A 72,089-nucleotide genomic window follows, 5' to 3' on the forward strand; every position below is an offset into this window, starting at 1 on the left:
ACACCGATAGTGGTGGCGTCGAGGGATTACGGTGTCAGATTCAGGCCTTGTTGTTATATAATACACGCTTCTTGTGTAATACACGCTTTTTGTGTTTAACCAGAATTGAAAGCAACATCCATACGTCTCATAGACGCGAGTACAACAGAAAAGCTCCATTGGCATAGCTCTGGCCATCACTGCATGTAAGAAGACACGAACTATCATGATAAGGGGTTTTACCGAATCGTGCAGAATGCACATAAACGGTAGGACCGGATAGCCAGCCCTTAATGCCTAAGAAGGCACTAAGGTGGACAAAAGAAACATTTTCTGGACTGCGGGACACGGGTCTATCGCGGGGAAGCAGGTGACGACCGCCGAAGCACAAGATCATGCATGTCGAGCCATCGCTGACACACTGAGAACACGTATCGGTGGCTGCCACTACGAGGATGAACGCATACCGAAGAAGTTCTCAGACATTTGGGCGCAATACCGGAAGCAGAGAAAGTTGTACCCCCCGGCGCACGAGATTCTATATAGGAAGCAAGCAGTGACCTGGAGAAGACTCCAAGCTTGAATTTACCTGCGCGGAACATTGATGCATGCAATTTATCCAAGCACCTATGCGGGCGCCAAGGGTGTAGCCAAAAGTAGGCCACCCGTGCCCCCCCCCCCCTTCAAATCCTTTTCGTCGTGGCATAGAGATCAAGAAATGAACTTTTCAAGGGGTTGCCCTGCCTGAAATCAATGTCATGCCCTTCTCCTTGAAAAAAAAAATTTCTGGCTACCTTGCGCCACATGGTGCTGGAACATTACGTAGTTGCTTAATTATCACGCCTGAGTGAAAATGAAGAGATTGAAGCGGATTCATCGAAAGTTACGAAGATCCTAAGAATACGTTTTCAGACTATATTCCAATTTTCATCTACACAGAGCTGGTCTGGCAGCTTCCCCCAATTGTTTCTTTTTACAGAGTCCATGATAAAGCACAGATGCATCTCATTTTCTACAACAGGTACTCTAACTTGTGCATGATTACCTTAGATGCCATATTCAGTTTCGTTAGTTTAGATTTAAATGTGGTAAGTGTACGGTCTTTCGGTGCTTTGGCTTTTCCTGCTATGACGGAAAGTTATTGATGCCTTTCAGTGGTTTCTTAAATGTTCAAAAAGGTATAGGTTAGCAAATATACTTGTTTAAATCGGTTTTTCCCCAAGAGATTCTCAGTTTCGTTGCTTCAATTTTATTCTATTTGGTACTCTATTCCTAATTTTAATTCATATATACTTCCCTCTTGATTAGTCAGAGTTTAAAGTTATTTTCATAATTTCCTTCAAGAACTAACCGGTTCTTTGCTAATCCCCCTCCCATGCGCAGGCTAGCAAACCATCTGCCTATACACTGGTTAACCTCCCTGCCGTTCTTTTACTCCTATTTTCCTTCCTTACCCAGTGTGAGTATGAGCCAGTTTCGAGATTATACTGTGCTCTACTCTACAATGGGACCTCTGCTGGTGACTTTAGACCTTGAAAACCAGCTGCGATTGGTGAACAAGGTACGCAAAGTAACAGTGAGACACGATTACTGGGACTCAGGAGGCTACCCACATTAGGGCAGAAGTACAAGGAGCCTGCTCAAAAATAAAGTTAATGTCTCTCTACCTGCAGATGGTCGCAGTGGGCTATCAAAAAGCTGTTCAATTATGTAATGCAGAATAGCTTAGCATTCATGAAAAATCTAATTAAGTTGTATCATTGCTGTACCATTGGCTTTACCAAGAAATCTTGTGTTAAATAATCGTAATGTTCCCGATAGCTTTTGAAAAAAATTATTCAAGCATGTGGCAGCCATGACTAAAGAAATGCATCCTTGTCACGTACAACAGGCAGGCACGTTGAAATACTATAGCCTGTTAGTGCCAAATTTTCGATCGGTCAGAATGAGTGTAAACGTTTGTTCCACAATTCATCCGTCAGGAGGGAACGACAAGTACTTGAAGAAATACCGGCCGATCAGCTTGCTCTACATCATATACAAGCTATTTAAAAGGTAATAGAAAACAGAATTAAGGCATTACAAATCAATCGACCAAAGAGCCAAGCAGAATTTCGTACAGGCTGCTCCACAATAGATCATATTGTTATTATTGTTCAGGTGATACAGAAATGTTCTGCATCCCCCAACCACTATAAATATCCTTCATAGATAACGAGAAGGCATTTGATTCTGTGGAGATATCAACAGCCATGTAGATACTGTGGAATGAGGGTGCCGACAAAGCATTTATCAACATTCTAAAAGGAATCTGCAGCAAATGAACTGCCACCATAGTTCTCCATAAAGAATGCGACAGAATACCAATAAAGACGGGTGTAAGACAAGGGGATACAATCACCGCAATCCCATTACCCGTGTGCTCACAGAGCGTTTTCAGAGGCCTAGAATGGGAAGAGCAACGTATTCAAGTTATTGGAGAGTACCTATGCCTCACCGATGACATCGAATTACTGAGTAACTAAAGGGATCAATTGCAATTCATTACTTTTGAATTTGACAAGGAGATCTGAAAAGGTCTTAAAATTAAAGTGCAAAAAACAAAAAGTAATGTACAACAACCTCGAAAGACAACAGCGCTTCGAGGTAGGTAGAAGTGCACTTGAAATTGTAAAAAAATACGCCTATTTAGGGCAGGTAATACCCGCGGAGCCGAACCATGAGATGGAAGTAACTAGAAGAATAAAAAGGGGGTGGAGCACATTAGGCAAGCATTCTGAAATCCTGAATGGTGGATTGACAGTATTCCCCAAGAAAAAGGTATATGTCTGCCTTTAACTGGCACTTACCTATGGAGCAGAAACCTGAAGAATTACAAAATGAGTCGTCGCCCAATGCGTCATCAGCTACGACGCAGCGAGCGATGGAAAGAAAAATGGAAGGTGTAACCCTTAGGGTCGATAACCGAGAAGAGGCGGTAAAGAAACAAACGGTTATTTATTTGTTTACTTGTTTATTAAATACGATAGTTTTTCTTGGGAACCTTCGACGCAAAAATGTTGGTCTGTCTGCCTGTACATTTGTCTGTTTGTCTACTCGTAATGGTATTGAGTACGCTAAATTGCACCAGACGATACCCCAGATGACTGACCCTATCTGCAGCGCCCACCAATGCTGCTCAAGATTTAGCGTTCATACTTGTGCGATTGTCAATTAAAAAGCAATTACTGCGCATACCTGAGGCACCGTAACAACACGTATATACTCTGTATGTGCGCCTTTTACTAGAAAAGGCCTACATAATTCTAAGGACCGCAGCGTTCATCACGTCACGCTGACCACGCAACGCTTGCACGCAAAGGCAAGGCTCTGAGACGGATGCGCAAGTCCGTCTCAGAGCTACACGCTTCGTTTTCTAAGATAACTTCCAGAAAGCACTCATGTCTCATGTGTGATAGTGTTACTGTATTTACTACCTTTCGATAGCAGAGTTGTGCCAAGGTGCGCTATCTTGGGTTGAAATGTCTTGCGGGAAAGCCACTCACCACCCGCATAGGAGCAGCGCTCGCGCTTATAGCGTTCATTTATTAATTTTTGCTTTATTTTCTTTCTATTTTTATGAAAGTACGAGGCAAACTCAGTTGCTCTGGTTATGCCTGGAAGCCTTGATGTAACGTTAACGTTTTTGGTAAGTAATAATGAAAAAAAAACACGAGTCAGCTCATTGAACCAGTGGTAGTAAGCCTCACATTAGCTTCGGCTTCTTTTACACTGTTTTTCCCATTTACATATATAAAATTATTTTTAACTCATGATCGCTATCGAGCCAGGGATGGAATATTTTCATCGTGTCGGGCTCATTCGTTAACAGTGGGATTTAACCAGCTAAAGGTTTCTAGTCTTCAACTGAATCAAGCTGTGCCCCGCCATGGTGGTCTAGTGGTTAAGGTACTCGGCTGCTGACCCGCAGGTCGCGGGATCAAATCCCGGCTGGTGCGGCTGCATTTTCGATGGAGGCGGAAATGTTGTAGGCCCGTGTACTCAGATTTGGGCGCACGTTAAAGAACCCGAGGTGATCAAAATTTCCGGAGCCCCCTACTACGGCGTCTCTCATAATCATATCGTGGTTTTGGGACGTTAAACCCCACAAATCAATGAATCAAGCTGGATAGCGATCGAGAATGGCCGTGCGACGTCCTCGTTGTGCGCGCACCTCGTGTTACGCTCGTATTACAATCGCGGCTCACGACAATTGATGAGAATTGTCGTTAAACTACCCTGTCGTGCCCAACATTCTTTTCGCTTAAGGTTTCAAAGCTGCATTCCATTCACGCACTAGCAGCAACACCTTGCCGATTCAAATAGTTCTAGTTTAGGTTCTCCCTTCATTTTTAGCATTTTACTGCCAGACTAATTTGGACATATGCAGCTGACACACGCTGCCCAACTCTGAATATATAACGTATTGACTACTGCACCTGTGGTTAATACAAATAGAGCAAGTTTTTCTGTGCCGTGGACAGATTAAAAAAAGAGCCAAGCAAAAGGGCGTCAGCAGAGAAGTGGAAAAGGGGCCCTTGCCCCCCTCAAGCCACAACAGCAGTTGCCCTCACACAAGCTAGACCAGTGCTCTCGCTCTCCTTAAGCCGCAATGCAACAATAATTTGCACCCCTTATAGAAAATTCTGCCGACGACAATGGCCAAGCGTTTATTCCTTCCGACTGAACAGTAATCTTTCGATAGCAACACCCGCTGCACCCGCGGCTAATCGTATGGGCTCTACGTAGTACAATTCAACACAGAATGCATTTGCTGCCACATTTCTCGTGACCAACAGGGAGCATGGCTACATTACTGAAGAAGCATGGCGAGAATGACAACAGCCGTTGTCAACCCTGCTTGATCTGCCCGGAATCTGCATATCGTTGGCTTCTCGGCAGTGCAAATGAACCACCTACGACCATGTGATGGCGCTCGGTGAATAGGGGCACTGAACTCCTGAGCGAGCGGCACCCGCAAAACAGTGGCGCAACTCTGCTACCTGAAGGTAGCATATACAGTAACTCTAATGTGTGACGTCACTTGATGCGCTCGTTCACCTCCGCTGCACGCTCGAGGCACTCGAAAGCAGCGCCTCCAGAATACCATTCACCAATTTTCTTGAGCAGAACACCAACTAAACGTTTTGTTCACTCTCTCCAGACGCAAGACTATCGTTTTTCGAAGACATTTGCAGATTAACATGCAGAAAAAGGGCCTATGATTTATTTATATACAGATATTTTCGCGCTAATTGCGCTATGGCATGAGTGGGTATATAAGGATGCAAAGGAATATCTCTAAAAATAATGAGAATAAAGCAAACAGCTAACATAATAACGTTGTGTGAACAGTAAGGCAAAAGTATAAGCTGGCGAAAGAAAAAACTCATGGATCTGCCACAAACGCGAAGCAATGAACGTGATAGCAACAAATGAGAAGGTCACGCGAAGAATGGTAAGCAGGTTTAAACGTGCTCCGCCTTTCTCATGACGCTAATAGGCATCTCAGTTGTTACTTTGTAGTGTCTGAAAAGCACGAAGTTTTTGCGAACCCAGACTGTACAACGAGTGCAGTGACCTTTGTATGTCTGGTAACTACAACAAAATTGTTCCAGTGAAAGCCCAAGGAGTACGATGTCCCCGCTGCAAGATAAGTAAGGGCACGAGTGAGCGTCCCTTCTCCGCGAAGCAAAGTACGCGTTCCGCTGTCGCAATCACCATGCTTCTCAGCAAAATGAAGGATTATTGCCTCGCGAACCCGGCTACCGCGAGAGGTCGCATGGAATGAGGGTTCCGGCAGCGGCTCAGAGCATGGCTTACAGCTGAGGGCATGGGATTCCAACGTGCGCAAGGTTTTCAAATGCGAAGCATTTCTTAGCAGAAGACCGCCAGGAGGCGCCAAGGTGTGAAGACATGCTCACACTGTGCTCCACTTTCTCGAAGCTTTTCTAAGAGCAATTTCGCGCAAACTCATCTAACAATCTTATAGCCTGCTTCGTGAAGTTCTGCCGATTCCACGAGTACCCGAAGCTTGAGCCAGGGTCAACTTTACGAGAAGAAAATATCGCAGGCAGATTAGATGACATTGTGGAGACGCTCACCTTAACAACCATGGCCAGCGCCGCGCGTCCCGGAAGGCACTCCGACGTGCGGAATACGATGGTGTTTTGTGTTTGTGGGAGCACATACTAGCAGACAGTGAACTTTGGACACTTGCTTTGCTGCCACGGGACAAGGATCGAAGGTGAGCGATGTTTACCTCACTTTCTTGACCTGTTTTGTGACACGACAAAATGCCGGCGGGAAATCTGTGCCAGCCTAAGCGCTCCGACTAACTTGGCAGGAGCGGCGGTCACTTTTCCTTTATTCTGCCAAGCATGCCTGGCCGGGGCTGATCACCTTTTCTCGTCATATAGAAGTTGACGAAGCTTATCCCGGCCCTCCTAGGGCACCGGAATCACTCACTGCTGACACGGACATGAGTAGCGTCTCGTCTTGGCGGGCAAAGGATGACGAACCAGCGTCTGTTGACGTGACTCTCGAAAACGAGACTGGCGACGCGACTTGTTCGGAACGCCGTGGATGGACTGAGGATGCCTGGCATACCATTTTATTGCGCAGGCAAAAAAAACCAGTTAAACAAACAGCAATCCAAGATGGAGAAGGCTGTGAACGCCAACGAGAAACGGGAAAGCAATCCGCCCGCCGAAAAACGGACATGTGAAGCCACAAGGGGTTTCCAACGAAGAAAGCGACGCGGCCCACCTGCTCTACCAAAAGAGGACATCAAGATTATTCTGAGGCCGCATAAGGGTCTCTGGGTTGAAAACATATTGGGACTGGAACTTTCCAAGCTTAAAAAAACCAACTAAAGCACCACGGACCTCCGGCCGAGATGGGTTCCTGCCAGGAATCACTAGACGCTCTAGCCACCGGCCGGACAAACATAAATAAGGTGAGCTTTGCGGGAGCAGTGTCTTCCAATGCTCCTATAACAGAAAATCCACAATTTAAGGAAATACTGGAAGAAATTAAGAGATTGACTCAAGAGGTCAAACAGCTAAAAAAAAACAAATGGCTAAAGAGCGAAATGACTTACAGGCAGAAATATCTTCATTAGAGAGACGGCTAGAGGCTAAACTACAACCACAAAACCCGATAGGAATAGCTGTAAGATGTAGTCAGAAAATAACATTTCAACAGTCATTAAAACCAACTCTTTCTGGGAGCAGCGTGGCGTCGGCTGAAGCTGAGGAAGGGATGGTTTACGCAGGTACAACCACCCCTACCCCAAACATGACAGTAAATAACCACGACCAAATAACGCAGCAAATACAGGCGCAGTTAGAGAAAAACAAGGAAGGTATAGCTAACGTTAATAAACTGCTAGTCGATCTCATGACTGAGATAAAATTTTTCGTCGGCGAGGAATGAAAAACTCAAAGGCAGTACGTGAATGACGCTGTGAGAAGCTTGAAAAGGGCAAAAAACAAGCGCTCTCGCTCGACCTCCGCTAGAAATAGCAAAAAATCTAAGGGGAATCGCGACGACGCGGAAGCACCCATACATAATGACCAAAAATAACCAGAGAAGTGTGGAACAATTAGATATCTGGCAGTGAAAATGCCGCAATTTTCACGAATGCGCCGCAGCACTCCGGAGTTATATCAATGTCGCACCAATTAAACCCGACGTTATATGCTGGCATGAAATCGGAGCCAGAATAGTGAAGCTTCAAGGTTATTATGTTTTCAAGAACCAAAATTATCCCTGCGTGGCGACGCTGGTCAGCAAGATGACTGCGGCAACAGATGAGTAGATAGGAATGCTACAGATCAAGCACCAAATTATCAGTTTATTCCCCCGAAAGAGAGGCAAAGCGAAGAATAAGGTCGTCCTTCGTTCAATGCACGATGACATAACATCTGGTCATCTCGGTTTCACACGTACGCTACATCGATTATGTGAGAGGTTCTACTGGCCAAAAATGTGGAATACCACAAAACAGTACGTCTCCAGCTGCGCTATATGTCAGCGCCACAAGCGATCCACCACTGCCCCGGCAGGTTATTTGCAGCCCATCCCTCCCCCGACATACCATTTTGAAAAAGTCGGCATCGACTTGGTTTTACCCCTTCCTAAGAGCCCATCCGGCCACCGATATGTTATAGTGTGCGTGGATTATTTAACTCGTTATATGGAAACGGACGCACTGACTTCAGCCATAGTAGCCGCTGTTTCCTCTTTTCTGTTACAATGGGTCAGACTGCGTCACGGTGCTCCACAGGTTCTCATCAGTGACCATGAACAGGAATTTATCTCCGATTTGGTGGAAAAATTTTGCGCATCTGTGGCTCCTCTTATCGCCCCTCCAGCCCTTACAATCCGCAAACTAACGACATCACTGAGAAAACGAATCGAACTCTTACGAATATGCTATCGATGTACGTTGATGCTGACCACAGGGACTAAGACGCCGTCTTACCATTTGTTACTTACGCATTTAACACCGCCAAGCATGAAGTTACTGGACATTTGCCCTTTTTTTCTGCTTAACGCACGAAACCGACAGAGTTTTTTGGTCACTCTCTTACCTTTCTCGCATCAACAAGATGTCCATCGCTCACACGTTGTGTCGTGCTGAAAAAGCACGTCAACTAGCGCGCCTTCGAACATCGTCTTCTCATGAACACAGCAAGAGTCGCTACGATGTCAAGCATATCCCCGTAGAGTTTTCTCCTGGCGACTATGTTTGGCTGTGGACTCCTTCTCATAGAAAAAATTTGTACTGGAAGTTCCTAGCAAACAATTCCGGCCCATTCGTAATAGTCACTTGTCTCAGTGAAGTGAATTACGTTGTCGCCCGAGTCACAGCCGATAACCGGCGTTCGCGCACTACGCAAATTGTTCGCGTAGCCCACCTCAAATAGTAGCATCATAGCCTTATTTAACTCACTCGGCGAGCTTCGTCTGCAGCCGGGGGAACTGCAACGAAGACGCGCGAGCGTACGGGGCGCGGAAGCAGAAGAGTGGTGGAGCAGCGCTTGGACTGTGTGGTTGGGCGAACCGGACTAGGCCTGTCTCAGAACTAGGCTGCTATTTCCCAACGCCATTTCACCTCATCTGTAGATAAACACAGTCAGTCGTAGCAATATCAAATGTGCATGGACACGACTGCAACCTCTGCTCAATAGCCACGAACCTCCACGCCCCTGTTCATAAACAACCTTTATTGTCCTAAGCAAACACACACGAAAAAATCCTGCGATGCAGTGGACTTGTGCTGTACCGGGGTCAAACCAAGCTGTCCTCTAGAGGCACGGGCTCTGTGGGCAGTATGGGCCCCGGTGGCCAAGCGAACGTCGACGGAAGGCCAAACAGCTCCTGCAGCCTGTATTGTCCTGTAGGCGGCGTCAACCAGTCCGTCAAACACCGGCGGCGGGTGCTGGCATCTGCCATGAAACAAGTGCCTCCGAGGTCGAGAGCTAACCGAGTGCGGCACAAGCCTGGGTCTTTGGGAGCGGTCGCCCATGTCGGTCCTGCCACGTAGCTTCGGAATGACGCCCAGTTCTTGAGCATGCACTACGTGCGCTAGTGCGAGCACGAGCTGGCGTGCACGTGAGGAGATTCTTCTACTTCTTTTTCTCCTCTTCTCGTGGTTCTTACCTATTGCAGGGAATCAGCTAAGTGTCAGGTAATTTTTCTTGTTGTTTTTAAGTGCTTCTACGCAATATTTTTCGTATGAGCAAGGAAAAGACAATACAACAAACTTAATTGCAGATATAAAATTTGAAATGTTGAAAAGGATGAAGAAAAAAGGTCAATATTCTTTTAGTCTGACTGGTAAATTCCTCTGTGGCTTGTAAAGATCCCTTCGACTATAGCCCGGAGTATAGAGGCGCCAAATGAAAGAACTCATTCGGATATTTCCAGATCCAAGTTTTAAAGATGTGGTTCTGTGAATTTTCTCCTCAATGACGTGCACAGTCAACAAGATAGAAAATAATTGCTAATTATTACTTCCTTCTTACAGAGGAGACACAGAGGAGACAGCGCTTGTCTTGCTCTATGTCGGTCAAAGTGTAGGGGCTTGCTCACTTGTTCCTATATATGCTTTGGTTTGTACCCACTCTGGGGAATCGACCATTAAACCGGCGGTTATTGTAATGGGAAAAAATGATGGTATCTCAGCGAATCGCTCAGGTAGATCAAATCTCCCCGGAATGGTCGTCTGCACACAAGCAGACGCTTCTTCAGACGCTCTAAGTGAGTTCAATCTTTTAGATTTCAACACAAAATTAGCCAGAAAATACATGAATTACGTTTGTTTTTTTACCTCTATCTTCTCGACACGAGGTGGCGCCTCGTCGCGTAAAAGACGCCCAGACCTGTTCCATTCCTCGTACAGCATGGGCTCCGCTGTCTTCCAAGCTGTCTTCCAAGCTGTCTGCGTAGACTGTCTACGTGCTGTCTAAGAATTGGAACACAGCCTTTGTATGGGCTTGTTTGCTTGCTTGGTTCTATATGATTTGGCTCGTACCACTAAGGATAAATTTCGGTGTTCTTTCAAGCACGTTTTGTTCGTTGGCTGAGTGCAGAACTGTGGTAGTGCACTGTTTGCTCTTGTGATGTTGGAAGATGTACATTGGCCAAACTGCCTGGTGCGTAAAGGACGTTGACGGAGCACAAGAGAGCATTAGCTAATAATGCTCACTCACACATAGGCATTACTTAGAGAGAGAAATAACATTTATTCCTACATCCGGCGTGTAGGAAGTTCCCGGCCTTGTAGGGCGCGGATGTTCCCTATTTTAAGATTATGGCTATTAGAGTCCAATAAGCTCCGTTTAGAGTGTTGCTGCTCCCGGCTGTTCTCTGAGACTGAAATACTTTTTTGTCACAGAGATCAGGTGACCAGGGAAGTGATCGAGGGCCTTCGACATCACAAAAAGAAAATTTACCTCATTGCATTAGCCAAGCATCGATTAAGAAGAATGGTAATTTGGGCTAGTTGGTTTGAATTCATGGTAATAAGGGCTGCAGCGCGAGCACGAATGTGCTAGAAGAAACAGACGAAAGTCGAGGCACGGAAAGCGAAGAGGACAACACAGCTCGTGTTGTCCTTTTTGCTTTCCGTGCCCCGACTTTCGTCTGTTTCTTCTAGCACATTCGTGCTCGCGCTGCAGCCCTTATTACCATGAAGCATCGATTACTTTGAGCGATTGCGAAGCGGGCTTTTTAGAAAATATTCTGTAGCCTGAAGGTCATTGTAGCATGTGGTATACCGCCTTTTTGTATAATAACCATGTTCTTCTGTGAAATAGGCTAGTTGAGAGTGCAGTGGTGTCTTTATCGTTTTTATTGGGCCCGTCATCGTGAGCTGCTTCATATGTTTGTCCCCTCTATGGGTGATTAGCTATCACACCGGCGGTTTTTGTAATGGACAAAAATGAATTCGAAATTTTGATGAAGAAAAAATAATTAGTCAGTCATTTGAGGAACATAACTGTCAATAGTCATAAGGTGACTTAGGAGTAAAATAGATGAATAACTAATAATTGAAATGAATAAATGGATGGTAGTTGCAAAGAACCGGTGATTCAATATTAAAAAAAGAAGAAAAGTTAACAAGCAAAACTTCTTGTGCATCTGATAAATTCACAAAGTGCCACGCGTACGCTCCTGTTGCTGTGACCCAAAAAAAGAAGCACCTAAAAAGGATATTTTCAGAATTAATGGTAATGCTTAGTTTTTGATATATAGTTTCTAAATGTTTTTTCCTGTGACTTGTGATACGTGGGGAATAAGTAAAAAAGTAGTGATGTTTTCTGGCTCTTGACAGCAAAAGCAAAGTGGACATAGCACCTGACCAGACCTGTATATCATAGGAATTCAGAGGTACTATACGGCACCGAAATTTTGTAATGCCCACTTACAATCAGCAAGAGCGCCACTATTTACTATTGCAAGAAAACAAGACGACCGTATCCTTGAACTGGTGATACAATTTTCATAGAATGCTGAAGTAGAGAACATTTACGTAATCTGGATTCAGTGACAAAACTGGTATCAGGTACAATGGACATTACAGGGCCATCTAGGGACCACCGCGTGAGAATATCAGCCATTTCATTTAAAATATGTCTCGGCAACCTGGTACCCGTACCAACCACACTGTACCTAATTGTTTTGGAATTAATGAAGCGGAAGCATTCCGAGAAGAATCCTCGAATTAAGAAGCTAAGGATACGGATCCACATACGAAAAGCGAATCAGTAACAGTAACAGCTGCCGATTCATTGATTGAAAGTTTTTTAAGGCCCAAATATTTGCTAAAAGCTCTGCTTCAAATATAGGAGTGTGATTCTGGAGGGGTACTGAAAATGACCAAACAATTTCTCTGGGATGACGCCTAGCCCCCCTTTCTCTTCACACATGGATGCATCCGTAGCAATAACAATAATAATTCACAATTTGAGTAGGTAGTCTTCTAATACGCCTTTTATATATCTGGTACGTATGCAAGTTAGGCGTTAGAACGAAATATATTAGCAAATTCAATTTCCCTTTTGGCAATGAGTCGTTAGAAACAATGCTGTATGTGTCGACTTTTAAAGGTACTAGTTGTTCTTTAACAAACAAAATTTGAGGTTGAGCTTTGGCCACAATGTGGACGTGCATAGAAGAAAAAGACGACTACTTGTATACTACTAAATTATCATACTTAGAATTGGTCTTTTTCTCTTCGACTTCCAGATTTCGTGCCCATCTTTGCAGCAGAACCTTTAGCGATAATTCTAGCGCACCGCAAATTACCATCATCAACAAGTTCTGAAGTAATTTTGACGGAGTATTTATTGGTGCGTTCTCCCCTCTCAGAAAATGAGGAATAACATGTTCTGAGCGCCTGAAAATAATTGATTCCTCCCCATACATATTTGATTCGGATTGCTTTGCTTCCAGGACGAAAGGGACTACTTCTGAACGAAATGGTGCATGCCCAGCAAAAACAATTTTTAGTGACCTGGTTATTCATGTATTTCCGTTGTACAAATTCATAATAGCCACTAGAATAGGGAGAAAAATATTGTGACGACGGAATGGGTTTATTTACCGAAAGAAATGATTGCGAGAGGTACAGCTCAGAGCCAGAAACAAAAGAGCGAGATGCACGAGAGCAAGACCCACCTCAACCTTGTCCTCTTCCTGCGCCGCTCGAGGTGTCTCATCATTGTTAGAATTTTCCGCTGATTTATTAACGGCCACATTAGAATTTCAGCACCTCGGACACCTGTGGAACAGTAAATTATGTCAAACAAGAGAACTTGAAGTTGAAATCACTATACGTTGTTAGACTCCATATCATGGCTTTATTTACAAATAGCTGGTGTGAAAGCTTCTCCTAAATGTTCTTTTTACAGTATAATACTTAAGGTACCGTTTGCCGACTCCTTATACTAGATCTAAATGTACCAATGAAAACACGTTTGGCAGTAGTAATAACATATGATCCCGGCTATACTGTCAGACCTGTTTTCCTTGCAGGTGGCTTAACGTATGTCAGTGTATGCATCCGCGACGGCACTCATGTTTACAATGTCATGATACTCGAGTCGTTGCATGCTGTAGTATGTTGCTTTGCATTACGCAACGCTCGGAAAGCTCGAATTTACGTGAAGATGTTTATGCAGCCCGTTGCGTGATACTCTAGATCGCGTTTTAATTCACCCGCAACGTAGGTACACTGATGCGGGCCACACACTTGGATTTTGAGGAGTTTGTAAAACGTGAACTGCATTCGAACAAATTCATATCCGTTGACGGCCGAATGGGTGTACCTTAAATGTGCAATTCCGAGAAAATTAGTTGAAAGTTGGTAACGACAAGAATAGAGTTAGCAAAACAAACTGCTACTAACTTGCATGGGCACTTATTTTTTGTTGTGGCATTTTTCAAGACGTAAATTCGCACATACTTAAATGTGCAACCTTTTCTTGTGGACGGTTACCATCTTTTTGCCGTGCACCTGTTTAACGAGCCGGTAGTGCATTATTATTCTTTCTAACATGTTTGATTGCAACTCTACGCTATGTTACCTCTGGCACCTAATATAACTGTACACTGTCTAAACAAACAGGTAAGTTTAAACTTATCCTAAAGTACAGGGCCCACCTGCAATAGTTGATCTCCACAAACGTAGGACAGCTGTACCTAGAAGCATTTGCGAGCTGAACGTGTCACGTGGACTTATTGTTGTGTACTTCCTGAAACATTTATTTCTTGTGGGTACGGCTTTATGTTCTCTCATAGCAGATCACCAAATGCTCTAAATTGTTAAACATCTGTCTTTTATAAAGTGCCAATAGTCGTCGGGGTCTAGCAATTCAAGCTTACGCTTTGTGGTGAGTTACGTAAGCACTTCATTGCTTTCGTACGAAGTTTTTGCTGTTTACTCAAATATAAATAATTCAATCCTTTCCTTTACGTCCACAATTTCACGTTTCTAGAATGACCGTATATGTAATTACTAATACTGTGATGTAACGGTGAAGGCAACCTTTATTAGGCACAGAAGACACGATGAAGCGACCACGCCCAAGGCACAAAACTCAGACAAGCCAAGTCCCCACAGCAGATGAAGATGATGACCACTCATGATGAAAAATATGTGTAAAGATAGTAGATGTGCTTAATGAATGCCTACACTAACTCCCCCCCCCCACGTGAAAGCGGTCATCCTGACCGCAGTTCTTGGCCGCAGTTTATAGCGAAGATGAACGCCGTATGAAAGGCTTCATGCAGGATACGTGGACTATTTCCGCTGCCCTGTAGCGGCAGTCCGTCGGAAGAAGAACGGGTGCCACGCGATAATTCACAGGAGACGTCTGCTCCAAGACAGTGTAGGGGCCAATAAAACGTAATTGAAACTTGTCGCACAGTCCGGGAGTGCGAATGGGTGTAAGAAGGATGACTTCGTCGCCAGGGCTGAAAGACACGGCACGATGAGAATCATCATATTCAAGCTTGCGATCCTGTTGCTTGGCTTCAATGTTGACGCGAGCCACCTGGCGGTAATGAAGTAGACGAGACACGTATTTTTCACTTGAAGATGAACATGGTTTGACAGGTGCAGAGAAGAACGAAACATCGAGGAAAGAAGAGGGGAAGCGACCGTGGACGAGGTAGAACGGCGAGTAACCGGCTGTGCGCTGTACAAAGGTATTATACGCAAAAGTGACAAATGGCAAAATGGTGTCCCAGTTTCTGTGGTCGGGTTCGCTATCATATCTGACAATGTACGATGAAAGCGCTCAGTCAGGCCGTTCGTCTGAGGATAGTAACTGGAGCTTGTTTTGTGTGTAGTGCCGGATGCCTTGAGCACTTCTTCGACGAGTTCTGAAAGAAATACTTTTCCACGGTCGCTCAGGATTACACGAGGAGCTCCGTGTCGAAGGATTATTGCTCGAAGGATGAAGTCGGCCACTTCGGAAGCTGATGCAGAAGACACGGGAGCTGTTTCGGCGTAGCGGGTCAGGTGGTCGACAGCTGTAACTATCCATCAATTGCCCGTGACAGTCATAGAAAGAGGATCATACAGGTCAATGCCAAATACCTCGAATGGTTGCAGGGGACACGGGAGCGGTTGTAATTGTCCTCTTCGAGTTGATGTACGTAGCTTGCGACGCTGACACAGGGCGCATGGGGCAACGTACTTCGCGACACAGGTGGACAAGCCCGGCCAGTAGTAGTGACATCTTATGCGGTCATACGTTTTCTGGACGCCCATGTGTCCAGCAGACATATCGTCGTGATATGTCTTGAGGACCTGAGCCCGAAGAGAGCGAGGTAGAACGGGCACCCAGCGTTGTTCATCAGGGTGGTAGGTATGATGGTACAGGATGTGGTTGTTGAGCTTGAATTGCGTCAGCTGTCGGCGAAGACGGGCGTTAGAGGGCTGGCAAGTCCTGTCAAGACGGTCTATGATGCTGCGACAGTAAGAGTCAGCACGTTGGTGAGATAAGAACAAACCACACTCGCTTGGAGAAGTTGGGTCCACAGTAGCTAATGACGAAACATGTAGGGGAGAGACGGCCGAAAGCTTCTCGAGTGCGGCAGTGGCGGGTTTGTTAAGCTGCTCCGAAGAGAGCGGGCAACGCGAAAGTGCGTCGGCGTCTTGATGCTTGTTTCCCAACTTGTATGTGATCGTGAAGTCGTATTCTTGTAAGCGAAGAATCCAGCGACCAAGGCGGCCGGACAAGTTCTTGATCGTCGAGAGCCAGCACAAGGCGTGATGGTCCGTAACCACAGTAAAATGGCGGCCGTAGAGATAAGGTCTTAACTTTTGTATCGGCCATACGACCGCTAGGCACTCCTGTTCGGTGATGGTATAATTCTTTTCGGCAGGGGTCAGTGCACGGCTCACGTATTCGACGACTTTCTCGCGTGAAGATTTGTCTCGCGGTAGGAGAATTCCACCAATGCCTCGACCACTCGCGTCTGTATGCAGGAGCGTAGGCGCGGTTTCGTCGAAATGGCAGAGAACTGGTTCGAATGTGAGTGCACACTTCAGTTGGGCAAACGCCGCTTCACATTCAGGAGACCACACAAAGGCGACGCCTGATCCGAGAAACTTGTGCAATGGTGAAGCTATTGAGGCGAAGTCTCGAATGAATCGGCGAAAATAAGAAGCGAGGCCGAGGAAACTGCGCAAATCTTTGGCTTTTTCAGGACGCGGGAAGTGTTGGACAGCGGAAATCTTGTCAAGATCGGGACGAATACCGTCCTTGCTTACGATGTGCCCTAACACTTTAATCGTCTTGCTCGCAAAACGGCACTTCTTGTTGTTCAGCTGAAGGCCTGCGTTTGCAAGGCACGTAAGAACTTCGTCCAGTCGTTGCAAGTGTTGAGGGAAAGTTGACGAGAAAATAACGATATCGTCTAATTAGCACAAGCAAGTCTTCCACTTCAAGCCTCGTAAAACTGTGTTGATCATCCGCTCGAATGTTGCTGGAGCATTGCAAAGGCTGAATGGCATGACGTTGAATTTGTACAGCCCATCTGGTGTAGAAAACGCTGTCTTTTTCTTTGTCATCCTCGTGCATGGGTATTTGCCAGTAACCTGAACGCAGGTCTAGGCTTGAGAAGTACCCAGCACCTCCACCACTTGTGATGTAACGGTGAAGGCAACCTTTATTAGGCCCAGAAGACACGATGAAGCGACCACGCCCAAGGCACAGAACTCAGACAAGCCAAGTCCCCACAGCAGATGAAGATGATGACTACTCATGATGATGAATATGTGTAAAGATAGTAGATGTGCTTAATGAATGCCTACAATACGTACATCTCACTGCCTACGGAGGGTCACTTTTTAGTTGTGTATCTATATACCGCAGTTTTTATTACTACCCCAAAATTCTGACAAAATAGGATGTGGCCTTAAAGGAGGCACATGTCTGTTTTTCAGCAGTTAGAAACTTTTCAAGTTTAGTTTTCATGCACACCAACCACCCGCGACGTATACGCCTAGGGTAACAATCACAAGACAGTAGCGGACTAGTCGCAAAACAGGTAGGCGCAAATCGTGAGTGGAAAGGAAACAGTAAAATAGGCGTGCGACTACCTGATATCAGCAAAACTCTGACACGGCAGGCACTCTGAAGTTAACATTGTGAAAATTGAGCGAGAGACAAGAGGAAGCTAGGAGAAAATAAACGTGTGAGAAGGAGGGATCCAGGGCACTAAGCTGGCGTAGGCTCGCAAGGTGAGAAGTTCGAAACTGTTAAGACAAAACGGACTTCAGAACAGGTAAGGAAAGAAGGCCAGGTGAGCTGCGATGCAGGTGAAGTTTAAAGTTGATAGGCGGTCACGTGGGATTGTACAGTGCTAAGAAAGTGCCACGGAACCCCGTTATTACACAGCGCAGCAGCCTAGCATGCCATGACAGAATTCTGTTCGAACATAAATGCAGGACCAGTCACATTCGTGTATTTATATAAAACGCATCATGAAGGAACAACAAGCGCAAAATCTGGCACCATAGCTGCCCTCCCCCGCCCCGCATCCGCCGCCACCATCACACAAAATAAGGAAAACTGAACAAACTACGGAGGACGGATTGGGAATCGATCTCGGGCCCTCTACATGGCAGCCCTCTATGCTACCATTGAGCTAAGCTGGTGCTTGAAAGTCCGTAGCAAATTGACCCTATGCAGGCTTCGTGTCGGGTAAGGAATCACGGATGGAATGTCTTGTGGCTCATACCCACTGTGGGGTATTGTCCGCGACTCGAGGATACCGGTGGCCGAACGCCTCACGCGACTACCGCCCGTAGGGCACATAATCTACGCCGGTGACATCACCCTGTGGACGACCGGAGGCACGACCGGACGTAAGGAGGAATAGCTCCAAGGGACGATCGAGCAGATTGAAGACTGTCTGTGCGCAACGGGGCTCAAATGCTCCCCGCAGAAATCGTAACTACTAATACCTCCCCCACCCGGACACTGGCGAAAGTCGGTAGAAGCAGATGCAGCCAAAATTACGCTTCGGACCGAAGATGGCACCACCATTTCGCACGTCCGAGGAATCAGTATGCTCGGCATGTACATCGACGCCGGCAACGGGAACCACATGGCCCTCAACAGGCTCCTCACGAAGATGGGGGTGGCGACCCACCTCGTCAAGCAAATCTCCACCACATGGAACGGCATGAGAGAAGCCAACCTCTTGCTACTGCTGCAGTCGCTTGTGATGAGCCACGTATCGTACGTTGGCGCATTTCACGAATGGCTGCAGCACGATCGGGACGAGATCAACGCCGCCATCAGGAAGGCCCACAAGTCCGCCTTGGGTCTCCTCGCAAGCACGAGCAACGACTCCCATGCCCGACTGGCGGTCCACAGCACCCTATAAAAAGGTGAGCGAGGCCCAGCGCACGTCGAAGCTCGCCCGCCTCGCAACAACCGCTGCCGGCAGAGAAATCAACCAAAGACTCGGCCTGCTCCCGCCCAGAGGCGAGTCCTGTCGAGACGAAGCCACGGAGTGCATGGAGATCGGAAGAGACATCGCGAGACACCTCGTGATCCTGCCGCTACAACATCCACCCGGAAAGCAACAAAGAGCGGCGGGTCGCAAGAGTGAGAGCGCTGGCAGAGACTCACGCCAGTGACTCGACGGCGGTGTACGTAACGCCGCCAAGCATCAATACAGACTACACACCTACGTAGCGGTGGTTGTCCGAGCCACGGATGGCAAACTGCTTAACGCCTGCAGCGGCCGAGCCACGTCTGCGGAGCAAGCGGAAGAAGCTGCATCGCCCTGGCACTGAACGGCACTCCCGAAGTCACCACCATCCTGAGTGACTCCCGCACGGCCATCACCACTCTCGGCCACGGGAGCATCTCGACCCTGGCTGCAAGCTTGCTGCCGAGAAGCAAGTCGACCACGACACATCTACGGTGGTTCTCAGACCACGTCCGAGCCATCCCGGGCGGAGCTGCCAACTGCAACGAAAGGGCGGACGCCGTCGCACGCGAGCTCGAGCACCGTGTGGCGCCCCCCCCCCGAATCCGGAAGAAGCCGAACCACAGAATTCTGACCCGCCACCCGACTACGGCAGCATCCTTCATAGGTACCGACAGGACCGCCAAGCGCTTCCCGGGCCTCACCCGAGGCTGGGGCGGTGCGAGGGGGTCCTTCTGAGACAACTACAGACCGTAACGGTGCTCACGCCCGCCCTGGCCTGACACGTGTGCCCCGGACTCTTCGAAAGTGCGAAGTGCAGTATCTGTGCGTGAGAACTGGCAACGCTGACACATGTGCTGTGGGGGTGTGACGCGTGTGCAGGGAGAAGGATCAACGACGCACTACCACCGAACATTATGAACGACATAGGCTCACCCGATCACGAGGCGCAGCTCAACGCCATCCAGCGGCTTGACGCGGCTATGGATCGGCAAAAGTGAATGGAGCAAACTCCTAGTAGCTCGCGCTGGGCCTGACGTCGTTGAGGTCTAGATAGACAGGAGGGTGCAGAACCCATCGCGGTGCTCCCACCCTTCCCACGCAGGATTGCCCAATGAAGTCTATTTCTCTCTCTCTCTCTGCCCAATTTGCGCGCTGTTTTCAAACGCCCTTATGAGGCGGGCCCTACGCTCAATTACAAGTGTGTTTTGACGTCGTAGAGCTGACTTTCCTTGGTCATTTTGTCCGCGCTATAGAGAATTATTTCCACAATTGCCACCCATCGAGGCAATAACCAAGACACAATCACCTAAAAACTTCAACTAACTGTGTTGGGTGCTTGGATTTGCAGGTTTTTACTCCAAGTTTATTCCGCAATTTTCTGACGTTGTGGTGGAGCCAACGGGTGCCTTGCTTTGAGGAAATGCGCCCTTCGTTTTGACTGCGGCAGCACAAAGCAGTTAGTAGACGGAAAGCCCGGCTAACATCTTGCAAAGAGCTTCATCTCTTCGATCCTCATCTACCTGTTTATGTTACGATGAATGCCTCAGGATTAGATTGGGTGTGGTGCTTCAGCAGAATAACTCAATCTCACTGCAAACTGTCGCATTCGCCTCGCACACTGTGCAACCGCATGAACGACAGTACTCAGTCGGCGAACGTGGGGCTGATGCTTGCGTGTGTGCTTGCGAACAATGGCACGTTTTCCTGTGGGGGAGGCAATTTATCCTACGCACTGACCATCAAATGGCGGGGTGACAGGATTGTCGGGCCGGCTACTTTAACACGACGTCTTATGGATCTGGCCCACGAGTCACACCAAGGCATTAGTCGTACCAAAGGTCGCCTGAGAGGATCCTATTGGTGACGGTGCATGGATAGCCACATTGAAGAACTTGTGCGCACATGCGGGATTTGACAGTCCTGTGACGAATCCACATGTACCTTTGCTGCGGCACTGCAACCTGTTCCTCTTCCTGGCGTGGCGTGGGAAAAAATTGCCATCGTGGTTGTGGGACCTTTTATGGAAGCTTCAGCCAACTACCATTTCGCAATTACTTGTATTGACTATTATAGCAAATGGCCTGAAGTGGCTTTCCCGTGAGATGTGACTACGCCTACAGTGAATAAGTTTTTACTTGAACTTCTGTCGCGAGAAGGATACCCACGTGGTATTTTATCCGATCATGGATCACAGTATTCTTCAGCAAGCTTTGTGTACAACTTCTCTGTGTATTATCCATAAGCTATCGGCTTGGTACAAAGATTTTATAGGTTGCTGAAGTCATATATTCAACTAGATCTGTTTCAACGTCGTGATATAATAACAGCCCTCTTGGTTACCTGCAAGTATATCGCTGTACACCTCACGCGACTACTGGTACGGCACCCGGAGATCTGCTTCATCGATGCCAACCTTGCACCAGACTTGGCATAGCAGGATTGCCTGGCAGATGCTTCAGCACGGACCCGTCAAGGGCGATTGAGCAGTTGCGAGAGCGCGTAAAAAACAAGCAAAGGATCTTGAAGAGCTACACCGATGAAAAACGTGCAGCCAAGGAACCCAGTTTTGTTGTTGGTGATTACGTCCATGTTAAGCTGTCCACGGTGCGCTAACGACCATGTCGCTAATTTATACAACCAAATTGATATTGACACCTGCAGTGCACGGCAAGCTCTGTGCACTATTCACTGCGCCCATGAAGTTCTTTGAAAGACGTGAACCAGCCTCGTACTTCTTGGATGATGGGCATGTGTAGAACACAACCAAGTTAGCTGCAGTTCATCCCACAGCAGCCAACAAAATAAAGTCAGGCACCTCTGCTGTTATGAACTGGTCACCTTAATAAATTCGGTCATTTAGGGCAGCCCAACCTGAAATTGCTGCTGCCATGAATGGGTCAGGTGCACCTAATCAGTCATCTGGATACCATAACCTGACACATAGAGCGGAAGGCCATGAAAATGCGGACCCTGGATCATCTGCACCAGAGGGCACGCAAGCTTCAACCATTCTCCCAGGATTTAATGAGCCTGTAAGAAGAAGCAAACGTAAAAGGAAGATCCCGAAGAAATTGAACATCTTCGTTAGAATGTAAACAAAAACAGTTCTTCTGTGGGGTTTTACTTTTCTTATTATTTCTGAAACAGGGAATATGTGATATAAAGCATGCGCCCAGCGGCCGCGCCAGGGAGGAATAAGATGGAATGAACAATATAAAAGTAACAGAGAGAATCCTAAGCGTTCAAATAACAAATTTCATCAATGAAAGAGAAATTCTGAATCCCTCCCCAATTGCATTCAAATCCGGATGCTCCATATGGCAGACCGATACAGACCTTGAAAGTCGCATAACATTAGCTAAGCGTGAAGGAAAATATGCGGCACTCGTAACTCTCGATATAGCAAAAGTGTACGACAGCGTTGAGCATATAGTGTTAGTCAACCAGCTGCAGAACCTTAGCTTCCCAAACTATATCGTCATGGATAGCAGAATCTTTACGCAATAGAACGTTTTACTGTTACAAAAGCGGCATCTCGTCTTCTAAATATTTGCAAACAAGTGGTGTCCAACAAGGGGCCGTCCTTTTCCCGGTGTTGTTTAATATCTTGATGAGCTCTGTACCATGGCACCAGGACGTCCACACTTATGTGTATGCGGACGACATCGCATTTTTTTTCAGCAGCACAGGATATTCATAAGCTATTTCAAATATTAAAGTCATACCTAAGCTGTAGAAATGTGGCTTGATAGCTTAAATATCTAGTTAAATGTCAAGGAATGTTATGTTTTAGCATTTCCACCCAAACAGCCTTTTCACACTTCATTTTCCTATCATCTGGATCCTATTCCTCAAGTAGTGATTGTGAAATAGCGGGGGGTGATCTATCACCAATCATTGTCCTAGGAGACACACGTTGAGTAAATCCAAGCAAAGGGAGGTTGTGTGGTAGGAATATTAAGCAAAATCAGTAATAGTCCGTTAGGTATGCAGAGAAATACTCCTATCTCAGTGTATTGTATGTACCCAATGCTTGAGTTCGGGTGCGTGTTATACGCGGGGGCACCTGCCTACAAGATACATTCTCTGGTAGTCATATAGAGACAAGCCTTGAGACTACGCTTAGGTCTCCCTAAGTTCGTTGCAATCAAGGTCTTGTATCTGGAAGTTTGGCTTCCCTCACTTGCTACCCGTTTTAAATGGTTAGCTACACAGGCAATTTTCAGGCTGTATGAATCGCCGGTAAGGGGCTTAGATACAGTTTTTGTTGGCCGCCCTGACTTGTTTTTTGGACAATACTGGTTGAGATTTCGTATACCCCCAAATTCTGGTTAAACAGCGCTTTCTAGATAATTTAGACGTTCAAATTTGTGCTGTTTTTTAGTCAGTACCACTAACAGTGCTAATAATTTACAGTTTGATGATATATTTCCGAAAAATTCAAAATTGATGCCGCTGAATTTTTTAGAAGCTAAATTAGGAGATTACCTGGCACATACGTCAACGCAAGCAGTCATAGCAACTGATGCGTCACAAAGGAAAGAAAAATGTGGAATTGGTATTTTTCCTCCTGATCTAGACTGGTCCTTTTAACTTCGACTTCCAGAGTTTGTGCCCATATAAGAAGCAGAATTTTTTGCGATAATTCTAGCTCTCCGTAAAATAACTGCTTCAGTAAGGTCCGCAAAAATTTAACGAATTCAGTATCTGTATGTGCCTCTCTTACTGCAGATGAGAACTCGCATGCTCAGAGTGCTTTCAAAGCATTCGTTCCCTCGTATCTCAATCTGATCAAATTGGTCTGGGTTCCAGGACATAAGGACATTTATATGAATGAAATGGCAGATGCACTGGCAAAGTCATCGTTACATGGGCCTGTTATTGAGGTATTACCTGCATCAAAATTCTTGATAGGTGCTGGATTTAGAAGGAAACTGCTGTTAGAGGAATTTTTTACACCTTCACTTACAGCCATACCGAATTAAAGCACTTGTTATACCACTGGAATAGTAAATTTGTCAAACGCGAGGAACGTAAGTCGCAATCACTAGACTGCGCTATCGAATTCCAGAGCTAAATTTATACTTACACAGAGCTTGTCTAGCAGCCTCTCCTCAATGTCCTGTTTGTGGAGTAAATGAGTCAACTCAACATTACCTCATTTATTGTAATAGATTCTCTGCCTTACGTAAAAACACTTTAGGTGCCGTTTGCCACCTTCTAGGAATAGATTTAAATTCTCAAAATGCGCTTTCATTCGGGGCTTTGTCTCATGGCCACAGCGACGGGAATATTATTGTCGCGTTGCAGGAGGTCGTCAAAAGTTCAAAGAGGTCTAAATGTTCAGATTTGTGGGGTTTAACGTCCCAAAACCAGCACATGTTTATGAAAGACGCCGTAGTGGAGGGCTCCAGAAATTTTGACCACCTGGGGTTCTTTAACGTGCACCCAAATCTGGGTACACGGGCCTACAACATTTCCGCCTCCATCGGAAATGCAGCTGCCGCAGCCGGGATTTGAACCCGCGACCTGCGGGTCGGAGGTCTAAGTGTTGCAACCATTTTCCAGTAGATTTTGACTTTTCCAAATTTGCACTAAATCAAATACGCCGCTTTATTGCATTACACTACAGATTATTTACAATTCAGCCATCAAATACGTCCTGTTGCATCTTTCTTTTATTTCTCGTAAATAGATCAATTTAAACCTGTTATCAAGGAAGAAATTCATGAAAACTACCTTGTTCTTGGCCAATCCCCCAGCGTGGGTATGCGCCACATCATCTAGGATCTTGACTGGACTTGTCTTCGTTTATGCTCTGCTTTTTATTCTGTGCGATTTAACAATGTTGATGACAGTAGTGACGAACGGGTGGGATTGATGATGAGGGCGTTGATTATGCTATATGTACTGATGAATTTAATGACTAATAGGTTGAAAAAAACAGCCTTCGGTGAATATGTTCACATGAGCAAACAAAAGGAATGATTGACATAGGTCAACTTGTGCTCTCACCATCCACACGTGTGGACTCTTTTACGTCTAAATCTACAGCTAAAGTTGGCAAGCTTTTAGTTTATTCTCACCTCGTAGGTATCGTTATGGCGTTCACGGAAAAAATTTTTACCTGTACAACCAGATTGAACATAGGATACAATGGGTGAACACTGTGTGCGTGAAATGGCGTGCTGCCATTTCTGAACCCCTAGGAATCGACTCAAACACAGGCTTGCTCCTTTAGGGGTACGGTGCTCGACAGTGAAGTGTTGGAATCAAACCATCACCAGGACATCCAAATTTTCGAAAGGGATTGAAATGCTTCATCAGTGTACATTTGGGTGCACAGGTGGTCTACACTTTTGGAGTCATTCATTACTGCGTGTTTCATCATCATATACTAGTTTTAGGACGCAAAACCTCACCATTAGTGTCATATCAAACACACACGCACACGGCTGCAACTTCTACTCAATAATGATGAACCTACACATTTTTAAACAAAAAAAACCCTGTGGTGCAGTGAACTTGTGCTGTACTGGGGTCAGACCAAGCTGTCATATGGAGAGTCAGTGGCCCCAAACCAGTGCAGTGGCGTCCAGGGTTTCGAATATGCCCGAATCGTCAACTCGACCCGTTACTCACGAACGTTGCTGGTGGACGTGCGCTCCCCTCCCAGTGCTTTGATCATGAGGCCGGCGTTGAGACGTCGCTATGCGCGTTCAAGCTTTTGAGCATCGCGGCGCTGTAGATGAACTTATGTGCGGCACACCTTGGCTCTTCTTTCTTGGCAGCCACGCCGAGCCCGAGGTCTGCCACAGCGCGCAGCAGTCGTGGGAGCACCAGCTCAGTGTATTTCTTTTCAATTTCTTTGACAGTCTGCTTCGCGACGTCTCGCTAGTTGAAGGGGCGGCGGGTTTACGAGTCCGCACCTTGGTAGCATGAGATCACGCCGCCTCGGTACCATGCTCAGCAGGTGGCCAGGACCCGCTGCGCTTGACGACCTGCCTCTTTGGCGGACGTGGCGGAGCGCCGTTCATGGTGACGTCCGGGCTCGCACGCTGTCAGCGTGGCATGTCTTGGTTTGTAGCCACCTCGCACGAAATCGCTGGCACCATCTACGGAGGCGACAATGAGAACAGCGAAAACACTGGGTAGGGCCACTGAACGTAGTAGTACGGCACGGGCTCCTTGGGCAGTGTGGGCCCCGGTGTCCAAGGGAACGTCGACGGAAGGCCAAAAAGCTCCTGCAGGTGGGCAGCGACCATCAGTCTGTCAAACCCCGGCGGTGGATGCTGGCGTCTGCCATGAAACAAGCGCCTCCGCGGGGAGGGGCCATTCGAATGCGACACTAGCTTGGGTCTTTGGTGGTGGTCACCCATGTCGGTACTGCTGCGAAGCTTCAGAAGTGTCCTTGAGCTTGCACTTCGCGGGCAGGTGCAAGCGCGAGCTAGGCGTATGCGTATGGGGCTCTGGCTAAAACGTGAACTTCTATAAAAAAAGGCGACTTTTTGTATACTACTAAACTATCCTACTCTAGGTTGGATAAACGAAAGCGCTGATTTTTTAGCAAAGGCGGCGCTTTTGGTGCGAATACTTCGGGTTTTTCTACTGAAAGCATACATAACATTTACAAGATTTCACACGATAACGTCAAAAAAATGCTTACTAGACTCGGTCTTGATAGCTTCTTTAAAGTATAAGCACCTATTATTTCCCTAGAATAGTGAGTGATCGCGGCCAAAAATATTGAAAGTGGCTATAAACAAACTTCGCTGCCGTGTTACCTCCCTCAAGTTTACCTGCATAGCGCAAGTTAAGCGCTGTATCCTCCGTGTTGCTTGTGTAAGGTGAAGGAAACAATCAGTCAATACTTTTAATATTGTCGCCAGTACACGAGATTAAAGCGGAAATTCATAGCACCACCTCTTCGAAACTTGGGTCTGAAAATATTCAAATCAGTTGTTATTCCTTTTGGCACCTCTACTCTGGGCTATATTCGCAAGAATGTTTACTACGCAATTGGGAAATTTATCAGTCCGACTAAAGGTATACCGAGCTAAATTCTTCATCCTTTTAAACGTTTCAATACTATTATTTCGTAGTTAAATTTGTTGTATTACCTACTCCTACCTTCTACGAGAAGTATGTCGAAGAAACACCAAAAAATATCCAGCTAAGAGTCGGCCAATTTGCTGCTTTGGGAATAAGCCATGAGGAGAGAAGAAAAATAAGATGAACAACATAATTATTTGTGATCGAGCTGTGTCTTTACCAGGGGCGGCGCCAGGGGGGGGGGGCAAGGGTGGGCTGGAGCTTCCCCAAAATTCTCGCCTGCCCCCCCTATCTCACCCAAGTGCCCGGAAGCATATTTTGAAAACCTAGTAGGAGCAGAGCTAGCTTGCCCCCCCGGAGGAACTCACTTTTCGTGGTTGCCCCCCCCAGTAAAAACATCCTGGCGCCGCCCCTGGTCTTTACTGTAACATGGCCTCTCTTTTACCCCTCATGTAATCGTTACCCAGCAGCTATTAATCCCATTGCAGATAAGGCTTAATGATATAGTGCCTATGAGGGGCAGGTCCAGTGAATGAGCCATATCGTAAGACGACATATACCCTAACAATTAGAAATTACTACCTGGTAATCATCTGAATGGCATTTTTCAAGTGCAATTAAATTAAATTGGTTTTACAGTTGTGAAGCAACAGATGCTTCGCAGTGGGAAGAAAAGGCAGGGGTGAAAATTTTTTCTGCACCACTAGACTGGTCGTTTTCTCTTAGGGTTCCAGATTACACCCAAATATTTTTGTCCGAGTTCTTGCCTGTTATGTTAGCCCTATTTAAAATTTCTTTAACTATAACATCTGTGGCTATAGTTACAGATTCATTGTCGTTATTTTCGGCACTAACTGTTTCGACAGATTTGCTTATATGCTAAGATGATTGCGACTACTTGTATCTAATCATCTGCGTAACGTGCAATTAATTTGGGTACCGGGACTCAAAGGAATTGTACTGAATGAAATGGCGGACTCTCTGCGAAAGCTTCTCTGGTAGGTCCAGATCTCTCTCTCCTTCCTGTTACAGAGTTTGTTGCTGTGCTAAGGTTCAGAAAGTATGCGTTATCTGTGCTTACTCCAAGTCTCGATTCATCACCAGACTTTCTGCACCTACAGTTTCCTTGGAGAAGGAAATGGTGTGCAGAAAGGGGCTGAAGCTTTTATAACCAGAATGTGTTGTAGAATGAACATAGTGGGTTTGGCAATATCCCCTTTTTGCCCCTATTGCAACGAATTCGGAACAATTGAGCACTTCTTGTTGAGCTACCGACGTTTTTCCTTACACTGAAAACGTTGTATCAAAATTTTATTGCGGAAATGTGGTCTACCCCATACGTCGGCCATTCTATTATCATTTGGGGCCTCTGCGCTGGGACGCTCAGATAGGAATATTTTCAAAGCTGTCGACATGTTTGTATGCAACTCGAGTAGATTTAGTAGAAGTATCAACTGCTGATGATGGTTTATTCAGATTCGCTAGTCAAAATATCTTTGTTCTCTAGAAGATTACATGAAGTAGTGCAACCTAAATTAGCAGTCATTCATAATTAACGTTACACGAAAAAAAAATTCATCTCAAAATTCTTTTAGTTCTTAGTAATTAATAATCATAATTGCAGTATGTAAAATCGCCAGACCCAAGACCAATCTCCCAGAGTAGGTAGGTGCCTATGTTTCAAGGATCATCATCTTAATCATCATCATCATCATCATCATCATCATCATCACCACCACCACCACCACCACCACCACCACCACCACCACCACCGCCACCACCACCACCACCACCACCACCACCACCACCACTGTGGGATTCTTTGTTTGGCCTTGCGGTAGAGTACAGTTTCGAAGCCGTCTTCCGAGGACTCGTAGTCTGATGCAGAGTACAGGTCGGTGTCCTCGCTCTGACTAGATGCATTACCATGCTTTCTTCAAGCAATGCCCGTGGATGAACTGGTACTGGGTTGGATCACCGGGGATTGTACGTCCATCACCGCGATGTAGGGGGCTGGAGACCCCACTGTTGCGCTGTGGAACGCAGAAAATACAGCACAAACCGCAAGATGTCAAGTCAATTCAAGTCGAGATCCTTGACGATGTGGCGCATAAAAACTTACGATGTGGCACATAAAAACTGTTTCTAGCGCCTTACCGGCGATTCATAGAGCCTAAGAAATGCCTGAGTAGCTAACAATTTAAAACGGGTTGCAAGTGAGAGAATCCTAGCTTCAAAATACAAGATCGTGATTGAAACAAACTTGGGGAGACCTAAGCATAGTCTCAAGGCTTGTCTCTCTATGATGACCAGAGGAGGCAGGTGCCCCCGCGTATAACACACATCCAAACTCAAGCACCGGGTGAATGTACATACAATACACTGAGTTAAGAGTATTTCTCCGCATACCTAAGCGACTATTGCTAAATTTGCTTATTATTCCCATCGCACGACCTCCCTTTGCTGCAATGTTTTCAATGTGCGTCTTCCAAGACATTGATTGGTCATAGGTCACCCCCAGATATTTCACATTCACTACTTGGGGGATATGATCCAGGTGATATGAGAGCAAATTGTGAAAAGGGTCTTTGAGTGGAAATGTTAAAACAGAACATTTCTTGACATTTAAATACAGATGTAAGCTATCAAGCCACATTTCTATGGCCGATAGGTATATCTGTAATATTTTAAATAGCCTATGAATGTCCTCTGCGGCTGAAAAGAATGCGATGTCGTCCGCGTATACATAAGTGTGGACGTCCTGGTGCCGAGGTACAGAGCTCATCAAGATATTGAACAACACCGGGGAAAGGACGGCCCCTTGCGGTACACCTCTTGTTTGCACATATTTAGAAGACGAGATGCCGTTTTTGTAACAATAAGACGTTCTATTGCGTAAATATTCTGCTATCCATTATTGTATATAGTTTGGAATGTTAAGGTTGTGCAGCTTGTTGATTGCTGAACGCTGTCGTACGCTTTTGCTATATTGAGAGTGACGAGCGCAGCATACTTTCCTTCCCGCTTAGCTAACTTTATGCGACTTTCAGGGTGTTTATGGGCCTGTCATATGGAGCATCCGGATCTGAAGCTAATTTGGTATGGATTCAGAATTTCTCTCTTATTGATGAAATTTGTTATTCGAACGTTGAGGATTCTCTCGATTACCGTTACAAAGTTTGAGGTTAACGCAATGGGCCTAATGTTATCCAAAACGTATATTTCACCCGGAGCTTTCAGTATTGGTATTACCTTTGCTATTTTTGCACTCAAATGGGAGCCATGCCGTACTTAAAGAATAGTTGATTATATCCAATAGGTATTCTTGGCACTCTTTGTGCATCAGTTTCAACATGAACGAGGTAACACCGTCAGGACCTGGAGCCGCTGATGGCAAGTTGGCTAACACTTGCGATAATTCATGCCTGGAAACGTTTGTGAAGTCCTCGTCCCTTCACGCCGGTGAAAGAGGTGGTGATAGTTGGCCGGAAAAACGTTGTTCTAATCCCTTACCAATCACTTCTAATGAAGCTTTTGTTTCTTCAGCCGACGAAATGACAGAGTCTGTATTTATTGATTGCGGAATCATTTTTTTTCTGCGTAGGAATCTAAATAACGCTTTCTATTCTTGGATCTAGAAAGATAATCGAACTTCCGCCTTTCGTAATCTTCTTTTGACTTGGCAACTCTAAGTTTAAAAACACCTGCAATGAACTGGTAGTCTTTCCAATTTTGAGGGAACTGATTGTACAAAAGCTTTTTCCATGCTGCCTTTCTGCGTCTATAGTCCCTCGAGCAATCGTAATTCCACAAAGGAGAATCGGAGTTATGATTCGCTGACGACACCACGAATTCAGATTTCTCTCGGGAATTTTTAATAAAGAATATAAGCTCCAAGCCTTTGTCATCGAGCTATTATCTGGCAACGAAGACAGCGAAGAAAGGATGGAATCCTTAAATTTTGAGTAGTAATATGCGTAGGAGTAACAGAGAGTGATGAGGCTATCTGACTTTCTATTTCGAAAGTAATCGGTAAGTGGTCGCTGTTTGTTTCGCAATCAACGACTGACTAAGATGAAACATTAAGGTAGGAGCTTGTAAAAGTTAAATCTAGCGCTGAAGAAGTATGACTGCATACGTATGTTGGGCTTCCCGAATTCTGACATGAAAATTGATTATCTTGGGCCCAGTGCTACAACCGGCTGCCACACTTATCAGTTTTTACTCCCCATGTGACATGGTGGGAGTAGAAATCACCTGCTAGTAAAACGTTTCCTCCACACGCGGTATCTAATGGCCGAGTGTCATGTACGTCTGAAGGAAAGTAAGCATTCACTACTGACAAAACCTGCCCGCTCTGGAGAGTTAAGCCTACAACTAATTTTTCGTATGCCGGAAAGAGGAACTTTAACATCAGATTGGTTTTGCGGCAAAGTTTGTTCGAAATCATTATCACTATTCCGCCACATCACGTAGGGTGGTCTAGTGTGAACAAACGGTAATTTTTAAAATTGATATTAGTATCAGGAGCAATCCAAGATTCTTGAAGTAAGAATAAATGGGGATTTAGTTTATCACACAGGAAATGTAAATCAGTAAGAGCAGCAAATAGAGAATGACAATTCCACTGCAGAACTCTTAGGGACGCTATTTTTGGTGTAAGAATTGTTGCGGAGATAGCTTTCTCCAAAATACTTTCTCTAAGTAGTTTACTAGACAGCGTCTTTTTGGGATTTGACGGAAGGGAACTTGAGACGTCGTGGTTCAATGGGGACCGGCTGCGTTTCTGTGCCCGAGCATCAAGCTCGACATCAGTAGACACACTAAGGTCTAACACTTGATCTCGATCAACGTTTGTTATGCACTCTGAGGAGCCCTGGATGTTATCCGCATTATTCAGCTCATTATTACATACTGCAGTAGTATCACTGGTAGTTTGTATTTTATTGGGCTCAGGATTACCCAAAGCAGTTGGCATTAACAGTTTAGTAATTTGATTACTGAAAACTTGTGCTATGCATTCGGAGATGCTAGCTACCAATTGGTCCATAACTGTAGCCATAGCTCTTCCTACCGCAACCTCAACTGCCTGCGCGATATTCGTATCCTGACATGAATGACGTGCTGTAACGTCAGCATAGCCATGGGCTCTCTCCTTAACAGCTGTAATGGCTTCCTTTCTAGAGCATCTACTTTTGTCTAGGATTTCTAGTATTTATACTTCTTCATGGCGCATTGGGCACTCTGCAAAATCAGCTGCATGATGTCCACCGCGCAAGCAACACAAGTCATCTTGGGCCTTGCAATCTTGATCTGAGTGGCGTTCACCACATCTACGACATCGACCCTCCGATTTGCAGCCACGAGAGCTATGTCCAAACCTCCAGCAGTTCTGACATTGCAATGGGCGGGACGCTAACTGATCTACGAGAAATACTAATGGCCATGCTTTTATTTCTGACGGACACGACGTACCTGCAAAAGTCGCAATCACTGAATCTGTGGGATGTCGTTTGTTGTCAACGAGTCTATTGCACCGGTAAACTGCAACCACACCTGCCACCAACAGCTTCTAGAGCGTCTCCGCAGGGCTTAGTTTGTGCGTCTACCCCACGCACAATGCCTTTAGTGCATGCGAGATGTTGTGGTATATACGCACTTACCGGGATAGAAGCAAAGGAAGAACACTTTAGAAGATCCTTTACACATTCCTGATCTGGTGTCCGACATACAATGCCACCGCGGCCAAACTGCCACACGTCGGTTATGCTCTGGTAGCTTGGTGTCACGGAATGGAGATGTTCTTGTGTCGCCTTAGGGTTATTTAGCTTAATGAAATTTCCACCCAAAGGTACCAGAGCGACGGGAATATTGCTCACGCCACTGCGGAGAAACAAATCGAGAGGTAAGTCATCATTGCGTAGCGAGGCCGTCCACAGGGAACGCTCCTGACCCAGAGAATTCCTCGACATCAGTACAGACTTAAGACGAGATGAAAGAAACAATAATTATCCTGCATGAAATAATGAAAAACACACCAAATACCAGGCAAAAATGAAAAACTATTCAGTACTTAGCCACTCAACCGGCACCGAGAACCGCCTAACCACTTGCGTTCGCTGCCGCAGTCAAGAACAGTGTCCGAGCAAGCCACGTCGAAGCAGCCAGCGATCCTTAAGATGTGTTCCACAAGAGAATCACTTCGTCTTCCTCTACCGTGCTAAGAAAGTGCAACAGAACCCCCTACTTTAGACATAGCGCAGCCATCTGGCATACGATGAAAAAGTTTGGTTCAAATGCAGATGCCGGGCCATTCATGATCGTATATTTACATAAAACGCATAATGAACAACAAAGGCAAAATCTGGCAGCATAAATGCCCGCGCCCGCACCACCGAAATTCACCGCCACCATCAAAATAAAAAACTGAACAATCTATAGAGGACGGAATGGGAACCGATCCCGGACCCTCTGCATGTCAGCCTAGTAGTCTATAACTGAGATACGCGTGTGCTTAAAACTCTATTGCAAACTGACCAAATGCAGGCTTCAAGTCGGGTAAGGAATCATGTAAGGAATCATTTGTGGCTCATATCCACTGTTGGAGTTTATTTATTTATTTATTCATAAACCCTGAAGGCCCATTTGGGCATTACATAGGAGGGTAGTTACAATACCGCAGGGTTATGTGCAAAACAAATATTTACACAGAACACGAAAAAAATATTAAAAAGTAAATGCAGCAATAAAGTTCCAACCAAACAAGACATAGTAATGCAGCACTCAGTATGGCGTGAAACGATGTGTGCGATAACTGATGAATTCCTAGGAAACGACACAAACACAGGCGTGGTCGTGTAGCGGTATTGTGCTCGACGGTAGAACGGTGGTATCACACCGCCGCCGTGGCATCCAAATTTTGGATGGAGATCAAAATGCATCAGTGTACAATGGAGGGTATAGGGGGCCTAAATTTCTGGAGCCATCCACTACGGTGTGTCTTATTATCACAAACTGGTTTTGTGACGCACAACCCCATCCATTACTATTACATCAAACGCGCATGGACACGTCTGCAATGTCTGGTCAATAATCATGAACCTACACGCTTCTGTCCGTAAACAAGCTTTATTAACCCAAGCAAACAAAAACAAATCCTGTGGTGCAGTAGACTCGTGCTGTACCGGGGTACAACCAAGCTGCCATCTGGGGTGTCAGCAGCGCCAAACCGGTGCAGTGACGTCCAGGATTTTCGACCTAGCCCGAGTCGTCAATTAGACTTGTCTCTCACGAACGTTGCTAGCGGACGTGCCACTCCCCTCTGGGTTTTCTTCCAGGTATTCTGATCCAGGCGTTGAGGCGTGGCTGTGAGCGTTTAAGCTTCTGAGCATCGCGGCGCTGTAGATGAACTTGGCTTGGCTCTTCTTTCTTGGTGGGCACGCCGAGCCCGAGGTCTGCCACTGCACGCAGCAGTCGCGAGAGCACCAGCTCGATGTATTCCTCCTGCGCTTCCTTTGATGGGCCACTTCGCGACGTCTCGCTCGTTGAAGGGGTGACGCTTTTACGAGTGTGTGTCCTGGTAGCCTGGGATCGCACCGCTTCGGTGCCTTGTTCAGCAGGTGGCTGGGACCGGCGGTGCTTGACGACCTGCCTCTTTTGCGGACGTGGCGGGGCGCCGTTCATGGTTCCCGCAGAGTTCCCGCTGTTTATGGGAACAGCGGGAACACTGCGGGATCCATCCGAATGTGGCATGAGCCGGGGTCTTGGGCAGTGGTCACCCATGTCGGTCCTGCTCCGCAGCTTCAGAATGATGCCCACTTATTCAGCGTGCCCAACGTGCGCAGGTGCGAGCACGAGGTCGGCGTGTGCGCGAAGGGCTTTTCTTCTTCTTCTTCTTCTTCTTCTTCTTCTTCTTCTTCTTCTTCTTCTTCTTCTTCTTCTTCTTCTTCTTCTTCTTCTTCATCATCATCATCATCATCATCATCATCATCATCTTTTTCTTCTTCTTTTTTTTCTTCTTCTTCTTCATCATCATCTTCTTCTTCTTCATCATCATCATCATCTTCTTCATCTTCATCATCATCTTCTTCTTCTTCTACTTCTTCTTTTTCTTCTTCTTCTTCATCATCATCATCATCATCATCATCATCATCATCATAATCTTCTTCTTCTTCATCATCATCATCATCTTCTTCTTCTTCTTCTTTTTCTTCTTTTTCTTCTTCTTCTTCTCCTTCTTCTTCTTCTTCTTCTTCTTCTTCTTCTTCTTCTTCTTCTTCTTCTTCAGGGTAATCGGCCATGTGTTAGGTGGTGAATGTTTTGTGTTTTTCAAGTGCTTCTTCGCAATCATCATCAGCCTGACTACGTCCACTGCAGGACAAAGGCCTCTCCCATGTTCCGCCAGTTAACCCGGTCCTGTGCTTGCTGCTTCCAATTTATACCCGCAAACTTCTTAATCTCATCTGCCCACCTAACCTTCTGTCTGCCCCTAACCCGCTTCCCGTCTCTGGGAATCCAGTCAGTTACCCTTAATGACCAGCGGTTATCCTGTCTACGCGCTACATGCCCTGCCCATGTCCATTTCTTCTTCTTGATTTCAGCTATGATATCCTTAACCCCCGTTTGTTCCCTAATCCACTCTGCTCTCTTCTTGTCTCTTAAGGTTACACCTACCATTTTTCTTTCCATTGCTCGCTGTGTCGTCCTCAATTTAAGCTGAACCCTCTTTGTAAGTCTCCAGGTTTCTGCTCCGTAGCTAAGTACCGGCAAGATACAGCTGTTATATACCTTCCTCTTGAGGGATAGTGGCAATCTACCTGTCATAATTTGAGAGTGCTTGCCGAATGTGCTCCACCCCATTCTTATTCTTCTAGTTACTTCAACCTCGTGATTCGGCTCTGCGGTTATTACCTGCCCTAAGTAGACATAGTCTTTTACAACTTCAAGTGCACTATTACCTATCTCGAAGCGCTGCTCTTTGCCGAGGTTGTTGTACATTACTTTCGTTTTCTGCAGATTAATTTTAAGACCCACTTTTCTGCTCTCCTTGTCTAACTCCGTAATCATGAGCTGCAATTCGTCCCCCGAGTTACTCAGCAATGCAATGTCATCGGCGAAGCGCAGGTTACTAAGGTATTCTCCATTGACTCTTATCCCTAACTGTTCCCATTCTAGGCTTCTGAAAACCTCCTGTAAGCACGCGGTAAACAGCATTGGGGAAATTGTGTCCCCCTGCCTTACACCCTTCTTGATTGGTATTCTGCTGCTTTCTCTATGAAGCACTATGGTAGCAGTTGATCCCCTGTAGATTTCTTCCAGAATGTTTATATATACTTCATCTACGCCCTGATTCCGCAGTGTTTGCATGACGGCTGATATTTCTACTGAATCAAATGCCTTCTCGTAATCTATGAAGGCTATGTATAGTGGTAGGTTATACTCTGAGCATTTCTCTATTACCTGATTGATAGTATGAATGTGGTCAATTGTTGAGTAGCCTGTTCGAAATCCTGCTTGTTCCTTTGGTTGATTGGATTCTAATGTTTCTTTACTCTGTTAGCAATTACCTTTGTAAATAGCTTGTATACTACAGAGAGCAAGCTGATCGGCCTGTAATTCTTCAAGTCCTTGTCATCTCCTTTCTTATGTATTAAGATGATGTTAGCGTTTTTCCAAGACTCTGGTACTCTTCCCGCCAGGAGACACCTCGTAAACAGGGTGGCTAGTTTTTCTAACACAATCTGTCCTCCATCTTTCAGCAGATCTGATGTTACCTGATCCTCACCAGCAGCTTTGCCCCTTTGCATGCTCTCCAAAGCTTTTCTGACTTCTTCTATCATTACTGGTGGGGTGTAATCTGGGTTACTGCTAGTTCTTATAGTATTAAGGTCGTGGTTGTCTCGGCTACTGTACAGATCCCTGTAAAACTCCTCCGCTATCTTAACTATCCTATCCATATTGGTAGTTATTTTGCCTTCTTTGTCCCTTAGTGCATACATCCGACTTTTGCCTATCCCAAGTTTCCTCTTCAATGCTTTGACACTTCCTCCGTTTCTTCGCAATAGTTCTCGTAAAAGCAAGAAATAGGTAACATAACAAACTGAATTACGGAATATTAGAATTTATATGTTTAAAAGCATAGAAAATTTAGTTCAATATTCTATTAGTCTGACTGATAAATTCATCAAGGGTGTAGTAAACAGCCCAGTGATTATGGCCCAGAGTAGAGGCCCCAAATGAAAGAACAACTGATTAGGATATTTTCGGACCCAAATTTTGAAGAGGTGGTGCTGTGAATCTTCTCCTCAATGAGGTGTACCGGTAACAAGATAGTAAGTAAAGGCTAATCGTAACTTCCTTTTTACAGAAGAGACACAGAGGAGATCGCGCTTGGCTTGCTCTTTGTATATAGGCAAAAGTGTAGGGGCTCGCCTGAGTGCTTGTTCCTATATGTTTTGGGTCATAACAATTATGGCCATTACACCCGTGGTTATTGTAATGGGCGAAAACGAATGTGAAACTTCGATGAATAAAAACTTTTAGTGAGTATCTAAGGAATGTTGGTGTCAATATTCACATGCTAACTTACAAATAAAGTCGGTAAATAACTAACCGCTGAAATGAATAAATGAATGGTAATTGCAAAGCACTTCAAATTTATTTTTGAAATAAATAGGAAAAGCTAAGAAGCAAACTTTCTGGTTTTCTGGAAAAATTAATAAAGTGCTACGCAGATGCCCCTATTGCTGTGACTCAGAGAAGCCCCCAGTGAAAGGATATTTTAGGAATTATTAGCAATGTTTATTTTTCGAACTGTATTTTCTAAATGTTTCCTTCTGTGGCTTGTCAAACGTCGGCAAATATTAAAAATATCGATGTTTTCTGGATCTTGACAGTAAAAGCAGAGGGGAGATGGAACCTGACCAGACCTGTATAAATTTGAATTCAGAGGCGGAATACGCGGCACCAAAATTTCGTAATGCACACTTCCAATTTACGAGAGGGGCACTATTGTTTTCCAACCAAAAGCGCTTACTGTATTCTTGTACTGTGTGATCATATTTTCATGGAATCCTGAAGTAGACAATATTGCCCTTAACTGCAACCTGTAGATAATAGCACACAAGGATGTCAAACTGATTAGATCAACCGCAATACGACTTTATCATTTTCTACGCAAGAGCATCTTCGTCCTCTTTTGAACAGCGGCACATACAAGCCTGCCAGCATCTATGGAAATGCCGTAGTACTTGCAGAGCTTGTAGTAGTGGCATTACCCCGCTTCGCAAATGACATCGTCCCAATGTCGCAACATAATTACCAGATGAAAAAACATACGATAAGCATTGCACAAGGGGGTGTTCACAATCACTGTAAGTCTACTCAAGGGAGTTTGACGAATAGTCAGCGTTGGTAAAACGGTTTCCTCCTCGAAACATGGATGACATGTGGCTGTTGTGAGCGGCGGGATTGACGAGTCATGTCCTCGTCAAGAGCCTCGTAGTTCACTTCGCTGAGACGACGGAGAACTCTATGGGGACCAAAATAGCGGTGTAACAACTTTTTCGACCGGCCCCGTTGTCGAATGGGAGTCCACAGCCATACTCGCTCTCCGGGTTGGTAAGAGACATCGCGACGACTAGCGTTGTACCGGAGCGAGTCGATACGTTGTTGCTTATCGATTCGTTCGATTGCAAGCTTACGAGCAGCGTCTGCCAGTCTGATAAATTCGTTCGTCTTGACACTAATCTGGTGTCTTTCTGGTAGAAGCATGGCATCCAGCATTGTAGTGACCTCCCTGCCGTGAAGCAACCGGAATGTTGTGAATCCAGTTGTTTCTTGCACAGCGGGGTTGTAAGCGAACGTGACGTAAGGGACGACGTCATCACAGTTTTTGTTGCCTTGGTCAACGTACATGGATAGCATGTCGGAGATCGTCTTCTGTAAGGTCGTGGCGTTGTGGGTGGTATGCAGTAGTTTTTCGAAGTACTGTGCCGCTAAACTACATGACGTTGTGTCATCCGGGCTTTAAAAGCTGTGCCACGATCAGTTATGACAACTGCTGGTGTTCCATGTCGCAAGACGATGCTCTTCATGAAACAGTAGGCAGTCTCAATAGCGGGGCCACGTTTTAACGCCTTCGTTTCGCATTAGCACGTCATGTAATCAGTAGCGACTACAATCCAGCGGTGGCCGTCACGAGACTTGGGAAAAGATCCGAACAGATCCATGCCGATTTGTTGGAACGGTTGTGTCAGAGGATCCGACTTGAGACCGGACAGCACTGTATCCATTATCCTCTGGAATGTCCCAGGAGCAGAACGCAGACCGAAGGGCTGCACCTTGAATTCGTACAGACCATCAGGTGTTATGAATGCTGTGTTCTCTCGGTCGAGTTCATCAACTTCGATCTGCCAGTAGCCGCTGCGGAAATCCATAGCGGAGAAGTATCAGGTGCGTCGGAGGCGGTCTAGTGAGTCGTAGATGCGTGGAAGAGAATAAACGTCTTTGTTTGTCACTTTGTTGAGTTTGCGGTAGTCGACGCAAAATCGAAGAGTGCCGTCCTTCTTCTTCCCTGGTACGACGGGGGACGACCATGGACTGTTCGATGGGTGGATCACGCCATCTTCGAGCATTTGTTTCACTTGAGGACGTATTGTCTCTTGTTCCTTTTGTGATACTCGGTAGGCGTGCTGACGTATCGGTCGTTCAGCATGTTCTGTGACAATGCGGTGCCTTACGGTTGGCGTTTGCTTCATCAGAATGAAGACGCGAAACAGTCGCTAAATATGCGTAGGAGACAGCTGATTTGCTCTTTCTGCGCACATGACAGCTTCGGATCGACATCGAGTGTATCGGCTATTGTGGTGTCACCTCGAACGGCAGCAGAAATGGGGCTATATTCATACATGCTTCATTGTCAATGGGTTCGAAATGAGCGATAGTTGTTCGCTTGGCCAAGTGTTGGTATGCTGCACTAAAATTGGTGACCAACAACTCAGCCATCCCACGTTTAAATTGAATTATGCCGCGGACAACGCAGATTTGCTGAGACAAGAGCACCGAAAGGTTGGCTTCTGCGATACCACTACTGTCGTGATCTATGTCGCCCTGTACAGTAACGAACATAGTGGTGCGTGGTGGAAGTGTGACGGTATCGTCGAACATGCGAAGCGCAGTCTTCTGCGGATCGGTATCTGTAGGCTTCAGACCATAGTCGTCAGAAAACGTTACGAGGCAGTATCAAAGATCTTTACCAGGGCCGCGCTCGCGAAGGAAATCCATGCCAAGGATAACTTTCAGGGAGCATTCGGGAAGCACACCGGAAGAAGCAATGAACGCCGACTCACAGATTTGCAGCCTTGCGGTGCAACTCCCGATTGGTGTCAAGAGATGACCACCTGCTGTTCGAAGGTTCGGTCTATGCCCCCAAGGAGTCGTACATTTCTGAATTTAGCCACAAGTTCAGCGCTGATAACTGAGTAGTCGGTGCCGGTGTTGACCAGAGCAGTTACTGAATGGTTGTCGGCAAGAACGGCGATGTCAGCAGAATCTGGTTCTTCGGCGATGTGAGGTTTTGGCTGCAAGGAATCGTCGAAGGTAGGCGGATGGGTCGGAGGAGGCTGTTTTGACGATAGCTTAACAGTGGTCTCATCCTCGAAGGCCGCTGATCCGTTTCTCCGGCGTGGACTTGGGGACCAAGCGGATCGTCCCACAACATCAGCGAAAGTGAAATATTGATTCGAGGATGTAAAGCGTCGAGGAGACGGGGAGCGTGAGGGGTGTCGCTGAAGATTCGGATGCGGTAGATTTCCCAACTATTCGGCGATAGTGCGGGGTCGTTCCCCTTCTCTGGGCCGACAAGCGTCTGGCCGAAATCCAGGTAGGCCCATCTGTCTGTACGAGCAATCCCGGTACAAGTGACCTGGCTCCCCACAGTGGTAGCGAAGTGGGCGATTATCGGAAACGTGCTACACGCTAGATTTCCGCACATTAGGTCGCGGATTCTCATACTGTGGCGGGCCTGAGAAGTACTGCGGCATCTGCAGGCAAGTCGGTCGTGGGTTTTTATATTGCGGCGGGCCCGAGAAGTGTTGCGGTGTCTGCAGGCTGGTCGGTCGGGAAAAATATCTGGCTAGCGGCGCAGGAGTGCGTCAGCTTCCACATACGTTAGCAGAGGATGGATGGATGGATGGATATGGCTGTACCCTTTAGATCGGGCGGTGGCTAGCGCCACCAAGCCGCAATACCTAATGAACCAAAAACTATATTTTTTTTCCTTAAAAAGAGAGTTTGAGGATTCGTACTTTGCAGTGAAGAGTTTGATTTTCACTCGTGCCTTGACTTTAGCCACCAATCAGATAACCTCCTTCTAGTTAAGTCTACCCGCTTAAAGTTTATTTTGCCCTCCCGGTCCCTAAACCCCAGGGCTTTGAAAAACTCTGCGCCATCATCCTGAACTATAGGGTGAAGCCCTTTACAGAACATTATCAAGTGTTCAGCAGTTTCTTCTTCCTCTCCACACGCACTGCATACTGTGTCTACCCCTTCGTATTTGGCCCGATATGTCTTGGTTCGCAGTACTCCCGTTCTGGCCTCAAACAGTAGACAACTACCCCGAGTATTATCATAGATCCTTTCCTTGGCAATTTCCTGCTTAAACGTTCGATAGATCTCTAGTGCGGACTTCTTTATCATGACCATTCTCCACATGTCAGTCTCCGTTTCCTTCACTTTCTTCTTAACCCATAGTTCTTTTTGGTTTGGCCACCTGCTGTTTTTTAAGTATTTACCAGTCAACTTCCTGGTTCGCTTCCTCCATTTTGTATCGACATTCTTCATGTACAAGTAGCTGAAAACCTTCCTAGCACAACGCTCTTCCCCCATTTCTCTCAATCGCTTCTCAAATTTTATCTTGCTGCTAGCTTCCCTGCCCTCAAATGATGTCCATCCCATATCACCTTGTACTCCATGATTTGGTGTATTCCCGTGAGCTCCTAAAGCAAGCCTACCTATTCCACGTTGCTTAATTTCTAATCTTGCTTGAACTTCTGATCTCATGCACAAGACCGCATTGCCGAACGTCAGCCCAGGAACCATGACCCCTTTCCATATTCCTCTCACAACATCATACCTATTGTAATTCCACAGTGCCCTATTTTTCATGACTGCTGCATTCCTGTTACTTTTAGTCGTCACGTATATTTCGTGTTTCCTCAGATACTCGATCCCATTGCTTATCCATACGCCCAGATATTTGTATTTATCTGTTATCTCTAGCGTGACCTCCTGTATTCTAAGCTCACTACCTTCGTTGTCATTGAAAATCATGAGTGCTGATTTTTCCTTACTGAATCTAAAATCTAACCTATCTCCCTCATTACCGTAGATGTCCATCAATCTCTGCAAATCTTCTTTGTTGTTGGCCATTAGCACTATATCATCTGCGTACATTAATGCTGGTAGTGCCTGATCAATAAGTTTTCCTTGTTTGACTAAAGAGAGGTTGAAGCCCAGTCCACTTCCCTCTCATTTTGCCTCTAATCCTTGTAGGTACATCATGAATAATAAGAGTGACAGGGGGCACCCCTGCCTAAGCCCCCGTTTTATCTCTGCAGGCTTGAATACCTGTTTTTCCCACTTTATAACTACCTTGTTACCTTTATAGATACCCTTTAAAAGATTAGTGACTACATGTTCCACGCTTAATGTGTCCAGTATTCCCCACAATTCCTCTTGAACCACGCTATCGTACGCTCCCTTGATATCCAAAAATGCTAGCCACAGGGGCCTGTGTTCCTTTTCTGCTATTTCGATGCACTGCGTCAGTGAGAACAGATTGTCTTCCAACCTCCTGTGTTTCCGAAACCCATTCTGCAGTTCCCCCAGCACCCCCTCATCCTCTATCCACGCCTGCAGTCTTTCCTTTATAATCTGCATCGCCAGCCTGTAGACCACTGATGTCACTGTTATAGGATGGTAGTTGTTTATGTCAGCTTTGTCCCCCTTTCCTTTATAGATCATGCTCATCCTGCTAAGTTTCCATCCATCAGGAACTTCACCATCGATTATTATTGTGCTCACTGCCTCTCTCAAAGCCTGCTTACACTTCGGACCTAATGTCTTTATCAGCCTAATTGGAATGCCATCTGGGCCTGTTGATGTACTACTAGGAACCCTTTTCTCAGCCCTTTCCCACTCTTGTTGTGAAAATGGAGCCATTGCATCCCTTGATTCGTCCTCCTCTATTGTGGTGCATAAAGTACTTCTTTGTTGAAATTTTTCTGTCACTTTTGTTCTTATATATTCAATAGCTTCGTCCCCTTCTAGCCTAGCACCTTGGGCTGTAGTTATAAATCTCTGCTCTAGGCTCGTCTCATTTCTTAGGGAGTTTAGATGGTTCCAAAATTTCGCAGCTGCCTTTCTATCTTTTTTATGTACTTCTGCCAGCCACTGAGCTCCCTTCCTTCTAATCTTTTCATTGATCAGAAGGGATGCATCCCTTCTACAGCTTAGAAAGGTTGCCCATTTTCTTTCAACATCATCTGTCGGTTCACCCCGCTGCTTAGCATGTCTGTGTTCCCTAGAGGCTTCCTGACGTTTTGCTATGGCTCTCTTAACTTCCTCATCCCACCAACTTTTGGGTTTGTGTCTTCTTTTCCGGGGTGACTTGTCACGCGTCTTAGCAAGATCTAGCTCAAAGAGTCTAATTAGATTCGTGTATGTCCACACTGTCTTATTATCCTCAGTGATTACTTTCTCCATTTGTTTAGTGGCTATTTCAATTTGCCTTTCTGGATAAAATTTTTCCTGTAGTTCCTCATCTTGTCTCCTTCCCACTTTCACTCCTCTTCCAAAACTTAGCTTGATACGTTTGTGATCGCTACCCAGACTTCTGGAGCCACCTTCATCTATGTGCATTCCCCTGAGCTTATCATACATCCTATGTGACATCAGTGCATAATCTATCGTCGACTGAAGCCTTCCTACCTCCCATGTTATTTGCCCTTCACACTTCTCGGTACTGTTGGAAATGATCAAATCAAGCCTTTCACACATATCCATGATCATTTTGCCTGTCGGATCGGTATACCCATCTATATCTTTTATGTGCGCATTCATGTCTCCTAGTATAATTATCTCGCACTCTCTTCCTAACTCCTGAATGTCCTTTGATATACACTCTACCATTGTCTGGTTTTCCTCTCTGGCCTTTGCTCCCGTCCACAAGTACACGAAACCAAGGAGTGTCATTTGACCTGCCACTTTCCCTTTTAGCCATAAATGTTCCTTGCACTCCTGCTTGACCCTTTGCCAGTCTGTACTTTTATGAATGAATGCCCCAATACCACCTCCCTTTCTGCTGCCTTCTGTTCTATTACAATATTCCCACGCGTAGTCCGGATTGTTCGGAGGTTGTTCCATGTCCCTGAGATGTGTTTCTACAAAACCGTATACCATCGGCCTCTCTTTCATTAGCTGTTCTTCTATCTCTTCCCACTTCAGCCTGTTCCTACCACCCTGCATGTTAATATACCCTATGTCTGAATTGGCTCGGCGCTCGTGGCTACGTGGATTTATGCCCCGGACTCTACCTATCTTAGATACTGGTGCCACTTTGGAATCGTATCTGTCCATACCACCTGTCGAAGAGTCTCCCTGGTTGTTTTCCTCGTTACTAGCTATCCTGCACCCCGAAGGGCTCGCTTGCCCCCCAAAAAAGCTACTGCGCGTCCTGCAAGTCGCCAACCCACCTCATGACCTAGCCGCCCATCGAAGTGAAGTCTGTCTCGTTGAAAACCCCCCCACCTATGCACCTCTCTGTTTATTTCCACCACCTCAAAGCCTTTCTCTCGACTCATCCGCCATATCTCTTGGTTTGCGTTGACCACAGCTCTTTGCAGGTTGCTATCACGCACCGGTACCTCCGGTATCGTGCATACCACTACCTGTACCTTAGGAGAAGTGGCGCGCATGTCATCGACGCCTTTCGCCAGTGTGGCTGCTAGTCCTGCTGCATCTCCATTTAGGACATCGTTTAAACCGCCTGAAATTATCACTAGGTTTCTTCTATCAGCTGTCATTTTGAGCTTTGCGCTCGCTTGCCTCATGACTGCTTCCAGCTTGCGTCCTGGGAACGCCCCTTGCCACCCTCTTGTCACCTCTTACCCTCTCTTTGATGGCTTCTGTGCATCGATTTATATTTGAGTCCCCGGCGATTATCACATGCTGCGACTTTTCAGCTGGAGCGTTCTGCACCTGGGGGCTACTTGCACCTGTGACGCCGGCTGCTTTGTTCCCTCCCTGCCCCAACACTACCTCGCTGAAGCTGGGCCTTGCGACAGTTGAACCGGCTAAACCTGTTTTTTCCAAGCTTGCTTGCTTTTCCGTTCTGGTTGCCGGTTCCCTACTGTTCTCTCGGTAGGTCGCTTCTTTGTTCAGCTTCGCTAGCGCTGCCTCAGCGGACTTCAGTCTTTCTCCCATTGCCCTCGTTTTATCTTGCTCTGTCGCCAACTCAGTCTCAAGCTTGGCGATTCTCATCAGCAGTTCACTCTGGGCAACCATCATTTTCTTCATTTTTTCCTCGACCTCACATTGCCTACACTTCGCGTCAGCCTCTTCTCCATCCGCTTCTACGCTTGGGTCCGCTTTCAAACCCACTCCATATCCTGAACACTTTACAGTCTTTTTAACCATGCCTTTCTTACACCATTTGTCCCTATACTCAATAATTACTAAACTCGAGCCCTGTGCTACGAGAAAAAAAAATCTAAGCTCTACTACAAAAATTTGCGGGTTCAATGTACGCGCACCTCCCCCACGGGGTGGCAAAAGAAAAAGAACAACAAAAAAATTCAAACACACACACCCGCACTAACTAATAAATACCTGGTGACTGGCCCCCGAAAAAGCCGTACCATAAAATAAGTGTTACGAAGATTTCAACCGCTGCCTTATAATTATAAAGACAAGCTCAAAACATGCAAAAACACTTATCTGCGCAGTCGATCCGGAGCGCTAAAAAAACACGTCCATCCACCTTGACAGCCCGAACAGCGCCCCCGAACCGAAGAGGAGCTTCGGTTGAAGGCGCCACTAACGGTCATACCAGCTGCCGCACCTCTTCATGGACGACGTCTGTCAGAGCAGCCACTTGAGGCTGTGAAGGCATTGCGCGAAGCTTTTGCAGCTCGTCACGTACAATGCTACGGACTAGCTCAGCAAGGTCTCTCACGCTCGTGACGTCGGGTGTTACCAAGGGTGCTGACAGACATGCAAGGTTGTCGGACCGCTCATACTGCGAATACTGCTGTCTTAGCATTCATTTCATTGTTGTCGCTTCATGGAGCGATTCCGCCACGGTAGATGGTGGGTTTCGCACAAGTCCTGCAAACAGCTGCTCCTTGACACCCCGCATCAGAAAGCGTACCTTTTTGTCTTCCGTCATTGCAGAATCAGCTCGACAGAACAGACGAGACATCTCCTCAACGAACATGACCACGCTTTCATTTGGTCTTTGATTGCGAGAATTGAGGAGGCGTTCTGCTTGTTTTTTCCGGTTGGCACTACGATACGTGTTCCGCAGCTGAGTGCAAATCACCGGCCAGGTTGTCAGGGCAGCCTTGTGGTTTTCAAACCAAATACGCGCTGAATCCTCCAGGTAGAAATAGCAATACTGCAGTTTCCGGTGCTCGTCCCACTCATTGGCGACGGCAACTCGATCGTATTGGTCTAGCTAGTCTTCAACGTCTTCGTAGGGCTCCCCACGGAATGACTTTGGGGTTCGAGGGGCTGGTGGCCATGGAGCTCGCGGAGTAGCGGTCTTTGTAGTCTGGCTTCCAGTTGTCGCATTTGACATTGTTCTGGAGCGTTCCAGAAGAAGGACGTATTGGGGTGGTAGGCCTAGTTGCCGCCGACTGCGTCGAAGGTTGGCTGTTTCTACCAAGGCATCGATGTTGGGGCCGAGATCTTCCTCGTGGTAACAGTGCATAGACTATTACCCAGCACCTCTACCAATGTCACGTTACACCGTAACTACAACCTGTAGATAATAGCACACAAGGTCGTCAAACTCATTCCATCAACCACAATACGACTTTATCGTTTTCTCTGCAAGAGCATCTTCGTCCTCTTTTGAACAGCGGCACATACAAGCCTGCCAGCATCTATGGAAACAATATTTGCAGAACTTGTACTAGTGGCTATATTTACGAAATAGGAATTCAAAGACAAAGCTGGCATCAGGTACATAGACATTATCAGACCATCTAGGCACCACCGCACGAGAGTATCAGCCATTTCATTTATAAATATTCCTCGGTGACCTGGTACCCATACCATCCGCCCTGTACTCAAGTGTTTTAGGATTGAAGAAGCGAAAACATTCCAAGGGGAATCCTCGAATGAAGAAGCTGACGATACGGATATACATACTGAAAACGTATCAGTAATATTAACAACTGCTGAATAATTTATTGAAAGTTTTCTTAGGGCCCAAATAACTGCTAGATGCTCTTCTTCAAATGTAGGAGTGTAATTTGGGAGACCTACTCAGAATGACCACACAATGTCTCTGAGATGATCCCCGCTTTTTTTTCACACATGAATACATCCGTAGCAACAACATTAACAATTCCTTATGGAAGTAGGTAGTCTTTTAGTAAACCTTTTGGATATCTGGTAGGTATACAAATTTGGCAAGAGAATGGAATATATCATCTGGTTTTGGCCAACGTGTCATTAGAAACAATGCTGCGTATGTTAACGTTTAAATGTTCACGCTTCTCTTTAAAAGAGGCCTGGAACACTTTTTCAAGTAAATATGGAACGAATTCATTGAAAGAGCTTATTGCCTTACGAAATCATCGCCGCAGAAATTTTAGAGTCCATCCAATGTGAGTGAAACTACAAAGATTTGTCGCATGCTAAAATTTAATTTTCTCTTTTCTCGTCGCGATGAAAGCGCTGCAAGCTAAGCAGGAAGGGATGACAAGGCCAAGGAAACTACGTCACCCATTCCTTGTGACCTTGAGCACTTTTTAAATTTTTTTCTTCGAATGAGCGCCTTTTTCAGAGTGATCGCACGTGCACGCATGGACAAGTAGCAGCCTTCCGCGGTGATCGCTGTTACAAGCGAGCGCGTCTTGTTCAAGTCAGTCAATTGCTGATAGATGGGCTTGATACGTGTGATTTTCGGGCATACTTAGTGATTTGTTGAGAGAATAGAAAGCAATTTTTAGCTGACTTTGATAATTTATTCTGAATTCCAGGCTGCGTGCTGCGCTATAATATTTGACTAGCATGTTCGGCAGCGTTTGGCACCGATCGGCAGCGTTTTCTGACTATGCTCAGAAAGTGCTGCAGGGCCCCATTAAAAAACAAAATTTCAGATTGTGCTCTGGCCAAACTTTGGGCGTGTGTAGAAGAGAAAGATGACTGCTTGTACACTGCTGAGTTATCCTACTCTAGATTGGCCTTTTTCGTTCCAGCTTCGAGATTTCGTGGCCATATTTGTACCAGAATGTTTGGCGATAATTCGAGCAATCCGCAAATCAACATCGTGAAGAACTTCTGCGGGAATTTTGATGGATTTCTTATCCGTGTGGTCTCCCCCCTCACTAAATGAAGAATCACATGTTCTGAGTGCACTGAGATTCTTATTTCACCCCATATATGTTTGCTTAGGTTGGTTTGGCTTCCAGGACTTAAGAAATATTTACGATGGTAATGACGGATGAGCTAGTAAATACATTTTTGAATGGCCCGGTCACTCATGTATTGCTGGTGTTTAAATTCACATATAATAGGCGCTAGGGTAATACAAAATATTGTTGGAAACATTTTCGGCTCCATTATTAACGGCCACATTACAATTTCAGCACCTCATACACCAGTGGAACAGTAAACTACTTCGAACAAGAGGACTTGAACTTGCAACCACTATACTACGTTGTCAGACTCCATATTTTAATATTTTTCGTTACATAGAGCTGGGGTCGCAGCTTCTCCTAACTGTTGGTTTTGCGGAGTACATGAGACAACTGAATGTTATCTCGTTTCTAGCAACTAATATTCCACATTGTAGAATAATGCTTAAGGCACCATTTTCTGACTCCTTAGGCTATATCTAAATGTACCAAGGAAAACACAACTAATAATATTTATAACATATAAAGATCTCGAATACTGTCAGACGTGTTTTACTTGCGGGTGACCCAACGAATGTCAATGTATGCATCCCCGATGGCACGCATCTTCAAACTATCGTGGCATTCGACTTGGTGCGTGTTGCAGTATGTTGCTTTGCATTACGCAACGCTCGAAAAGCTTGATTTTACGTCAAGGTGTTCATGCAGCCCGTTCCGTTAAACTCGAGCTGGAGTTTTCATTCACCCACAACGTAGGTAGACTGATGCGGGCCACACTCTTGCATTTTGAGATATTCGTTAAACTTGAATATTATTCTAACCAATTGATGTTCATTCAAGGCTGATTCAGTGTACCTTATATGCGCACTCTAGAAGCAAATAATGCAAAGTTTACAATGACAAGCATAGAGTTAGTAAATGAAGCTGCTAATAACTTACGTGGGCACAACGTAAATTTGCGCAAACCCAAAGGTACAACAGTTTTGTTGAGCACTGTTACGAACTTTTTACGTTCTACCATTTACTTTTTACGATACACTATTTTACGTTATTAGAATAGCCGTATATGTAATTATAATGCGTATAATTGACTCCCTACTGACGGCCACTGTGTACTTCTATTGGCCGCGAGATCAAGCAGAGTCACCACCTGGCGGGAACTGGCCGAAACGGTGAATTGTAGATTGATCCTTGTGTCGTCCGCTAGCCACGTCGGGTTTCCATGTGCGCGTACGTCATGCACGTTCTAAATGTGTGATTTTTCCGGCCATGTCAACTCGATTGTAACTGTTTCTACGTATGTCTGAAACGAGGTACGAAAAAAAGCATTTGGTCTTGCTCAACTGCTGATGCTTTGTAATAAGATCGACGAACAGCTATCCATAGTGCTGTTTATCGTTGTCGTACCCTCCATTCATCGCAATAATTTCAGTGTGGGTGCCGCTTTTATTTTCAAGCACATCGCAAAATGCTCTTGGCATCCTCCCAAACATGAATAATATTAAATGCTCTGTGAATGCAGTGTTCCATAACAACTCGGTTGTAAAAATAAATAAATCTGGCTCTAAGCCATAGCTTGCGCAGTGTTGGTTGGTGTACACCTACGGTACTGTAGTTTGTCGATCACAAGAGGAGCCTTAGTTGTGTTTATCTGGCCGTGGTACCTCTCACATAAACTGCGAGACTTAGATACTTTCACTGTACTTAAATCAAAGTTACCGTGCGCAACCGTGTCCTTAGATTTAAGAACGCTTTAAAGAATCCAGACATTGAAAATAATAGACCTCTCCTTGTTTGTAAACAGTGTTACGTCACTGTGGGCATCCCGCCCACCATACCCTCTCTCGGAGCAGGTGCTGGTTGGCAAGAAAGTTGCACCGGTGGCATCTTTCTGTATAGTAGAGCAACGTGCCTGCAATCCTACGACAGAAATTTCTACCTTGCTATGTCCTAAGTCACGGCTTCTGAAAGAAGGGGGTCACGGAAGGGTCACTGCTCATATTGTGGAAATCACTCGTCGTAGATGGATGTATGGATGTAGAAACTTTATTTAGAGTACCGAGAGACGTGACTAGCCCGCAGTAGGCTTCACCACGTAAATGACAGCCATAAAAATTGATCTTTTTCGAAAGCGAACGTTTTGAATAAACACGGTGACTGGCACATTGAGAAATATTTGCATGGCATGAATGTAAACGCATTCAATTTTCATCGTGGCATGTGCACTGCCGTTTTAAACGAAGTGCAGCATTGGCGGCAGCACGGTTTTGAGCTGCTGTGCGCAGAGTCATGGATAAGATTCTCGCTCATTGCGCAAACGTCTGATTGAATATGAATGAAAAAAAAATGAGAAACACTTCTTGCCGTGTGTAAAGGTCAGTTTAACATATCCTCGTGAAAATTAATGTGAAATTCTGCCGCTGCGTTTCTCAACAATCTTGCGAAAATATATTTATGTAATGTAAAACCTGACAACTTAATAATATACAACATTTGCAACAATATTATCTGGCACAGTTACCATGCTGCATTTCACCCATATAACGTGTTGTCGTACATATATTGCATCATTAGGCCTAATACACGCACTTCTAATGGTAATTGTCACTTCATAAGGATTGAGCTGTAAAAGTACAAATAGGTAGCAAACGGAAATCTCCACTGTTTCCATTAGTACGTTCCAGGTATCCAATAATACTAATTATAGCCGTGCTGAAGCGTATATGCATATTCAGCAACGCTGCAACATGCTTATACCTAGCGCATGCGTAGTCGTATATATCGCCCGGAGATCATGCACTTTTATTTTTCTGCACGCCGCACATACGTTGAGATGTACTCACTCGCAGATAATCGCGTCAAATGCATATTTATCTTGACTAAAATGTCAGATCGTAAAGTTTCATCGATAACCGCTTGCTGCAACTGGCCCAGAACGAATACCAGTTCTTTCGCAAACAGGACGCACCGCGTTATTCACACAGAAAACACCATGCACAATATTCCAAGTTGCACCATCCGTAATGGTGAACCAATATTTTCGATGCCTTTCAACACCCACTACACGCTACAGTCAACACTGCATATTTTGGAGGATGATGCCGCTGTTTATCATGGAGAAGTGAACACAGGCTGCCACGTGTGTTCACTTCTCCATGATAAACAGGCAGCCAGCGTGGCAAATGTTTCATCACGCACTTTACCACATACCAAGATGTTCTCTGACACATAACATACCTAATTTTGCCACTGTGAGATGAAGATTAAGCTTTCAAAAAAGAAAAAAAAAGCTTGACCAGAGCACCGAGCGACTGCACCCCACTCAACCACCGGTGGGAGTGTTTCGCCAACCACCGCCTTGCAGTGCAACGGTGACGTTACGCTGTAAAAAACCCCAGGAGAGGTCTGTTGAGATGGCATGCCTTATAGATAATGTCATATATTTCACTCGAAACTTCCACTTTTTTACATAGTTCTCAGCGTTTTTGTGGTATTGCATGTTAATGACTGACGGAAGGCACTGGTAATTTTTTTTTCAGAAAAAAAAACATGCTTGTCCCGTTAACCAGGGCTTTGTTGTAGCATCGTCTCGCACGTAATCCATCGATGAAAGCTTTTTTCTGAACTCTTATATAAGATATTTACTGGTGCAAAAAACATGTACATACACGTGGTAAACGTAGTCTAGCGCGAAGTGCCGTCAGCCGCTAAGCTTCCCTCACTAGACTTATCAGCTGTCCCACATTTCTAGGTCAACAGAATAACAGGAAGAAAATAAATATGCGTATAAGGTGCGAACAGTGGTAGTGAAGGAATCGCACAGATATGCGGGCTTTCTACGATATTTCTTTCTCTCTTTTGTGTAGTATGCAGATGACAAAGATGTAAATAAGTAGTTCAGTCATGCTACAGCAGTGCGTAGCAAGCGGAACACAAGCTAACCATGTACGAACAACACAGCTAGGAAAGGCGTGATTTAGTGGAAAGCGCGAAGAAAGTAACCGAGGGCGAGCATCCCTATAGAAATACTCTTTACTCTTTACTCGCGGGTAAGGTTAACGTTGCATAGGCGTCGTGCACTGATTCAGTAGAGAAGGGCGTAGATATTAACAGTAATTTGTAGTCAACGCATTTTATCCGCCGACAATGGTCTCAAACCGCACGCAACGAAGCACCGCGGCTTGCATTTGTATACGCGCCCCCATTCCCCTATCTCCACCTGTGCGGGGATGGTGCTGACACCTATAGCCCAATCTCGCCACGAATATCTATCTACCGAATTTTCTAATTACCACCCTAAAACGTCAACAAAGTAGGATACAGCATTCAAGGCAGCCCCTGTTTATTATTTAGCAGTCAGAAACCTTTGGCGTTTAGTTTTCATGCACTCCAATCACGCACGGCGTGTATGCTCAATGTCTAAATCGCATGGAAGTAGCCGATTAGTCGCAAAACAGGTGGGTGCCACTCGTCAGTTGAGAGGAAACGTCGACGTGGGAGTATGACCACTCGAAATAGCAAACTTCCGACATTGCGAACACTATGAAGCTAACAATGTCGAAACTTAGCGAGGGAGAAAAAAGTTTGTTAGAATAAACGCGTGAGAAGGAGGGTCATCCAAGGCACCAAGCCGATGTATGCTCGCAAGGTCAGAAGTTCAACATCACGACCGGGATTTTTTTTTGCTTTTTTTAAAGAAAAAGCGGGCTTTAAAACACTTACGAAAAAAAGGCCAGGTGAGCTACGACTCAGGTGAAGATGGGAGTTGATAGGCGGTCAAGTGGTATTCTACAGTGCTAAGAAAGTGCAACAGAACCCCCTACTTAGTGACAGCGCAGCATCGTAGCATGCCATGACAAAATTTGTTTCGAATGAAGATAACGGACCATTCCCCATCATATATTCACACGAAACGCATGATGAAGGAACAACTAGAACGGAATCTGACACCATATAGTTGTCCGCAGCCACCATCACGTGAAATAAGGAGAACTGAACAAAATGTATGAAGGACGGAATGGCAATCGACCGCAGACTCACTGCATGGCAGCCACATAATTGATCACTGAGCTATGGTGGTGCTTGAAACTGCGTTACAAACTGATTCTATGCAGGCTTCATGTCGGGTAAGGAAGCACGTAAGGAATCTTTTGTGGCTCACACCCACTGTTAGGGATTCTAAGAATTGAATTTAGGACAATACACTTATAATATATTCTGAATTTTTCTCTTCGTGTGATTAATAGAACATAGGAATCGAAATGGCAGGAAATTTCTTCGGGTTTTTCAGAGAGGTGACTTTAGCTTTCAGTCATCACGTGCTTCTGTAAGCTTGCGCAGTAAGTTGGCAGATATGATGTTGATGACAGTAATGACGAACAGGTGCAATTGATGATGAAGGCGTCAATTATGTCATATGTATGAATGCTTATATGACTAGTGGGTTGAAAAACAGCCTTCGGTGAACATGTTCCCATGAACAATCAGAAAGGATAATGGACCTAGTGCAACCTGTGTTCTCAGCGTCCGCACATGTTCACACTTTTTCTTCTGAAACTACAGCTGAAATCGGGAAGCTTTCACTTCATTCCCACTTCCTAGGTATCGTTATTGCATTTACGGAAAAAAGCAATCACCTGCACAGACAGAACATGGAATACATGAGATAAACACTGTGTGCACCATCTGGACTCGCTCGTCCCCCGCGTGTTGTCTTTTCCGAACCCATCGGAAACAAATCAAGCGCACGCGTGGTCGTCCAGGCGTATGGTTGCAGTATATTTCTAGACACTGTAGTATGGTGCTCGACAGTGAAATGGTGGAATTACACCTCCGCAGTGGCATCCAAATTTTCGAAGGAGTTGAAAATGCTTCATCAGTGTCCATTGGGCTGCACAGGTGGCCTGAATTTCCGGAGTCATCGACTACGGTGTGTCTCATTATCATATAGTGGTTTTGGTGTGAGCACCCACACGCACGGTAGCTTAGCGGCCTAGCTAATACCTAGCGTCACCAGTGGCGTATAAGGCAGCTCAACTGCAGGCCCAAGCGAGAGCCAGGACTTGTTAATCTCGCTCCCGCCATCAGCGCGGACCACACGTTTCAGTATGATCAAATAAAGCACATTCTTCTCGTTTTACCTTGCCTCAGCCTCCATGTATAGCCAACGCCTCCTCTATTTCTTTAGTACCAGGGGAAACAGCGAATTTCTATGGGGAGTGGCTGTTGGGGCTAGTGCGGCGTTTCGCCACCAGGCGCCACAACTGGAGCGGAGACGCCGTATCTGGCTAGCATTTTTAGATATCAAGGGAGCGTACGATAGCGTGGTTCAAGAGGAATTGTGGGGAATACTGGACACGCTAGGCGTAGAACATGTAGTCACTAATCTTTTAAAGGGTATCTATAAAGGTAACAAGGTAGTTATAAAGTGGGAAAAACAGGTATCCAAGCCTGCAGAGGTAAAACGGGGGCTTAGGCAGTGGTGCCCCCTGTCGCCCTTATTATTCATGATGTACCTACAGGGATTAGAGGCAAAATTAGAGGGAAGTGGACTGGGCTTCAACCTCTCTTTAGTCAAACAAGGAAAACTTATTGATCAGGCACTACCAGCATTAATGTACGCAGATGATATAGTGCTAATGGCCAACAACAAGGAAGATTTGCAGAGATTGATGGACATCTGTGGTAATGAGGGAGATAGGTTAGATTTTAGAATCAGTAAGGAAAAATCAGCAGTCATGATTTTCAATGACAACGAAGGTAGTGAGCTTAGAATACAGGAGGACACGCTTGAGATAACAGATAAATACAAATATCTGGGCGTATGGATAAGCAATGGGACCGAGTATCTGAGGAAACACGAAATATACGTGACGAATAAAGGTAACAGGAATGCATCAGTCATGAAAAATAGGGCACTGTGGAATTACAATAGGTATGATGTTGTGAGAGGAATATGGAAAGGGGTAATGGTTCCTGGGCTGACGTTCGGCAATGCGGTCTTGTGCATGAGATCAGAAGTTCAAGCAAGATTAGAAATTAAGCAACGTGGAATAGGTAGGCTTGCTTTAGGAGCTCACGGGAATACACCAAATCAGGGAGTACAAGGTGATATGGGATGGACATCATTTGAGGGCAGGGAAGCTAGCAGCAAGATAAATTTTGAGAAGCGATTGAGAGAAATGGGGGAAGAGCGTTGGGCTAGGAAGGTTTTCAGCTACTTGTACATGAAGAATGTCGATACAAAATGGAGGAAGCGAACTAGGAAGTTGACTGGTAAATACTTAGAAAACAGCTGGTGGCCAAACCAAAAAGAACTATTGGTTAAGAAGAAAGTGAAGGAAACGGAGACTGACATGTGGAGAATGGGCATGATTAAGAAGTCCGCCCTAGAGATCTATCGAACTTTTAAGCAGGAAATTGCCAAGGAAAGGATATGATAATACTCGGGGTAGTTCTCTACTCATTGAGGCCAGGACGGGAGTACTGCGAACCAAGACATATCGGGCCAAATACGAAGGGGTAGACACAGTATGCAGTGCGTGTGGAGAGGAAGAAGAAACTGCCGAACACTTGATAATGTTCTGTTAAGGGCTTCACCCTATAGTTCAGGATGATGGCGCAGAGTTTTTCAAAGCACTGGGGTTTAGGGACCGGGAGGGCAAAATAAACTTTAAGCGGGTAGACTTAACTAGAAGGAGGTTATCTGATTGGTGGCTAAAGTCAAGGCACGAGTGAAAATTAAACTCTTCACTGCAAAGTACGAATCCTCAAACTCACTTTTTAAGAAAAAAAATAAATATAGTTTTTGGTTCATTAGGTATTACGGCTTGGTGGCGCTAGCCACCGCCCGATCTAAAGGGTACAGCCATATCCATCCATCCATCCATCCATCCATGCCGCCACATCGTCTGTAGCGCAAAAGTATCCTGCTGATGCATTCTAAGCTGCTATACGGCTCGGTTTTCAGCTTTATTCGCATTGTTTAAGGTGTAACAGAAACTTCGAAACGAGAATCGCGAAGCACTTGTTGTTCTGGACACCCAGCTCATTTAAAAAGCATGTATCGCTCACCACTACTTGATCGAGGCGGTCTCGCTTGGTCTGCTAGGCCGATACCAGACAGCTCATGCCAGAAATCTACGGAAGATCGTTTTGTCACCGTGGCGTTCACTTGACTGAGAGTTGCTTTTCTGACTAACTGAAAGTCGGCTTTTGAGAAAAGTCTTTGCCAGGAGCTAATAAAAGTTTGGGTGCCTACTGTTCTCCAATGTTTGCTACTCTCTAGTGGCGTAGCACACTATGCGCAAGCCTAGTGTTCATGCACTAAATAGCACAAAAAGCCACTAGACTGCTTCTAGGGATAAAGATCATCATCCTTTCCCTTCGTGAAGCCTTACATGTGTTGCCACCGAGAAAAAGCAGGTGTAAGAAAATGAGGAACTATGGCAGACGATTTATACCATTTAAGAGCTCAAACAATTAAATCATCGTTATATAAAAAAGAAGAGCTCCATACGCGGCATGACTTCTGTGATTATCGCCTGTGTTTTCAACAGGCGCTGTTAAAGTCTGAAGTCTAGTGCCGAGTCGGTACTTGAGCCAAGGTGGCAGGCATGAAAACTGCGGCCTGCGATCAGTTGCTTGAGCTCGTTTGCGTATTCGTGGACGGATTGTTGTAACCTTAATATGCGGTGGTTCAGCTGTGTTTCTTTCTTGTTCCCTCAAGTGTCTTAATTCAGTAACGAGCAGAGTAGAGGCCGAATGGTGTGTATGGGCTCTCAGTCAGCTTCAGGGCGTAATGTTAGCGTTGCACACGGCAGTGATCGCGAGGTAGCATTGTTACTGGTAGACTCCTTTGTTGACTTCATATGCAGCGCACTCCCGTTTAGCGATACCAGTAGCCATGTTGCCAAAACTGATGGGTAGTCTTCAGCCATCACTAATTATAATCTATAAAATACCCGGGTTGTAAAGACGGCTACGTATTAGAATGTAGTATAAAGATTTACTAGAAGAGCAAATCGTTTTGCCTGATTACTGCAAGCATACTCCGCCGAACACGAGCACAAGCTGCAAATTCACGGAGGTACAGACGTAAAGTGCATTAACTCGATAGCTTTAAATGCCTCATCAAAAGCGAAAATTGATCAACGGCGACGTCCGGCGTCTTCTTGCGTCGGCGGAGTGAACACGAGTGATGCAAGAAATCATCATTACGCGAAAACGTCATCACATGACTTCACATATCGTAAATGTTTGTGGCGTATCTGAAGGTCAAATAACTTCACAGCATCATATAACATGTTCGCTTGGTAGAAATGGACCGATCATGAGAGCAGTGCATAACCAGCTGAGGGGCGGAAAGCTAGCTTTGTCTCGAAGCCTTGAGACAGCAAGAAAATTATGTACGGCACAGAAATATCCAGGAGGAAAGTAGGAAACATTAAGTGCATTGAATCGGAAGAAAACTAGGATATTTTTGGCCTTTGAGTTGTCTCAAGTGAAACCATAAGGGCACCGGTGACTTTTTCTTGTTACAATTAGAAAATGAAAAAAGACAATCTCATTTTTTTCCGTCAGATATGCAGAGTGGTACGAAGCAGTAATATATACTGAGGCATGCAAATAATGGGGTTGCAATAGCTCGAAAGAGAAAATGAAAGGCGAACGCTATAAAGCTCAAACGAATAAATCGAACCGGTAGCACGACTTCACAGAGCCCGCTGAAAACAGCGCGCCGCTATGTTCGTGATACTTTCAATACTGTTTGCATCCGTGAAAGCTGTCAAGAAGCGTGACAGCAAATTAACTCGCATGAAAACACGAATTCGTAAGCTTCCTAATACGTGCGGCCGTTCAGCACCAGCATCCCGAAGTCTACTCGCGCTGCGCCACCATGCGGCAAGGCGAGCGGAGGTGGAGCGCGCGTTCAACGGCCTGGAGAGAGCGTTCACCCAGGCCCTGAAAAAATTAGAGGAGGCGCTGGCCTTGCCCACCCAGCCCTCATAATTGCACACAAAACCCCATCCAATCCTAGTATATGAAACGCGCACGGACACGGCTGCACCATCTGCTCAGTAATCGGGAACCTACACACCTCTGTCCATAAACAACCTTTATTGTCTCAAGCAAACAAACAAAAAAAATCCTGCGATGCGGTGGACTCGTGCAGTAGCGGGTTCAGACCAAGCTGTCATTTGGAGCGTCAGTGGTGCCGAACCGGTGCAGCGACGTCCAGCGTCTTCGACCTGGCCCAAGTCGTCATCTCGACCGGTGACTCACGACCGTTGCTGGCGGACGTGCCGCTCCCCTCCGGGTTTTAGTCCCGGTTCTCCAATCGTGAGGCAGGTGTCGAGGCGCGGCAGTGCACGTTCAAGCTTCTTAGCGTCGCGGCGCTCTAGACGAACTTATGTGCGGCGCACCTTGGCTCTTCTCTCTTGGCGGGCACGCTGAGCCCGAGGTCTGCCGCAGTGCGCGGCAGTCGCGAGAGCACCAGCTCGATGTATTCATCTTGCTCTTCGTTCGACTGGCTGCTTCGCGACGCCGCACTCTTTGAAGATGTGGCGCTTTTAAGAGTCTGCGTCCTGGTAGCCTGGGGTCGCACAGCCTCAGTGCCTTGTTCAGCAGGTTGTCGGGATCCGCGGCGCTTGACAACCTGCCTCTTTGGTGGACGTCGCGGGGCACCGTTCCTGGTAACGTCTGGGCTAGCACCCAGTCGCCGTAGTGAGCCTTGGTTCGGAGCCACCTCGTAAGGAATCGCTGGCACCAACCACGGTGGCAACAATGGGAACAGCGGGAATACTGGGTAGGGCCACTGGACGTAGTAGTACGGTATGGGCTCCGTGGGCAGTGTGGGCCCCTGTGTCCAAGCGAACGTGGACGGAAGGTCAAACAGCTCCTGCAGAAAGGCGGCGGCCGTCAGTCCATCAAACCCCGGCGGTGGATGCTGGCATCTGCCATGAAACAAGCGCCTTCGCCGTCGAGAGCCCACCGAGTGCGGCACGAGCCGGGGTCTTTGGCCGCGGTCACCCATGTCGGTCCTACTGCGTCGCTTCCGAGTGACGCCAAATTCTTGAGCGTGCACTACGTGCGTAGGTGCGAGTGCGAGCTGGCGTGCGCGTGAGAGGATTCTTCTACTTCTTCCGATCTTATCATTGCTCTTACACATTACAAATATTGGCCGAGTGTTAGCTGACTTTTTGTTGTTTTTTAAGTGCTTCTACGCAATTGTTCTTGTGTGAGCAAGGATCTGGTAATTCAACAAGCCTCATTACAGAATATAAAAATTGAAAAGTTTAAAAGGATAAAGAATTAGGTCAATAAGCTTTTAGTCTGACTGGTAAATTTCTCTATGGCTTGTAAACATCCCTGTGACTTTAGTCCATAGTATAGAGGCGCGAAATAAAAGAGTTGACTCGGATATTTCCAGACCAAAGTTTTAAAGAGGCGGTGCAGTGAGGTTTCCCTCAATGACGTGTACAGGGAACAGGATAGAAAGTAATGGCCAATTGTTACCTCCTGCTTACAGAAGAGACACAAAGGAGATAGCGCTTGTCTTGCTCTACGTAGGTCAAAGTGTAGGTGCTTGCTTGCTTGTTCCTATATATGCTTTGGCTCGTACCCACTATGGGGAATCGGCCATGAAACTGCAGTTATTGTAATTGGGAAAAACGATTGTGGCTCAGCGAATCGCTCAAGTAGAGCATCCGTATACAGCATTCCAAGGGTTAGTGTATCTTTATCAGGACGGCTCAGTGCTCTCCCATGGTTGAGCACGAAGTACTCGAAATAGTCAAACATTTTTTCTAAACCCAGATCAGATCTCGCCGCAACGGCCATCTGCCCGCAAGCAGACGCTTCTCCAGACGCTCTATGTGAGTACCGCTCACTTTTTTAGATTTCAACACAAAATTAGCCACAAAATACAACAATTACATGTGTTTTTTTAGATTTCTCTTCTTGGCGTGAGGTGGCGTCTCGTCGTGTAAAAGACGTCCAGACGTGTTTCATTCCTCGTTAGTACCATTAACAATACTATTAAATTACAGTTTCATTATATATTTCCAAAAAATTCAAAATTGATGCCGCTCAGTTTTTTAGAAGGTATATGAAGAGATTACCTGGCACATACGCCAATACAATCAGTCATAGCAACTGATGCGTCACAAAGGGAAGAAAGTGTGGAATTGGTATTTTTTCTCCTGCCCTAGACTGGTCCTTTTCACTTCGCCTTCCCACTTTTGTGCCCATATGTGAAGCAGAATTTTTGCGATAATTCTAGCTCTCAGTAAAATAACTGCTTCAGTAAGGTCCGCAGTAAATTTAACGAATTCACTATCAGTATGTGCCTCCCTTACAGCAGATGAGAACTCGCATGCTGAGAGTGATTTCAAAGCATTAGTTCCCTCGCATCTCAATCTGATCAATTTGGTCTGGGTTCCTGAACATAAGGGCATTTATATGAATGAAATGGCAGATGCGTTGGCCAAGTCATCTTTAAATGGGCCTGTTATTGATGTATTACCGGCATAGAAATTCTTGATAGGCGCTAGATTAAGAAGGAAACTACTGTTAGGGGAATTTTCTACACCTTCACTAACAGCCACACCAGAATTCTTGGTCTTGTTATACCATTAGAATAGTAAAATATGTCAAATCCGAGGAATGGAAGTCGCAATCACTAGACTGCGCTGTCAAATTCCACAGCTGAATTTATATTTACACAGAGCTGGTCTGGCAGCCCCTCCTCATTCTCCTGTTTGTGGAGTAAATGAGTCAACTGAACATTATCTGATTTATTGTAATAGATTCTCTGCCTAACGTAAAAACACCTAAGGTGGCATTTGCCACCTCCTCGGAATAGATTTAAATGCTGAAAATGTGCTTTCTTTCGGGGCTTTGTGTCTAGGCCACAGCGACGAGAAGATGGTTGACGCATTGCAGGAGTTCGTCAAAAGTTCAAAGAGGTTTAAGTGTTGAAATCATTGTTCGGTAGGTTTTGAAATTTACAAATTATATTAAGTAAAATACGACGCTTTTTTGCATTACTCTACAGCTTATTTACAATTCAACCATCAAATTTGTCTTGTTGCATCTTTTTTTTATCTATCGTAAATGGATTAGTTTTAATCTGTCATTATAGAAGAAATTCATGAAAACTATCCGGTTCTTGGCCAACCCCCAGCGTGGATATGTGCCACATCGTCAAGGATCTTGTCTTGTCTTGCACAGCGTGGGCTCGGTGCTGCTTTTCAAGCTGTCTGCGTAGACCGTCTACGTGTTGTCTAAGAATTACAATACAGTCAGTGTGGAGGCTTGTTTGCTTGCTTGTTTCTAGATGCTATGGCTCGTACCACTAAGGACAGATTCGGTGTTCTGTCAAGCACGTTTTTTTTTCGTTTGTTGAGTGCAGAACTGTGGTAGTGCACTGTTTGCTCATGTCATGTGGGAAGATGTACATTGGCGAAACTTGCCAGTTTTTAAATACAAGGTCGGCGGAGCGCAAGAGAGCATTGGCTAATAATTGGTACTCACACGTAAGGTGGCATTGCTCAGAGCGTGGCTGATCACCGCTGTTCACCGAGACTGAAATACTTTCCGGTCACAGAGATCAGATGACCAGGGAAGTGATCGAGGCCTTCCAGATTGCAAAAAGAAAAAAAATACTGCATTAGCCAAGCATCGAATACTTTGAGCGATTGAGAAGTGTGCTTTTTAGAAAATATGCGCTGTAGCCTGAACGTCATTGTAGCACGTGATGCATCGTCTTGTTGTATAATAACCACGATATTCTGTGAAATAAACTACAGCTGATAGTGCAGTGGTGTCCCTATCGTTCCTTTTGTGCCTGTCGTTGTGCGCTGCTTCATATGCAATTCCTCACTAACGGAGATTGGCTATTACACCGGCGGGTATCGTAAAGGGGGAAAAAGTTCAAATTTTGATGAAGAAAAAATTATTAGTCAGTCATCTGAGGAACATTAGTGCGAATAATCTAATCATAAGGTGACTTACGAATAAAGTAGGTAAATAATTAATAATTGAAATGAACAAATGGATGGTAGTTGCGAACAACTGACAATTCAATATTGAAAAAAAGAGAAGTTAACAAGCAAACCTTTTTGTGTATCTGAGAAATTCACAAAGTGCTACGCGGATGCTCCTGTTGCTGTGACCCAGAAAAGAAGCCCCAAAAAGGATATTTTCAGAATTAATAGTAATGTTTATTTTTCAATATATAGTTTCTAAATGTTTCTTCCTGTGACTTGTGAAAAGTGGCCAATAAGTAAAAAGTATCGATGTTTTCTGGCTCTTTACAGTAAAAACAAGTACTTAGGCATCATATATAACAGCTGGTTAAATTGTAAAAGCCACATTGATCACATTGGGTCCAAAGCAACACGAGCAATGGGCTGGTTACGCAAGCTCAGCAACAGAAAAACGGGGTAGTGTAGAAATACATTGGTAATGATCTATAAAATGTACATGCGTATTGTCATGAAATTCAGCTGTGTCTTATTTTCGGGCAGTTAGACTTATAAAATGAGACCGCTAATACTATTAGAAAGGGAAGCTTTACGACTTTGGCTTGGACTGCCGAAGTTTGTTGCTGACAATGTGCTATACATGGAAGCGCGTTCACCTTCATGGTTAAATAGATTCAAAATATTTACTATCCAAACATTTTTAAAACTATACACTTTGCCCTAGAAAGAATAGCTTTATGCTTTTGTTAAAGAGCCAAGTTTATTTTGTGAAACTCGGTGGGCGCGATTCCACTGCCCACAGATCATGTTCGTTCAAGCGCTGCTAGAACCACTGAATGTCAAAATCAAACCTATAGTCTCAACAAGTAAATTAAATTTAGATCTTCAGATAGAATTTGAGAATATTTACCCCTCTTATGCAAAGCAAATGCCATTTCAATATTCAAACGATCGGCTTCAGGATTACTTGGCACACATGAACATGAACAAAATAATTGTGACTGATGCGTCCGTATCAAATGAAAAGGCTGGGGCAGGTATCTTCTCACGTTCCCTTAACTGGCCCTTTTCGGTTAGACTTACAGATTACACACCAATATTCATAGCAGAATTAGTTGCCATTGTATACTGGAACTACGGAAACTTCCTTTGGGCGAATCGGAAGCCGTCGTTACAGATTCAGTTACAGATTATTTTTCAGTATGCGCTGCTCTGTCTTCAGGAGCCAAATTCACAGTTATGCACATGTTTCGACAACTCATACCGACAAACTTGCAAAAACTGCAGCCGTTACGGGTACCAGGCCATCGTGGCATTTATCTCAATGAGATGGCGGATGCAGTAGCCAAAGTATTTCTTAGCAGTCCCTTATCTCGATTTTGCCTGATATGGCCGACGCGACATCAATAAGGTTTAGAAACCTCTTTTCGCATGAAATCAACTGCTACTCATTGGATAAATTTCGAGATTTCGCACACCTAAGATGCTGCTGGAATAGACAATGGTGGGCAACACGGCACTTGGAAGTCACTTTTACAAGATTGCGGTGGAGAATTCCACAACTGAATTATTATTTGCATAAAGTTGGTCTAAAGGCGTCATCTTTATGTCAGGTTTGCGAAGAAATGGAAATGATAGATCATTGCTTTTTATTCTGTCGCCGATATTTTTATCAGCGGGAAAGATACCTGGTAGCTCCACATGAAAAATTAGGATTATAGTTAAATCGTTTGGCAGCATTAACTTTGGTTATAGCTACAAGGACGTCTGCTGTGCGGCATTCGACTGCATAATTTAAACGAAGCGATATTGTCATGTTAAAATGCATATATATATATATATATATATATATATATATATATATATATATATATATATATATATATATATATATATATATATATATATATATATATGTATATTGCCACCTACATTTAGTAGTGGGTCGTATGCCAAAGTGAAGGCTCACACCACAGAGAAGAAAGAAGTGAGCGTTGGCCCCCACCCTTGCAAACAAACCCAACCGACGCGCTTGGTTAGAGCCCTGTTGCTCAGACGTCAATCAGCTTTGTCGACACCCCCTAGAGCGACGTGACAATTGGTGGAGGTGCCGGGTAGCCCCTCACGAATGTTTCAGGCCCCTCCTGGAAGCGGCACCACAAGCCCAGTGCGAGTTAACACTCCCGTTCATCGGACAAGCCGCAGGATCAGGGGGTTGCCACCCGAAGCTGACCCTACAGTTCACACCAGTATGATGAGCACGTCCGTTCAAACCACCTTAACAGGTACGGAAAACCCCCCGGTGACTCGGTACACCCTCGAAAGTCCACAAGGTCCGACACCGTTTCATGGCACCGAGCTCGAAGACGTCGAGGACTGGTTGGTCGACTTCGAACGCGTGGCTGCTTTGAACGACTGGAATGACGCGGCCAAACTACGGCGTGTGTACTTCTATTTGGAAGATGGAGCACGTACCTGGTACATGAATCACGAGGAACAGATGACATCGTGGCCCGAATTCCGCCGCCGGCTGTTGGATACTTACAAAAGTGCTGCTTGCCACGAACGAGCGGAGCGAGCGATCCAGGGCCGCATCCAGATGCCCAATGAAACTGTCATGACCTATGTGGAAGATATGACGCGCCTGTTCCGATGGGCTGATCCGAGTATGACAGAAGAAAAGAAGTTCGGTCACCTGATGCGGGGAGTCAAGGAGCAGCTTTTCGCTGGCCTTGATCGGAGCCCTCCGAACACGGTCGCCGAGTTTTTGTCCGAAGCCGTCACGATGGAAAAGATGCTTCAGCATCGATCCACCCTCTATGAGCGGCAAGTGAACACGTCCACTGCTCAAGTTCTCTCGACTTTTAGGAGCAACACCGAGTGTCTGCGCGACCTCATCTGCTCTATAGTACGCGAGGAGCTGCAAAAGGCTGCCACACCACCACTACCTACGGTGAGTTTCATTGCAAGCATCGTCAAGGACGAGCTGCATCATGCCCTTCGTGACCCTGTGAGTCTGGATAACACCACACCCGCCCCGGCTGACTACCACCGTGCGACCTATGCAGAAGCCTTGAAGCGCCCAGCTTCCTCTTCCCCGCTGTTTGTTCAGGCACCTCCTGCGGTTTCACTTCAGTGGGCGCAGCCTCTACGGTACTACGAGAACACACGCACGCCCCCCCCCCCCTCGTTTACGCCGATTCTGTGCATCTTGCGGAACAACCAGCACACTACCTTGACGACAGACGTGCTTCGCCTCGGAAATCGGATGTTTGGCGCACTCCTGATCGCCGACCTTTGTGCTTCCACTGCGGTGAAGCGAACCATTTGTACCGCCAGTGTCCAAACCGGCGCCTCGGGCTGCGCGGCTTTTCAGTATATTCAGCGCCTCCTCGGTATGGTCAGCGACCCTGGGACATTGAGGACTACCTGGCTCAACAGCGCATGCCACCCCCTTCTGGACGGCAGTCGTGCTCACCGTCGCCGAGGCGCTTTTCATCTTCGCCACAGCGCCATGCTGGCGCACGGTCCCCCAGTCCCCGCCGGGAAAACTAACGCAAGCGACCCTTGGAGGCGAGGTCGCTGGCAGTCGACGTGCTGAAGCCCTCCGATCGACGTTAACAGGAAAGGGTGTAGATTCGACTGAGCGATATGCGTGGCTTTCTCTGGATATACCGGTGCCGATAGACGGCTATGCAGTAGGTGCTTTAGTTGATACCGGGGCTGACTATTCGATACTGAGCGGGAAAATGACCAGACTACTAAAGAAGGTAATCACGCCGTGGCATGGCTCCATGATTCGAACGACTGGTGGCCACACCGTCTCTCCGCTTGGAACCTGCACGAGTCGAGTTCGGGTCTGCGGCTTTACTTTTGTAGCAAGTTTTCTTGTGCTCCGTGAATGTTCAACCGACGTTATTCTTGGTGTTGACTTCCTGCAGGAGTATGGAGCTGTCATTTACCTTCAAGAGAATCGCATCACCTTCTCAGCCGACCGAGCAATCGACAAGCAGGACGACCAACAACGTGCCAACGTTCTTCGTGTTTCTGCTGAAAGTATAACGCTTCATCCAAGAGCCAGTGTTATTGCCGACGTCACAAGCTGTGGATTGCGGAATGGTGAAGCGATTGCAAAAAGTAATTTTGAACACCTGCTGACTCAAGGTGTTTGTGTGGCTAGGAGTATCATACAGCTACGTGATGGCCGATCTCAACTGCTCGTTACAAATTTCAGCAACGAACACCGACACCTTTTCCGTGGCACTTCGTTAGCGTTTGCAGAGGAATTAGAAACCATTGTCATCTGCTTCTCGTCGGACGCAGTGGAGGACGCCGATACGTGTCTAAACAATATCGATATTATTTCTAACCTCACACCAGAAAACCAGACAGCACTGCGAAAACTCTTGATTGAATTCAAGTCATGCTTCGCTGCTTCCTCTAAGGTGCGCCAGACTTCGATCACTAGGCACAGAATCATCACTTACGACGACGCCCGCCCAGTACACCAACAGCCTTACCGTGTGTCAACGAAGGAACGAGAAGCCATTCGTACGCAAGTTCGAGAAATGCTTGACGACGGCATCATCGAGCCTTCCAACAGTGCGTGGTCCTCTCCGGTCGTCCTAGTCAAGAAGAAAGACGGAACGCTACGTTTTTGCGTCGATTACCGGAGGCTGAACAGCGTGACTGAAAAGGACGTGTACCCGCTGCCACGCATCGACGACTCGTTAGACAAATTACGCCGCGCCCACTATTTTTCCTCTTTAGATTTAAAAGGCGGGTACTGGCAGACTGAGGTTGACGAGCGAGACCGCGAGAAAACGGCCTTTGTGACCCCTGATGGCCTGTATGAGTTTCGAGTCCTTCCTTTTGGTTTGTGCTCAGCGCCCGCAACCTTCCAGCGAATGATGAACACTGTGCTTACTGGTCTGAAGTGGCAAACTTGTCTCGTATACCTTAATGATGTTGTTGTTTTTTCTGAAACCTTCCAGCAACATCTTCACCGCCTCGGGAGTGTGCTACAGGCTATTCAATCAACAGATCTTACACTCAAACCGCAGAAGTGTCACTTTGGTTATGAAGAGCTCAAATTCCTTGGCCATGTAGTCATTGCGAAAGGAATCCGACCCGACCCCGACAAACTTGCCGCTGTAGCCGCGTTTCCGCATCCTACAGAAAAAAAGACTGTTTGGCGCTTTCTGGGCTTGTGCACCTACTATCGACAATTTATTAGAGGGTTTTCGAAGATAGCGGAACCTTTGACTCTTTTTACACGTGACGACACACCGTTTGTATGGGCTACCGAGCAACAGGCTGCTTTTTCCGAGCTACGACAGCGGATGCAGTCAGCCCCTTTTCTTGCGAATTTTGACGATGAAGCTGACACAGAGGTGCACACTGACGCCAGTAACATTGGCCTCGGCGCAGTGCTCGTCCAGCATCAATACGACAAAGAACGAGTCATAGCCTATGCCAGCCGCTCACTGTCCCGTACCGAGGTGAATTACACGACCACAGAGAAAAAGTGTCTCGCAGTAGTGTGGGTGATCACCAAGTTTCGCCCGTACCTCTATGGTCGTCCATTTAAAGTGGTGACGGACCACTATGCCCTCACTTGGTTGGTAAACATTCGTGATCCCTCTGGACGACTGGCCCGATGAAGCTTGCATCTACGGGAATTTGATGTTACCATCGTATAGAAGTCTGGACGGAAGCATGAAGACGCTGATACGCTGTCGCGTGCACCCATACCTTTAGTCAATCAAGAAGAAGAGGACGATGACGGTTTCCTGGGCGCCCTTAGCTTATCTGACTTGAGCAGATGCCAGCGAGAGGGTGAAGAGATTCGACCGCTCATCGGCTATCTGGATGGTCATAGCGCCGTTATACCTCGCAATCTATGTCACGTCGTCACGTCTTTCTGCCTCTGAGATAATGTCCTGTACAGAAAAACGCCCGTTCTACGAGCCGTGCATAACTCCTAGGCGTTCCGAAGGACATGCGGGATGAAGTCCTCTCCGCGTGTCATGACGAGCCCACGTCTGGTCATCTAGGTTACTTGCGAACGCTCGCCAGAGTAAGTGAGGCGTACTACTGGTCCGGACTTTCGGCAAGCGTGAAGCAGTACGTTAAAAGCTGTCGTGAATGTCAGCATCGAAAGTCGCCACCAAGCAAGCCGGCTGATTACTTCAGTCAATTGCTCCACCCCACAAGCCATTTGACCAAGTCGGCATGGACATTCTCGGCCCATTTCCTTTATCGTCGAACGGCAACAATAGGCAATTGTTGCAACTGACTATTTGACCCGCTATGCTGAGACACAGGCGATACTACCAGCCATGGCTTCTGAGCTAGCACAGTTCTTCATGTGCCGCATCGTTCTGCGCCACGGTGCTTCATCTAAAGTAATAACCGACAGAAGAACAGCGTTCACTGCACAGCTTATTGAAGTTTTCCGACTAAGTAACACTAGGCATCGAACGACGACTGCTTACCATCCGCAGAGCAACGGCTTAACCGAGCGACTAAATAAGACAGTCACAAACATGATCTCCATGTAAATCGACGTCCAACACAAAACATGGGATCGCATTTTGCCTTATGTGACGTTCGCTTATAACACCGCCATTCAAGAAACAACCCGATTTACACTGTTTCGCCTTCTCTACGGCCGCGAAGTTCAGACGATGCTGGATGCGATGCTTCCTTGTGAAGAAGCCAATCAATTAACAACTGACGCAGAAGAATTTGCAGAGCGTGCCGAGGAAACTCGCCAGCTCGCCCGGCTACACATTGGTCAGCAGCAACATGTCGATGCACGACGTTACAATATGCGTCACAATGACGTATCTTACAGTCCGGGAGAACAAGTTTGGGTTTGGACCCCTGTTCGACTCCGTGGCCTCTCCGAAAAGTTGCTCAGCAGATACTTCGGTCCGTATAAAGTATTACGCCGCGTGAGCGACGTAAACTACGAAGTCGTTCCGAACGCTACGTCGTCACGATGGGTACAACGAAAACTACCGACCTCTGACATAGTTGACGTGGTGCGCATGAAACCTTATTTTGCGCGTTCCTAAACGACCACTTTTCCTGTGTTTTTTATTCCTGCCCTGACAATTGCCTCATCATTGGTGAACTTATCGCGTCTAACATTTGAGTATTGGTGCCCTTTTTCATTGTTTAGGCTACTTTGTTTTGGTTTTTTTTCAATAACTTTACAGCATCGGGACGATGCTCTTTCTTTTTTTGTTGAGGAGGAATATTGCCACCTACTTCTAGTAGTGGGTCGTATGCCAAAGTGAAGGCCCACACCACAGAGAAGAAAGAAGTGCGTTTGGGCCCCCGCTCTGGCAAACAAACCCAACCGACGCGCTTGGTCAGAGCCCTGTTGCTCACACGTCAATAAACCTTGTCGACACCCCTGGAGTGACGTGACAATATATATATATATATATATATATATATATATATATATATATATATATATTGTAAGGCAACGTTTTTGCTGCGGACACTGAGCGTCTGCCCCACAACACAGCTCAGACTGATGATGATGAGTATGTACATATGACAAGATGACGCGCATGAATAATGCCCACACTTATTTCCCCCCCACGCTTGAGCGGCCAGCCCGGACGCGTCTTAGACGAAAACGGAACGTCGAACGAATGGTTTCAGACGCGATACGTGGACGATCTCCGAACCACGACAGCGACGATCCGAAGAGAGGTCGCTGGGAGTGACACGGTAGTTCACTGGTGACGTTTGTTCGTTGATTGTATAGGGTCCAATGAAGCGTGACTGAAATTTATCGCATAATCCTGGAGTACGAATGGGCGTCCAAAGCAATACTTCATCCCCCGGAGTGAAGGAGACGTCGCGATGAGAGCTGTCGTAGCGTTGCTTGCGATCTTGCTGATTGGCTTCTTTATTAAGGCGAGCCCGTTGCCGACATTCCTCGAGCCTTGTGATGAACTGCTCTGGGAGACGTACTGACCTCCGCCGCTTCATTAGCCATTTTGCTGCCATCGCGTGGCCACCTACTTCCGCCGCCACCTACTTCCGCCGGAGATGTAATCTGGGAGACGTACTGACAATGATCAAACAATGTCTCTGAGATGATGCCTAACCCCGCTTTCTCTTCACACATGAATGCATCCGTAGCAATAACAATAACATTGCCCAATTGAAGTAGGTAGAAACACACATAGAATATGTAGGTAAACAAACATTGTAAATTTGCACACAATTCTTTTGGTTCTTTTGCACACTGTAGGTACTTTTTGCTGGTAACTTGTTTAACGAGGGGGTACTACGCTAGTACTCTTTTTATCACTAATTGATTAAAGTCTGACGCTACGTTAACTCAGGCACCTACTATAGTTGTACACTGTCTAAAAAAACAGGTAAACTTGAAATGACTGTCCTCAAGCATAGCGCATAGCAACACCAGTTACGTTCCCTATACGTAGGACAGCACCTAGAAGCACTTGCGGGCTGTACATGTCGCGTGGACATATTGTTGTGTACCTCGTGAGACTACTTTTTTTGGGGGAGGGGGGATGCTTTTAAGCTCTCTCGTATAGTAAAGCACCTAGTGCTCTAAATTGTTAAACATATCTTTGTATGCCCCACAGCGGTGGTCTAGTGGCTAAGGTACTCAGCTGCTGACACGCAGGCCGCGGGATCAAGTCCCGGCTGCGGCAGCTGTATTTTCGATGGAGGCGAAGTTGCTGTAGGCCCGTATGCTCAGATTTGGGTGCACATTGAAGAAGCCCAGGTGGTCGAAATTTCCGGAGCCCTCCTCTACGGCGTTTCTGATAACCATATGGTGGTTTCGGGGCGTTAAAATCCATACTTCAATCACCGCAATCATAGTTTTTCTGAAGTGCCAAGAGTAACAAAACAAGATACAACCTCAAAGACAGCACTTGTATATTATTTAGCAGTTATAAACTTGTCGAGATTATTTTGTATGCACTCCAACCACCCAACGTGAGAATAACATGGAAGTAGCCGATTAGTCGCAAAAGAGGTGCGCGCAAGTCGTCAGTTGACAGAAAACGTCCACTAGGAGTGCGATCACTCGAAAAAGCAGAACTCCGACATTGCGGACTTTACGAAGCTAACAATGCCAGAACTGAGCGAGACAGGAAGAAGTTAGGAGAGAATAAACGTGTGAGAAGGAGTGTCATTCAGGGCACTAAGCTGACGTATGCTCGCAAGGTCGGAAATTCAAAACCGCTCCATGTTTTTTTTCTTTTTTAAGGAAAAACGAAATTTTAAACAGTCAAGAAAAGAAGGCCTGGTTAGCTACGAGTCAGATAAAGTTCGGAGTTGATAAACGGTCGGGTAATAATCCACAGTGCCAAGAAATGCAACAGAACCCGAGAAATCACGTGGCAGC

Source organism: Rhipicephalus microplus, chromosome 9 (genome assembly GCF_043290135.1).
Source record: "Rhipicephalus microplus isolate Deutch F79 chromosome 9, USDA_Rmic, whole genome shotgun sequence".
NCBI classification, from domain to species: domain Eukaryota; kingdom Metazoa; phylum Arthropoda; class Arachnida; order Ixodida; family Ixodidae; genus Rhipicephalus; species Rhipicephalus microplus.